Source organism: Triticum aestivum, chromosome 1D (assembly GCF_018294505.1).
Source record: "Triticum aestivum cultivar Chinese Spring chromosome 1D, IWGSC CS RefSeq v2.1, whole genome shotgun sequence".
NCBI classification, from domain to species: domain Eukaryota; kingdom Viridiplantae; phylum Streptophyta; class Magnoliopsida; order Poales; family Poaceae; genus Triticum; species Triticum aestivum.
The window spans coordinates 152,539,933-152,612,021 of record NC_057796.1 but is presented as its reverse complement, the minus strand read 5'-3'; the positions used below and the strand labels follow the sequence as shown (position 1 = coordinate 152,612,021).

At 46.7% G+C, this 72,089-nt stretch overlaps 1 protein-coding gene across 1 annotated transcript; it reads right to left on the bottom strand.

The window, feature by feature from the left end:
- Nucleotides 1–51,531: 51,531 nt before the first annotated feature.
- LOC123180821 (ferrochelatase-2, chloroplastic) lies at nt 51,532–62,192 on the bottom strand. Its single transcript, XM_044592959.1, has 11 exons — nt 61,990–62,192; nt 61,778–61,894; nt 61,311–61,683; nt 60,761–60,904; nt 59,800–59,901; nt 57,412–57,515; nt 57,205–57,331; nt 53,235–53,387; nt 52,905–53,005; nt 52,577–52,778; nt 51,532–51,977 (listed from the first exon to the last, which is right to left on the bottom strand). Exons 2-11 carry the CDS (start codon nt 61,825–61,827, stop codon nt 51,753–51,755), a joined length of 1,581 nt encoding a protein of 526 aa, XP_044448894.1. The 5' UTR covers nt 61,828–61,894; nt 61,990–62,192; the 3' UTR covers nt 51,532–51,752.
- Between the last annotated feature and the right edge of the window lie 9,897 nt (nt 62,193–72,089).

Sequence of the window (72,089 nt, the reverse complement as noted above, 5' to 3'; positions counted from 1 at the left end):
GCAACGGGCCCCTTCAGCCAGAGATAGGCGTGAAGGCGGCCCGGCCTTTCCCAGTCGGCCAAGGGCGTAGCCGGCCCCTAGAAGCCGGCTACCCCCTCCCTCGAAGCATGCGCCACATTAAGGAGACAAGACGAGGTAAGGCTACAGTGAGAGCCCCCGAGGCGGCCCACTGTAGCCACGCTTACCTCAACGAAGCCCTCATCATCAAGGGCGAGGCTACAGTAAGCAGCCACCGACAAGACCCTAGGCGGTGGGGCCGGCCTGTCGACCAAGAAGCTGGCAGCCGGCGGGACCCACCAGTCGGCGGGACCCAACAGCCGGCGGAGAAGCCGGCGAACGTAGACACTGACGGCTGGGACCAGTGTCCAGCCAGATTACCATTGTACCCCCGGGGGGTAGGCCTATATAAGCCCCCCGGAGCACCCATGCAAAGGGTTGGCTTCTAAGCATAGCACACACACCATAGAGAGAGAGAAGTTAGAGCTAGCCTTGTTCTTCTTCTCCCTTGACCCCAAACAGCTCTAGGAGCGATTGTAGCTACCTTTCCTGATCTAGTGATCATGCGGAGACCCCGCAGAGCAGGACTAGGGGTGTTATCTCCTCGGAGAGCCCCGAACCTGGGTAAGATCCGCCGGCGTGCATGTCTGCGCCTCATCCCGTTTCCAGGCACCGGCGACGTTTTATTGGCACCCACAATGATAAGCCACCCGTTGGCATATGTCGCACCAACCACCCGACAAGAGAGAAAAGCGGAAGAGGAAGAGGTAAAACAAAGTTGCTTCTTTGACAAACGAGTGAAACCAAAGAACCTTGAGAGGTCGCAAAGCTTGAGGAAATGACACAACGGAGGTGAACAAAATTTAAAACACTCCGTTCAGCAAGAGGAACAAGGGACATTGCGAGAACCTTGTAGGTTGAAGGACATGAAACAAGAGCTTAATGGATCAAAATTAATATTAAAGCACACCGGTAGAAAAGAGAAACAAGGAACAAGAATGACATAATTTGGACAGCACTCCGATAGAAAATGGAAGGAATTAACATGAACTTGACACTTAATGAAATCAGCAACACACTGCCTCCGGAACTATTGAAAGAATGGCACAATGGGTCAGAAAGATTTCAGACAGCACTCCGGTTGAGAAGGGAGGCAAAACTTGTTAAGATGGGAGAACTTGAATGGAGGACACGACACTCCTCTTAATTGGCCAGAAATGAAAAGAAAACATGATCTTGATATGAAAAGATGATGGTTCGAAGAGAGCAATATCAGAAAGCCTCCGGAATGAATAATGGAGTGAAAAGAACGAAGAAGAAGAACATCTTCTACTAGAAATGAATTTGAGAACATCCTTACGAAGAAGGGTTGAGAAGAGTTGTTGGAAAATCAACAACGAAAAGAATAAGCTTGTGGTGGGCTTATGGAAACATCTCTACATTATGAGGTGACAAACGGCCACTAAAGGAAGCCATTGGTTTGAGTGAGAGCACCAAGGCAATGAAAAACTTCTTTCACCAAGAGGATAGGAGAACACTTGGATCATTGATAAGCACCATAATAGCAACATTCCTTAGAGAAGGCTTTAGGTGAAACATGACACAAGATAAATCCAACGAAGAGATTGGTGGATTTAAAATATCTCATTCTTGATAACATGTGAATCATGCAACGCGAACTCAAATTGTCAAGAATGACATAACACCACCTCAAATGATAAGGTAGAACGAATTGCACTTTAGAATGCAAGATGAAGAATGCTTGGACTCCACAAAACAAAACATGTGTTGAACACCATGTTTATTTTAGAATATAGCTTGGCGGATCTTGACTCCAAGAGAAATCTTGACGAACAATTGAAGAATGAAAAGGGTCCTTGATGAAGCACCATGTAGAGCCTCCATGAAGAACTCTGGTAAAGAAAGATGAACAAATGAAATCAAGAATTTTGATGAACCTCCGGAATAAGGAATTGAATTTACTCGATGAAACAAGAATAAGAATTACATTATGCTCATCCTTCACCAATTAAATTGATGACAAGCAATGGATTTGGCATACTACTTATTCTCGTATAAAGGATTAAGATAGATATAGCGCAAACTTGAGAAGGTCTTCATCGAACCACCGGTAGGATTGAAACAACGAATAAATTGATATGATAACGAAGGAAGAGAAATCTTGAACGAACCACCGCAAGAATTGAAAGCAATTGAAGAAAAGAGGACGAAACACCGTAAGAATTAAAGTACGCGCGAAAATACTCGAGGGAATTTAGATACATAAGAACGAATAGATCACGAGCTGACTAGAGGATACTTGAACGATGCACCGGGAGAATATGGAGATGAACGAAGAGAGATCAATTTGGAATAATTGGAGAACGAAACTGAAAACTTAGAACGGAGAAATCTTTTGAAATGATGGCCTTTGGATGATCAAGAAATGAAAACAACTCTGATGTGCTCCTTATGGGTAAGAAAAGAATTGCGCGATTGGAAACAATTTGAGAGGATGGCAACAAGTTAGAACCACGCATCTTTAAGAGAACGGAGCAAGATTTAAGAGAAAATCTTCTTCAGTCTTCAAATGCAGAGAATGACGATTAGAAACACAACCATGAATGGTTGGCACTCCGGAATGAAGAATAGAAGGTTGAACCAACGATGAAAAGAATTTGAAAGATCTTGGAGAAAGACATTTGACTGATGATAATTCATTCTTACGTCAAACTTAGAAAAGAATTTTAGAAGCTCCGAGAAAATTAGAAGAGTCAGGTAAGATCCTGGGAAAAGACCTGTGGGTTAGGGCCCACTCAAAAGATACACCGTTGGAAAGATTGCTTGAAAGAGAGATTACACCGGTTGAATTAAATGGCTTGAATGAGATAACAACCTCAAAATCCCTTGAACAGACTGAGAATGGAAAGCACGAATCTTCTGAGATATGTTCAACACTCCGGAACAAATGAATAGCGAGAGCTGAATGATTACGAGCTGCATCGGCATGAGAAATCATTTGAAACAAGGAAATGAATATGATCAACACCGCAAGCTTCAATTGGGTCCACCGGAGAAGAAAAGAACGAAGAATAATAGACTTGAAGCTCCGTTAGTATCTTCATGGGAAATCACCGGATAAGAACATTGAAAGAAAAGAATGAAGAGACTTCGCATCAATAAAAAGGATACTTGATTAAGAAATCTGAGTCCTTGAAGAAAATGGTGGGAGGGCGGGAAAACAAAGGCAACTTGGGGCAGATGGAATAAACACCGTTGAGAAAACTTATAATTGATCTTGCGGATGGGCAGAATGATGGGATCATCTCGAAGAGAAACGCACCGGTTGGAAATAGAATTAAGATGGCAATCTCAATGATCAAGAAGGATTAGTATTCCCATAGAAATGTGAGAACACCACCTAGAATAAGGTAGGGAATCAACACTTGACATTGAAGCAACTCGAATACCACAAAACAAAACAAAAACAAAGGATCTGGCTTGCAGAATAAGCCGGAAACAAACATATGATAGATCCCATATCGTATCATGTGTGTGTTGGAAAGATATCCTATGAGATACTTGAATTCCCACTTATAAACTCCCGAGACTTTCTGGTTATGCAATCTGGTGTTGGGGATATAGGGGACACAATATATCTCACCCAAACTAACAATACCTAGATCCAGCTGTATCCATCCTTCAACACATAACCAAGAAAACTCCGGAAATCGTGTACCTCAACCTTCGAAAAGCATCTGTTATACGAGTTATGGCAATACTCCTGAACTCCCGCCCCAGTACTGGGTGGCGTCGAGGTGATCTCACCAACAACTGCATAAAAGAGATTTTCGATGTCGGCGAAACTCAGCTATTCCAGAACTGCAACGATAAAATTGTGACGACAACACCTCAGAGCTCAACTCCCCGGGACACTGCCACAACCCCTAAATGTCAGGAGGCACCAAGAACAATGTTCTCATCACAAAACCATCAGAACGATTCCAAGATACCCGCGTGATCCTAAAAAAAATTTAGTGAAATTTGAGGAGAGGAAAATCAAAACATCTACGTCAAGAGACCTCACCAGAGCGACGAAGGGACTGAGGAGTAAAAATAATCCTACTCTCTGATATATATAATCCTAAGACTAAAAACATTTTGTACTAGACTCAACAACGCCAGCGATTCGATCAAGCAGGGGGCTCCTAAGTCGGGGATGGCTCTGATTACCAACTTGTAACGCCCATGATGCGGCTATATCTCCCACGTGTCGAGGCACGACTTAGAGGCATAACCGCATTGTGGTTTTGTCGCAAGAAGGGTCATCTTCACACAATCCCATGTAATGAACCAGAATGGGATAAAGAGTTGGCTTACAATCGCCACTTCACACAATACATAAATAAATCATACATCAATCAGAGTACACACATAGACCGACTACGGTCAAAGCCAAAAGAAAAGAAGATAACCCAACTGCTAGATCCCCGATCGTCCCAACTGGGCTCCACTACTGATCAACAGGAAACGAAACATAGTAACGACCAAGGTCCTCGTCGAACTCCCACTTGAGCTCGGTTGCGTCATCTGCACTGGTATCATCGGCACCTGCAACTGTTTTGGAAGTATTGGTGAGTCACGAGGACTCAGCAATCTCACACCCGCGAGATCTAGACTATTTAAGCTTATGGGTAGGAGAAGGTAGTGAGGTGCAGCTGCAGCAAGCACTAAGCATATATGGTGGCTAACATACCCAAATAAGAGCGAGAACAGGAGCAACGGAACGGTCGTCAACTAGTAATGATCAAGAAGTGATCCTGAACTCCTACTTACGTCAAACATAACCCAAAAGCCGTGTTCTCCTCCCGGACTCTGCCGAAAAGAGACCATCACGGCTACACACGCGGTTGATGCGTTTTAATTAAGTCGAGTGTCAAGTTCTCTACAACCGGATATTAACAAATTCCCATCTGCCACATAACCACGGGCACGGCTCTCGAAAGTTTATACCCTGCAGGGGTGTCCCAACTTAGCCCATTATAAGCTCTCACGGTCAACGAAGGATATTCCTTCTCCCGGGAAGACCCGATCAGTCTCAGAATCCCGGTTACAAGACATTTCGACAATGGTAAAACAAGACCAGCAAAGCCACCCGATGTGCCGACAATCCCGATAGGAGCTGCACATATCTCGTTCTCAGGGCAACACCGGATGAGACATCCTACGAGTAAAACCAGACCTCGAGTTTCCACGAGGGGGCTCTGCAGTCTACTCAGTTCAGACCAGCACTTAGAGAAGCACTGGCCCGGGGGGGTTAAAATAAAGATGACCCTCGGGATGCGCGACTCGCAAGGGAAAAAAGGCTAGGTGAGGCAAATGTAAAACCAAGGTTGGGCCTTGCTGGAGGAGTTTTATTCAAAGCGAACTGTCAAGGGGGTCCCATAAATCACCCAACCGCGTAAGGAACGCAAAATCAAGGAACATAACACCGGTATGACGGAAACTAGGGCGGCAAGAGTGGAACAAAACACCAGGCATAAGGCCGAGCCTTCCACCCTTTACCAAGTATATAGATGCATTAATTTAAATAAGAGATATTGTGATATCCCAACATATCCATGTTCCAACATGGAACCAGCTTCAACTTCACCTGCAACTAGCAACGCTATAAGAGGGGCTGAGCAAAAGCGGTAACATAGCCAAACAACGGTTTGCTAGGAAAGGTGGTTAGAGGCTTGACATGGCAATATGGGAGGCATGATATAGCAAGTGGTAGGTAGCGCAACATAGCGATAGAGCGAACAACTAGCAAGCAAAGATAGAAGTGATTTCGAGGGTACGGTCATCTTGCCTGAAATCCCGCTAGGAAGAAGAACGAGTCCATGAAGAAGACAAACGGATGTAGTCGAACGAATCCTCACAACTCCTGAACGAAACCGAAGCTAACGAGAGAAGCAACCCGGAAAGAAACAAACAACATAGTAAACAATCATCACATAAACATGGCATGATGCACCAACAAGTAGGATGCATGTCCGATTTAATGAGGCATGGCAAAATGCAACAAACAACACTACAAATTAAGTGGAGCTCAATATGCAACGAGTTGCATATTGACGAAACGCCACATTCAAGTTATTTAGTTCGCTCTTGTTTATGTACCCAACAATATTAAATGTTGATTAACATGGGAAGAGGTGAAGCATAAGTAAACTAACTATTTAGGCAAGTTTAAATGAGGCCGGAACAACAAACAACAATTCCGGAAAAACCTCATGTACATATTTTAGATTTGGTACTGTTCTGCCCTAAACACAAATGTAATGTTGTTAAACAGAAAAATAAAGTGCACCATGTTAAACTAGGCATTTTTCTACCCCATTTACATATAAAGTTTATTTAATTTGGAGCTACGGTTATTTAGTTATGAAATAAATCATTTTGACATGGCATTTATGCAAAATTAAACAAACAGCAAGTTTAAACATTTTAAACATGGATGAAAGTTGCATATTATGAAACTAGATAAAATTCTAAGCATTTTACATATATAAAACATTTTAATCCGATGCATGGTTAGTGAGATATTAAATGCATGATGAACAGGGGCTTTTCTGCAAAACTGGCGTTCTCTGGATTAATGACAAATTCGCAGACATGAAAAAAACACTATGCGGGCCAAAACTGCTGGGCAGACTGGGCTGCTCACCATGGGCCAAGCCCAGTCGGTGGAGAGGAGCGTGGGCTGGAAGGGGAGCTGGAGCAGGCTGGGCCTTGGCCAGCGAAGCAGAGATGCGCTGACGAGACTCGCGCGGTCAACGGGGCGAGCGGCTGCATCCAGTCGAGCGAAGCAGAGGAAGTGTCGGCGCTGACAGCAGGTCGACGCCGCGGGGGCGTCCGGCAGCGGCGGTGCTTGGCGACAGGAGGCGGGCTTGGCAGGGGCGCGGCAGCTGCTCAATCCGGCGAGGATGGGCGAAGGGGCGCCGGATCCGGGCGACGGCAGGATGTGGCTCCCGTGCGTTCTGGCGACGGGGTTCTCCTGACCACGGGAGAGAGACAGAGATAAGACATGCAACGGGAGAACACGGGAGGAAAAGGAAGATGGGAGGAGGGAGACGGCGACCTGCGGGGCTTCACTGGCGTCTGCACTCGCCGGAGATGGCGACCGAAAATGGGGAAGGCTGGACGAGGCGGGCGCTCGCTCGTTCTCGAGCGAAACAACAGCAAGCGGGGGCGCGATGCAGGGCACTTGGCGCGGCGGCGCGGCTTGATGCAGAGAAGACGACGACGCGGGAGGAACTCGCCGGCGTGGACGAAAAGACAGGGCGCAGGGATCCGGGCGAGGAGGGCGTTCTCCGGCGAGGTGGCGTGCGGGCGGAGCTGAAGAAGGCAGCAGCGCTGCTTGTTCTTCTCGGTCGAGGCTGAGGCGAAACGGGGCATGGCGGGCGGACTTGGCGCAGAGGAAGGAGGTCTGGCGGGGACGCGGGTCTCTAGGGCGTCGGATCTGGCCGGCGTCGAGGAGCTCCGGGCGGCTGGACTCGTTCTGTAGGAAAACAAAGAGGGAGGGGAGTCGGGTAAGAGAGAGATGAGAGAGCCAGATGAAGGAGGAGACGAAGGAGAGGTGCAGCGGCCTGCTGGTGCTCGATGGCGAAGGGACGAAGCAGCTTCGGCGGTGGCGCTCGCCGGCGCGGTGCTGGAGACGGCAGAGGCAAGGGCAAGGGCAAGGGAGGAGCACGGCGCAGGGGCTCCTCGGGCTCAGACGCGAGGAAGGAGGAGGCAGCTGCGGGCTGGTTGGTCCGGTGAAGAAAATGAGGGAGGATTTTTGGATCGGGAGGGGATCCCGAGGTGGGAGACGACCAGGTGGAGTGTGGCGGCGGCTAGGAGGACAAGGGGGAGGATTTCTAGGGTTATCCGGAGGGGGCATCGATCACGGAGGGCTTCTACATCAACACCATAGCCTCGCCGATGAAGTGTGAGTAGTTTACCTCAGACCTTCGGGTCCATAGTTATTAGCTAGATGGCTTCCTCTCTCTTTTTGGATCTCAATACAATGTTCTCCCCCTCTCTTGTGGAGATCTATTCGATGTAATCTTCTTTTGCGGTGTGTTTGTTGAGACCGATGAATTGTGGGTTTATGATCAAGTTTATCTATGAACAATATTTGAATCTTCTGAATTCTTTTATGTATGATTGGTTGTCTTTGCAAGTCTCTTCGAATTATCAGTTTGGTTTGGCCTACTAGATTGATCTTTCTTGCAATGGGAGAAGTGCTTAGCTTTGGGTTCAATCTTGCGGTGTCCTTTCCCAGTGACAGTAGGGGCAGCAAGGCACGTATTGTATTGTTGCCATCGAGGATAACAAGATGGGGTTTATATCATATTGCATGAGTTTATCCCTCTACATCATGTCATCTTGCTTAAAGCGTTACTCTGTTCTAATGAACTTTATACTCTAGATGCATGCTGGATAGCGGTCGATGTGTGGAGTAATAGTAGTAGATGCAGGCAGGAGTCGGTCTACTTGTTTCAGACGTGATGCCTATATACATGATCATACCTAGATATTCTCATAACTATGCTCAATTCTGTCAATTGCTCAACAGTAATTTGTTCACCCACCGTAAATACTTATGCTCTTGAGAGAAGCCACAAGTGAAATCTATGGCCCCGGGTCTATTTTCCATCATATTAATCTTTCAACACTTAGATATTTCCGTTGCCTTTTATTTTGCTTTTTTTATTTTGCATCTTTATCACAAAAATACCAAAAATATTATCTTATCATATCTATCAGATCTCACTCTCGTAAGTGACCGTGTAGGGATTGACAACCCCTTATCGCGTTGGTTGCGAGGATTTATTTGTTTATGTAGGTGCGAGGGACTCGTGTGTGGCCTCCTACTGGATTGATACCTTCAAAAACTGAGGGAAATACTTACGCTACTTTGCTGCATCACCCTTTCCTCTTCAAGGGAAAACCAACGCAGTGCTCAAGAGGTAGCAACTACGCGCGCTGGCGCCCGCCTGGGCTTGGTCGTCATGGCTTGCGTTACAGGAACCTTGCGAGGTGCCCCTTGCCTTGATCTCTCCGCCCCTCGCGAGCCAGCCTGGTGAGGCCGCCCCTGAGGAGGTGTTGTGTCGTTCGCCTCGCGAGGGTCTTGAGCATTTGCTGGTGAAGATGGGCCGTACAGGGCCGCTGGTGGAGCCACGCCGTGGTCCACGGGCAGGCAAGTCTGGGGACCCCTGTTCCCAGGACGCCGACACTTTGCCACTGTGGTGACCCCTTAATCTATAAAAGGAGGCCCGTGGCACTCGTAGGAAGGGTTAGAAAGTTGATGAACCCAAGCCACTGTACGCGCGTAGTCGCTGCAGCCCCTTGGCGAACCCTGCCTGGCAAGTGTACTACGCATCACCACGCTCATTCCACCATCAATCCACCAAAGCAGGAGTAGGGTCTTATGCCTCGCGGTGGCCCGAACCTGGGTAAATTACTTGTGTGCTCTCTGCTGTGCTGTCGTGCGCTGATCTGCTCTTTGTGCAACGCGACGTCCCCCCGCCGAACCAGCAAGGGACCACCCGGTCCCATAGGTGGCCGCGGATATCCCGTGACAGCGGATTACGACTAGAGTCGAACCCACCAAAAGCCAAGGTACTCCATGGACTCATCAGCAAAACATTCTCGGATATTGCATTAAATGCATCAGTTTCGAATTGTGTCCTCGGTCAATAGTTGGGTTGCCCGGCTCCCGTGCTTGCCTCCTATGTTCCGCTTTGTTCGGCTATGTGTGCAAAGGGAGAACCACTGCGATTGTGCTTCCAGCTCGAATGGTTAAGCGCCTCGGTGGAGAAAGCCAAAAACTAACTGTCACAATGGGCATAAACTGGTTAGCAATCTGATGATGATGTCAAACTATAGATTGATAGCGATTACCCTGTGTTAACCGATGGGCCTTTCATAACATTCGCTGAAGTGTTAATGGCTAGACTTCGGTCAGTGCCGAACATAAATCCGGGGGCTAGTAACTGGCCTCCCAACTTTAAGCTCCTATTACTAAGTGAAAGTTATAAAGCCTAGATATATGATTGCCTTGTTTCCGCTAACACAACCGCCTCTGGGCACCGAGACGTCGGCTAAGGGTTGTCTTATTAGTACGGAAACACCCAGCATAGCATCTACAAAGGGGTAGAAGCCGATGATGAGGCCACTTTCAGATTATAAACGGTCGCAACGGAGTCAAAATAAAAATATGTATCATCAGCGTTTGTATTCAATATACGAGCGCTGCCTTCCGTAATTATCGTTATAAAGCCATAATATGCATCAATTTGACTTAAGATTTTGGCCAAGCTGGGTTGCCTGGCTCCTGTGCTTACCCCTACATTCCCGATTGTTCGGCTAGGCGGTAAAGGGAGCACCTCTGTGATTGTTACTACCGGGTCATCCGGGTTAGTACCTCATACTGGGTGAAGCCAAAAGCTAGCCATCTTAAAGGATATAATTGGTCGGCAACGACGGAAGTGAAAATTTTGGTTCATTAAACCACAGAGTTCGGGAACTTTCCCCAAACTAAAACCTCAATATTTTCCTCCCACATTGATCGGAGGTGAGGTTTCACGATCATGGTCAGCATGAAAACCCAAAGAAAGGAACCGATAGCAGGACTATTTTCTTTGGAAGATCTTTCTTACGTTAAATAGTATTACAATATATCTCTCTGTGTATCTTTGTTTATAAAATCGTATGACCGGATTGCCTTGTTTTCCATAAATCTTTGCCCTTATAACGGCTTTATAAAGTAGGAAAACACTCCTCGGCTATTGGCCGAGGAGGTTGAAGCCGATGGTTGGTCAACAAAGTTTCTACAATGCAGATCCGAGCATTAATGGTGTAAGGTACTTGGATACATAGAATCATTACAAATAAATTGATATTCAATTCAATATACTCCGGATATTGATCCTTAATTTGGCCACCCTTGCCCAAATTAAGGCTCGGGGGCTACTGGGCTTCACGCTTCGCACTTAAATGCCATTACGGGTTACATCAATCCCCTCATCTGGTGTTGCCACCCGACCAGTGGCTCGGGGGCTACTGCATTGACGATTCAACGCAGATAATTTAGAAAGTGTAAAACAGTTTTCGAGGGAATTACGATCCTCAGGCGCATGTTGAATTTTTGGCCAACACACACCTTAAGGGCTCCTGGCTATATATCTCATCAGAGAATAAATTGCACTGATTGATAAAAACATATCGGCATAAAGCACGGATGCAAGTAGTCCGGTATAAAGCTCAGATGCAAGTAGTCCGGCATAAAGCTTGGATACAAGTAGTCGGATCCATAGAGGGCATTTCCGGTACTAAGCTCGGCTGAACTCCTTCAATCTTTTCAAACCAAGGTGATTTATGACACCTTGGATACAGTCCGGCTTTGGAGCTCGGATACAGTCTAGCATTGAAGCTCAGATAATGTCCGGCGTTGGAGCTCGGATGCAGTCCGGCGTTGGAGCTCGGATGCAATCTAGCGTTGGGGCTCGGATGCAGAAGGACACCACCGCACGGGAACGACTTCAAACCCGAAGTGTGGCGTAAAAATAACAAGTCATTGATAAAGGCCGAGAACTTAAAGGGGCTCCGCGGATACCCGACGTGTAAACTCTTCGAATTCACTTCGGCGATCCTCAAGATCGAAGATGAAGAAATGTTCGGAAGAAACGAGGAGCGTCCCCAACTTGAAGACCGGTTCAGGGGGCTACTAATGGTGTCCTGGACTAGGGGGTACTCACCACGTCGTCCCCCGATCCGGTGGATCGATCCGAGGACCCCCCATGGCGGTTCACTCATGGGCCACTTCGGGCAGCCCATGTCGCATACAAGGGATATTCCACAAGACTTGGCGCCCAAGACGAGAACTCTCCTAAACTCTAGGTCGTTGATACATTATATAAACCAAGGCCAGGCTAGTCAATAGATGATCTAATATTCATTAGAACAATCTCGTGGTAGATGCATGTACTCTGTACTATCCCCCCATATGAATACAATCAAAGCAGGACATAGGGTTTTACCTCCATCAAGAGGGCCCGAACCTAGGTAAAACATGTGTCCATGTTACCATCGCTCCAAGACGCCTAGATTAGGACCCCTACTACGAGATATGCCGGATATAGAACCAACACTCATCAACTCCTCCCTCTCCAGCCTCCTCTGGTTCCTGATGAGCTTCTATAGCTTACATGAGACTCTGCATCAGGAGATTGCCAAATACCAGTCCAGATTCTTTTGGGCGGGCGAGGGGGACAAGCAGAAGTACCACATGGTTAGTTGGCCGGACATCTGCAAACCCAAAGACCCGGGAGGTCTTGGGATCCTGGCCTCTAGACGCATGAATATTGCTCTCCTGACCCGATGGCTTTGGCGGATTGCCAACAGTGAGGGCGGCCTGTGGTTGGACATCATCCGATCCAAATACCTTCGGGGCCAGCCCCTTGCCTTCTGCCAGCGCTCAGGTGGATCCCAGTTCTGGCAGGCTGTGGTCCAACTCATGCTAGTCCTCTGCATCGGCACGTCCATCTCTGTGGGCTCAGGTGCCTCAACCCTATTTTGGTTCAACCGGTGGGTTGGCGATCTCCCCCTTGCAGCCCGCTTCCCTGAGCTTTTCTCCATCACATCTGACCCTCGGGTCTCCATGGAGGTGGCCCTTATTGACTTAGGGCGCCTCACGTTCCGTAGACCTTTTGGCCCCCTCGAGGTCACTGCTTGGGATGCTCTCCTGCAGGCCATCGCCCTTCAACCTCTCAACGTAGACAATGCTGAGGGAGACTCCCTCTCGTGGCGCCTCGAGACTTTGGGTCGCTTCTCGACCAAGTCCCTCTATCAAGTGATTGCCCCGTCTATGGCCTCGGAGCCGTTTAGTTTGATATGGGATATCCGCCTCCCATTGAAGATCAGGATCTTCCTCTGGTAGTGGATCCGTGGTCGCTTGCCCTCTGGTGTTGAGGTGCGCAAGCGCAACGGACCTGGCGACGGCCTGTGCCCCCTCTATGCTGTGGCTGAAGATGCTAACTACATCTTCTTCTCTTGCATGTCCGCCCAGTTCCTCTGGTCTTGCTTCCGCGACGTGGTTGGTGGCACTTGGTGCAACACCAACTTCCCCGACTTGCTGGCAGAGATTCAGGCCTCTGCCCCCATCCACCGCCACACTAGGTGGCTATGTGTTGGGGTACTTGCCTGGATGCTTTGGACCGTGTGCAATAGGCTTGTCATCCAGCGCTCCCCTCTTCGACGTGCGACTGACGTCATTTTTAAAATGTGTGGTTTCTTGCAGCTCTGGCGGCCGCTTAGCCGCATCCAGGATCGGAACGCCATCAACAACATCTTCGACCTTCGAGCGATCGCCTTCTGTGTGGCGCCTCCGCTTCCGCCGCCTCCCCCAGAGCCAGACTAGACGTCCAGATCTCTTCGGTGTGCCAGTGTGCCGGCCTCTTTTTTGCTTTTTTGGGCTTGTTGAGTTGTGCTCTCAGCATTAACCTTGGTACCTTGTGTTGTGTTTGTGTGTGCGTGTGTGGACCTCCATGCCTTGGGCGTGCTGTGGCTGAACTCGTGTGGTTGTTTGTGGCTTGGGCGGTTTGCTTTATATATAAAGCGGGGCGAAAGCCTTTTTCGGTAAGTAAACCGACTCCAAAATTGTTCTAATGGCAATTTTTCTCCGTTTTGGAATATTTGAAAAATTAGGAAAATTAAAAGTAGTCCGAAAGAGACACAAGGCGACCACAAGAGTGGAGGGCGCCCCCCAGCCTTGTGGCCACCTTGTGTGCTCTCTGGACTCCGTTTTCTTGGACAATACTTCTTTTGGTCGGTAAAAATTCATTATATAATCTCCCGAAGGTTTTGACCACCGTACCACGGCAATATCCCCTGTTTTCGTTTTGAGCTATTTTCTGCTAGAGTTTTTCAAGGCCAGGCATCATGTCGTCCCCCTCCTCCAACAACACGGGCGACGATGCTTGGCTAATGAAGATAGAGATGAAGAGATAAGAACTTGGGGAAATTAACGAGGGTGATAAGATCAAGAAGGCCGCGGAAGATCAAGTTCCGGCAGCGGAAGAAGAAGACATTCTTCAACCTTACTACAATCATTTTACCCCTATTGAAATTGAAGCTTTTAAGATCATTGAATTAGTTCGTGTGCAAAACAAATATCTTACCCTGAAAATATTCTGTTGCAAGAGCATATCATTACCCTCCAGATCATCATTCGTAGATTGGAGTTTCTCCTTCGCTCGAAGTGTGGCACTACATCAACAACTACATCATCACCACCTCCGAAGAAAGAGACATAAATACATGGGTATGGGCACTCCCCTTGGCAACTACCAAGCTTGGGGGAGGTGCCCCGATATCGTATCACCATCACACTTTTACCTTTATCATTTTTCTTAGTTCGATCCTTTTGGTTATATCTTGATCTAGTAGAATAAAGTTTTTAGTATGATCTAGCTTTGTATTTTGTTTCGATCTCTATCTATGTAATCGAGTCCGTGAGTTATATATAATAAAGAGTAGTTTTTGAGTTGAGGGCTTTGCTATTTTGCTATGATCTTGAGGGAATTAAATAATATAAAGAACAAAAAGAAATAAAAAGATCATATATTGATCTTATGGAGAGTAATAACTTCACATATAAAGAGTATGATGAATAAAAATTGTTGACAGTTGACAAACATAGTTTTGGTCATTGTTGCAATTAATATGAAGTAATAAAGAAAGAGAGGCTTCACATATAAATACACTTTCTTGGACATTTTCTGTAATTGTGAGCACTCATTAAATTATGACATGCTAAAAAGTTGATGTTGGACAAGGAAGACAACATAACGGGTTATGTTTTCTTATATCCGAATAGAAGTTATATTGTCATGGATCATCCAACATGTTGAGCTTGCCTTTCCCTCTCATGCTAGCCAAATTCTTTGCACCAAGTAGAGATACTACTTGTGCTTCCAAACATCCCTTAAACCAGTTTTGCCGCGAGAGTCCACCATACCTACCTATGGATTGAGTAAGATCCTTCAAGTAAGTTGTCATCGGTGCAAGCAGTAAAAATTGCTCTCTAAATATGTATGATCTATTAGTGTGAAGAAAATAAGCTTTATACGAACTTGTGATATGGAAGAAATAAAAGCGACGGACTGCATAATAAAGTTCTTTATCACAAGTGGCAATATAAAGTGACGTTCTTTTGCATTAAGATTTTGTGCATCCAACCATAAAAGCGCGTGAAAACCTCTGCTTCCCTCTGTGAAGGGTGAAAGATCATGGATGTCACCTAGAGGGGGGGTGAATAGGCGCTTTAAAATAATTACGATTTAGGCTTGAACAAATGCGGAATAAACCTAGCGGTAATTTGACAAGCACAAAACCTACAACAACTAGGCTCACCTATGTGCACCAACAACTTATGCTAAGCAAGATAAACAACTAAGTGATAGCAAGATATATGACAAGAAACAATATGGCTATCACAAAGTAAAGTGCATAAGTAAAGGGTTCGGGTAAGAGATAACCGAGACACGCGGAGACGATGATGTATCCCGAAGTTCACACCCTTGCGGATGCTAATCTCTGTTTGGAGCGGAGTGGAGGCACAGTGCTCCCCAAGAAGCCACTAGGGCCACCGTAATCTCCTCACGCCCTCGCACAATGCAAGATGCCATGATTCCACTAAGGGACCCTTGAGGCCGGTCACCAAACCCGTACAAATGGCAACCCTTGGGGGCGGTCACCGAACCCGTACACTTTGGCAACCCTTAGGGGCGGTCACCGGAACCCGTCAAATTGCTCGGGGCGATCTCCACAACCTAATTGGAGACCCCGACGCTTGCCCGGAGCTTTACACCACAATGATTGAGCTCCGAACACCACCAACCGTCTAGGGCGCCCAAGCACCCAAGAGGAACAAGCTCAAGGGCACCAAGCACCCAAGAGTAATAAGCTTCTCAACTTGTAACTTCCACGTATCACCGTGGAGAACTCAAACCGATGCACCAAATGCACGGCAAGGGCACACGAAGTGCCCAAGTCCTTCTCTCTCAAATCCCACCGAAGCAACTAATGCTAGGGAGGAAAATGAGAGGAAGAACAAGAAGGAGAACACCAAGAACTCCAAGATCTAGATCCAATGGGTTCCCCTCACATAGAGGAGAAAGTGATTGGTGGAAATGTGGATCTAGATCTCCTCTCTCTTTTCCCTCAAAAACTAGCAAGAATCCATGGAGGGATTGAGAGTTAGCAAGCTCGAAGAAGGTCAACAATGGGGGAAGAACACGAGCTCAAGAGATAAGGTTCATTGGGGAAGAAGACCTCCTTATATAGTGGGGGGAACAATCCAACCGTTACCCCCACTTCAGCCCTGCGGAGAGCGGTACTACCGCTTGGCCAGCGGTACTACCGCTTGCCCCTATAAGCGGTACTACCGCTCCCCCTCGTGGTACTGCCGCTGGGCCCAGAGCGGTACTACCGCGGTGGCTGGGCGGTACTACCGCATACGAGCGGTACTACGGCCCCCACTTCCGCGGCTAGTACCGTAAAACCCGACACAAAAAAGACCCCTCGAATCGAGGCGGTACTAGCACAAGACCGTAGCGGTACTACGGCTGGGGGCCACCAGCGGTACTACCGCTCTGGAGCGGTACTACCGCTCTAGAGTGGTACTACCGCTTGTAGCACCCAAGCGGTACTACCGCTTCGGCCCGCGGTACTACCGCTGGGACCAAAACTGCCATAACTTCTGCATATGAGCTCTGAATTGAGCAAACTCAAGCTTGTTGGAAAGAGGAAGACGAGTAGCATCAAAAAAGCGACTGGTTATAGTAAGAAGAGGCAGGGGAGGTATGCCAACAAATAGAGGAGTGAAACCTCCAACCGAGAAGAACCGGCATAACCTCCAACATCAAAAACATCATAGAAGATGCGAGTGAACTCCGTTTTCGATGAACTCGAGCTTGTCATCAAGATGACCATAAGCTCAAAAACTCACAAAGAAAAGAACCAAACAAGAACCAATAAGGATGATGCAAGGATGCAATGGTTTGAGCTCTCTACGAATGATACGATCAAGCTACTCATCGAGAGCCCCCCTTGATAGTACGGCAATTGATCCTATAACCCGGTCTCCCAACTACCATCATGAGACCGGTAAAATAGAAAACCTATCAAGGGCAAACCTTTGCCTTGCACATGGTCCACTTGAGCTAGATGATGACGATCTTGACTCCCGCAAGTTGGACCACCTTTCTTGGTTGCGTTGGCTCCATGAAGACTACTTGATTGCTCCCCCATGCTCCACTATGGGTGAGCCACTCTTCCGCACATCTTCACAAGTCCATTGTCACCACAATGGACGGCAAGCTTCAAGCATTTGATCTCTTCATGATGCTTCACTTGAACTTGCACACCGCAACATCTTCACAAGTCCATTGTCACCACAATGGACGGCAAGCTTCAAGCATTTGATCTCTTCATGATGCTTCACTTGAACTTGCACACCGCAACCTAACCCCACAAAGAACTCTCACGAAGATCATGGGTTAGTACACAAAGCGTAATTGACAATGCTTACCACACCATGGGATCGCTTGATCCCTCTCGGTACATCTTCTATGCTTTGTGAGTTGATCAAGTTGATTCACTCTTGACTTAGTCTTGATCAACCATGAATCTTTTCAACTCTCTTCATTTGGATGATGTCTTGAAGATATACATGAATGATCACACAATCTTCTTCTCCAAGACATGCTTGCAATAAGCTCAACTCTCACATGACCAATCTTTGGATAATTCCTTAATAACACCTTGGTCACCACATAAACTCCTTGAAACCAACACATGAACTTCAAGAAATGATCACACAATCTTTTCAACTCTCTTCATTTGGATGATGTCTTGAAGATATACATGAATGATCACACAATCTTCTTCTCCAAGACATGCTTGCAATAAGCTCAACTCTCACATGACCAATCTTTGGATAATTCCTTAATAACACCTTGGTCACCACATAAACTCCTTGAAACCAACACATGAACTTCAAGAAATGCCTATGGACAAATCCTTCAAATATAACTCAAGGCAACCATTAGTCCATAGAGATTGTCATCAATTACCAAAACCAAACATGGGGGCACCGCAGGTTACCATAAAGTATTATTGTCGACATTACCCTTGAGGTAAAAGGTTGGGAGGTGAAACTATAAGCCCCTACCTTTCTCTGTGTCCGATTGAAACTTTGAACCCATAAGTATCGTGTGAGTGTTAGCAATTGTGAAAGATTAAATGATAGTTGAGTATGTGTACTTGCTGAAAAGCTCATGAATTGAGTCTTCCCGATGTTATGATAAATTGCAATTGCTTCAATGACTGAGATCATAGTTTGTTAGTTTTCAATGAAGTTTCTGATTCATACTTTACCTTGTGAATGATTGTTACTTTAGCATAAGAAATTATATGACAATATATGTTGTTGTTCTAAAGATGATCATGATGCCCTCATGTCCGTATTTTATTTTATCGACACATCTATCTCTAAACATGTGGACATATTTTTCGATTTTGGCTTTCACTTGAGGACAAGTGAGGTCTAAGCTTGGGGGAGTTGATACGTCCATTTTGCATCATACTTTTATATTGATATTAATTGCATTATGGGCAGTTACTACACATTATATCACAATACTCATGCCTATTCTCTCTTATTTTATAAGGTTTACATGAAGAGGGAGAATGTCGGCAGCTGGAATTCTAGACTGGAAAAGGAGCAAATATTAGAGACCTATTCTGCACAACTCCAAAAGTCCTGAAACTTCACGGAGAATATTTCTGGAATATATAAAAAATATTCGGCGAAGAAAGCACCAGAGGGGGGCCACCTGCCATCCACAAGGGTGGAGGGCGTGCCCTACCCCCCTGGGTGCGCCCTCCTATATTGTGGGCCCCCTGGCAGGCCCCCGACGCCCATCTTCTGCTATATGGTGTGTTTTGACCTGGAAAAAATCAGAGGGAAGCTTTCGGCACGAAGCGTCGCCGTCTTGAGGCGAAACTTGGGCAGAACCAATCTAGGGCTCCAGCGGAGCTGTTCTGCCGGGGAAACTTCCCTCCGGGAGGGGGAAATCATCGCCATCGTCATCACCAACTATCCTCACATCGAGAGGGGGTCAATCTCCATCAACATCTTCACCAGCACCATCTCCTCTCAAACCCTAGTTCATCTCATGTATCCGATCTTTGTCTCAAAACCTCAGATTGGTACCTATGGGTTGCTAATAGTGTTGATTACTCCTTGTAGTTGATGCTAGTTGGTGTATTCGATGGAAGATCATATGTTCAGATCCTTAATGATAATTAATACTCCTCTGATTATGAACATGAATATGCTTTGTGAGTAGTTACGTTTGTTCCTGAGGACATGGGAGAAGTCTTGTTATAAGTAATCATGTGAATTTGGTATTCGTTTGAAATTTTGATGAGATGTATGTTGTCTTTCCTCTAGTGGTGTAATATGAACGTTGACTACATGACACTTACCATGATTTGGGCCTAGGGGAAGGCATTGGGAAGCATTAAGTAGATGATGGGTTGCTAGAGTGACAGAAGCTTAAACCCTAGTTTATGTGTTACTTCGTAAGGGGCTGATTTGGATCCATATGTTTCATGATATGGTTAGATTTATCTTAATTCTTCTTTCGTAGTTGCAGATGCTTGCGAGAGGGGTTAATCATAAGGAGGAGGCTTTTCCAAGGAAGGGCAGCACCCAAGCACCGATCCACCCACATATCAAATTATCAAAGTAACGAATGCGAATCATATGAGCATGATGAAAACTAACTTGACAACAATTCCCATGTGTCCTCGGGAGCGCTTTGCTTTATATAAGAGTTCGTCCAAGCTTGTCCTTTCCTACAAAAAGGGTTGGGCCACCTTTCTGCACCTTGTTTACTTTTGTTACTTGTTACCCGTTACGAATTATCTTATCACACAACTATCTGTTACTAATAATTTCAGTGCTTGCAGAGAATACCTTGCTGAAAACCGCTTGTCATTTCCTTCTGCTCCTCGTTGGGTTCGACACTCTTACTTATCGGAAGGAATACAATAAATCCCCTATACTTGTGGGTCATCAGAACCCTCTAGGGAGGAGGCCAAGGAAGAATAAGAAGGAGTGGGGCTCTCTCCCCCTCTCTCCCAATGGCGCCGGAGTGCCACCGGGGCAAGGATCGTGACGGCGATCTACATCAACAATCTTGCTACCATCAACACCAACTTTATCCCCCTCTATGCAGCGGTGTAACCTCTCTATTCCCGCTGCAATTGTCTACTTAAACATGGTGCTCAACAATATATATCATTATCCATTGATCTGTGGCTATCCTATGATGTTTGAGTAGATCTGTTTTGTCCTATGGGTTGATTGATGATCATGATTGGCTTGAGTTGTATATTTTATTTTGGTGTTGTCCTATGATTCCCTCCGTGTCGCACAAACGTGAGTGATCCCCGTTGTAGGGTGTTGCAGTACGTTCATGATTCGCTTATGGTGGGTGGCGTGAGTGACTAAAACACATACCCGAGTAAGTGGGTTGTTGCGTGTGGGAGTAAAGAGGACTTGATACTTAATGTTATGGTTAGGTTTTACCTTAATGATCTTTGGTAGTTGTGGATACTTGCTAGAGTTCCAATCATAAGTGCATATGATCCAAGTACGGAAAGTAAGTTAGCTCATGCCTCTCCCTCATATAAAATTGCAATAATGATTACCGGTCTAGCTATAGATTGCCTAGGGACAAATAACTTTCTTGCGTGACAAAAGTTTTCCACTAAACTACTAAATTTATTATCTTGCAATTTTTCATACTTTTATTCTTGAAAAGTACTTCTAGTTTTATTCTTGTTCTAGGTAAAGCAAACGTTAAGTGTGCGTAGAGTTGTATAGGTGGTCGATAGAACTTGAGGGAATATTTGTTCTATATTTAGCTCCTCGATGGGTTCGACACTCTTATTTACCAAAAAGGGCTACAAACGATCCCCTATACTTGTGGGTTATCAATACCTTTTTTTGACGCCATTGCCAGGGAGCAATAGCGTGGGGTGAATATTCTCGTGTGTGCTTGTTTGCTTTATCACTAAGTAGTTTTTATTTTCTGCCCTAAGTTGTTCTCTATCTTTAGTTATGGATATGGAACACACAATACCAAAAAAAATAGTTGTACCTGGTACTAATGGAGATGGGGAACCTCCTAAAACTCTCGATGCTCGTTATGTTGAAAATATTAAACACTACTTTGATAATCCTGAGAAAACCCCATTCAACTTGATAATGGGAGACACGTTGGATCAACGTGGATACATTAGGGATTATCGCTTGACTCAAAAAGGGAAATTCTTATGGGATCAAATTAACTATTTGCAATGGTATGCTTGGAATTTATGCTTGAGATATGATTATACTTGTTGCTCTCGGATGAAGGCTAAACACATTCCCTTTTCATGTAAATTTAATGATAATGAAACCTTGGCTTCATATGCTAATGGTAGGTATGATTACTATGATGTGGAACGCATAGAAGAATTTATTGCTTTTAAGGGTGCTTATGAAACCGGATCTCTGTTTGAAAAGTATGAAGATTATGATGATGTTGTTTATAGACCTGAAAATTTTGCTATACTTAAATATTGCTATGAGAATTATAAATACAATTACGATATTGATGTATTTTTTGAGAAAGTCTCTGTTGTCCAAGAAGAGTCTAATACTTTGCAGGAATCTATGGAAGAAGGAATTGATGAAACTATGAGCTCATTAGATGAAAAAGATGAGGAGGAGAGCGAAGAACAAAAGGAGGAAGAGTGGTTTGATCACCCGTGCCCACCTTCTAATGAGAGTGACTCTTTATCCCATACATTGTTTAATTTCCCTTCGTGCTTACCGAAGGATGAATGCTATGATGATTGCTATGATCTCGTTCATTCATTTGAAATATCCCTTTTTGATATGTTTGCTATGCTTGTGGCCAAGATGCCAATTTGAATTATGCTTATGGAGATAAAATTGCTATAGTTCCTTATGTTAAGAATAAATTGTTGCTATTGCACCCAAACATGATAGTCCTATTATCTTTTTGGATTCTCCCTACTACACTATATCGGAGAAGTTTGCTCTTATTAAGGATTACATTGATGGGTTGCATTTTACCATTACGCATGATGATTTTGATGAATATAATATGCATGTGCTTGCTGCTCCTACTTGCAATTATTATGAGAGAGGAACTACATCTCCACCTGTCATGCCCAATATGCGATCCTATCCGAGCGGAACTTGAAGGTCCCATCCAAGGATAGAGCCGCATATTGAAACGCTTTTGCAAGGTGGATATCATTACATCGTACCATTAAATAATAGCTGGGGATACATACAAAGGCATACATATGCCACATGAATACATCAAACATCATACATAAGAACAACATCCGACTACGGATGAAACACAAACAGAAACTCAAACGACATCCACCCTGCTAGCCTAGGCTGCCGACCAGGAACCTATCCCAAGATCGACGAAGAAGAAGAAGAACTCCAAAACAAACAAGCATCGCTCTCACGTCTGATCATTGCATTACCTATACCTGCAACTGTTGTAGTAGTAATCTGTGAGCCATGAGGAATCAGCAATCCCATTACCATGGGTATCAAGACTAGCAAAGCTTAATGGGTATGGAATGGATAAGTGGTGAGGTTGCAGCAACACTAAGCATTGTATTTTGGCTAACTTACGCATACAATAGTAAGATAAGAAGCTACGCAAACGGTCGCAAACTAGTAATCATCAATAAGTGATCCTAAACTACTTACGTTCAAACATAACCCCACCGTGTTCTCTTCTCGAACTCACTCAAAAAGAGACGGTCACGGTTACGCACGTGGTTGGTCTATTCTAATTGAGTTTAGTTTAAGTCCACTACAACCGGATATTAACAAATTCCCATCTTCCACATAACTACGAGCATGGCTCTCGAAAGTTTAAACCGTGCAGGGGTGTCCCAACTTAGCCCATGACAAGCTCACGATCCGCGGAGACAATCCTCCATCTCGAAACACCCGATCAAACTCGGGATCCCGGTGCACAAGACATTTCGACAATGGTAAAACAAGTCCAGCAACACCTCCCGACGTGCCGACACCTTGATGGTTGCCGCGCATATCTCATCTCAGGCCACGATCGGATGGGTCAAGCTACGAGTAAAACCAGCCCTCGAGTTTCCCTGTGGTGGCCCCGTAGGCTGCCCATTTGGGACCAACACCATCAGCGCTGGCCCCCCTGTATTATGTTGAATAATGAACCTCGGGTAGCGCTAACTCCCTATGCGTCAAATTTATTATCATGTTTAGTTATTATGTTGAGCAAATGGTAAAACCAATGTTGGGCCTTACTGGAAGATTTTTATTCAAAGCGAACTGTGAAGAGGGGCCCATAAACCCTCATCGTGTTAGGAACGCAAAATCAAGGAACATAACACCGGTATGATAGAAACTAGGGTGGCAAGAGTGGAACAAAACACCAGGCAAAAGGCCGAGCCTTCCACCCTTTACCAAGTATATAGATGCATTAATTAAGTAAGATATATTGTGATATCCCAAGATATCCATGCCTCAACATGGAACAACCTACACTGCACCTGCAACTAGCAACGCAATAAGAGGGGCTGAGCAAAGCGGTAACATAGCCAAACAACAGTTTGCTGGGAAGGGGGGAAATGTTACAGGCTTATCATGGCAATTTGGGAGGCTTGATTAACAAGTGGTAGGTAGCGCGACATAGCGATAGCATCGAGACAACTAGCAAAGCAAAGATAGTAGTGATATCCAAGGTAACGGTCATCTTGCCTGAAATCTCGCTAGGAAGAAGACCGATTCCATGAAGTAGACGAACCAACTTAGTCGAACGAATCCTCACAATCGCAATGAAACCGAGAACTATCGAGAAGAACCACAACCAGAAAGAAGCAAACAACATAGTAAACAAACAACACATGAAGAAGGCATGAATGCACAACCAAGTATGATGCATGACAAGATTAAATGCTGTTACTCATGGCAAGATATGAAGCATATGAAAACTACCTATCTAGGCAAGTTTAAATGAGGCAGGAAATAACAAACAACAATTCCGGAAAAATCCCCATATGCATATTCCGAATTTGGTACTGTTTTGAATAAAACATTATCTTAAAGTTGTTAAACAGCAAGTTAAAGTGCATCATTTTAATCTATGCATTTGTATACCCCATTTACACATAAATTTTATTTAATTCAAAGCTACGATTAATTAGTTATGAAATAAATCATTTTAACATGCCAACTATGCAAATTAATTTAAACAACACGTTTAAACATTTTATACATGGAAGAAAGTTGCAAATTGTGAAACTGCATGAAATTCTAAGCATTTTACATATATAACATGTTTCATTTGGTTGCATGGATATATAACTATGAACAATTCAAAATGATGGCATTTCTGTGCATATGCAAAAGAAATTAAAACGACAGGGAACACAGGTTGGGCCAACCACTGTCATTGACGAGGGGGGCCGTGGTGCTGAGGTGGCAGGAGTGTGGGTGTGGAGAAGGGTGTGTGGACAGCGAGGAAGTCGAGTGGGTTCCCACTGTCATAGAGACCAAAATGGTAAAAACTTAGGCATTTTCAACACTGGCCCGATGGGGTTTCGAACCTGGGTCTGCGGTCGTAAAAATCCTATACGACCTGGTCGTATGCAGCTGAACCGGAGACCCTCTTCCGTGTGTGACAGCTATCTCAAAGCAGTGGCCATCTAGTTCCCCACTTCGTCTTCTCCAAATCGTGATTCCTGTAACCAGTCCGATCTATCCAAAGCCTCCAAAGTCCACCCGCCGATGTGCTCCTCGATGCCAGGCAGGCAGGCACACCACTCTAACTTGGCGCGTTCAATCTCCGGCGGCAGCGGCCATGTTCGTCAGCGCCCCAAGCTACTTGTCCCCGTCGGCGGTGTGCTACTCGCTGTTTCTCAGCACCGGGATTCGCTACACAACTCAACCAGCGGGTCCCCTATAAATTGATGGTGTGTGCTGCGAAAAACTAGTCTTTGGAGGCTTTGAGGGGTGGCAGCAGGTCCCCTAGTTGGAGCGCTTTGAGATGTACGTTAACACGTGGCAGCAGATAAGGCGGTCTCACGCAAGGAGAAGAAAGACCTGGTCGTATAAGATTTTCTTCCAAGCGGGAGAGGGTTGAGCCACTGCGCTAGGGTCGGGTGGTTTGGAAAGGTGGGCGACTGAGCTGCTTTTAACCAGTCCAAGGCCCTGAGTTGGATTCTTCTGCGGAGAGAGAGGAGATGCCGTTGTCGCCGGCGATCAACGGCGACGGGCATGCGGGAACAACATGTGAGCGCGAGATCAAGCGGCTGCTGCTTGTCGATGTCGTGTGCGTGCGTGCGCTCGGGTATGAGCAGGAGCTCGACTCGGGCACATCGAGGCATGGGGCTGGCCATGCTAGGCGAAGCGACGATGCGGGCGGGCAGCACGGACGTGGGGCAAGAGTTGTGTTGTGGGCGTGCGCATGAATGGATGGATCGTGCAGAAGGTTCGGGTGCGCGGGAAGACTCGGGGACGAGCTCAAGGTTACCTCGGACATGGCGGCGGCAAGACGAATCAGGGCCATGGACTCGCAATCGAGCACGGGTGTAGATGCATGTGCGTGGAGGTGTGCAGCGAAGGTGAAGCAAAGCAACGAAGCCAGCGGCATGTGTGGGAGCAGGGGCTTGCGGCCATAGTGGCGACCACGGCGATGCATGGGACGGCTGCAAGGCGACGGGCGAGGCTCTAATTGCGCGCGAGAGATGCTGGTGTGCGTGCATGCGGAAACTGGTGAGGTTGCGGGTGTCGTGATCAAGGGTCTGAACAGAGGAGCTAAAGGCACGAGCTTCCGCTCGCTACCATGGCAGGACATGGTGGCCGGAGCTCCTGTTCGCAAAGGGCGGCCACTACAGCGTATGGAACGGAGCAGGAAAAACAGGAGAAGGAGCAGAGCATCACCGTGGGTTTGCCAGTGACGACGGACTCGCCGGGGAAGCAGAGGAGACGCCGTGGGGACGCGCTGACCGGCGGCCATGGTTTGGCCCGAAGAAGAGGACGACGAGGACATCATGGAAGGAGCTCCGGAGACCGTGTGGACGCGTGCGCAGGCGAGGAAGACGGCGGTCGACGCACTGGTGCTCCTAGCGGAAGAAGCCGGACGGAGACGGGCGGATCAACCCGAGCTCAAACTCAAGCTCAGCTCGGCCATGGCGATGAAGAGGACGTCGAGGAGGAAGCCTCGGAGTCCTTGTGGTTGCGGCAAGGGTGAGGAAGACGATGAAGACGTTCTCGACGCTCCCGAAGAAGAAGACAGTGGCTGCAGGGGGTGGGTCACGCTGGAGATGAGCTCGGGCTCCCTCTCGGCCATGGCAACGGCTTGGGACATGGATTTTTAGAACACCCGCACCCCGGCCCTGGTATCCTGGCTGTCCAATATTGCTTTAAGATCTGTGCAACACAACTAACTTTCCATATGAAATTTTCTCTTTTTTGTTTCTCTCACATAAAAGATGTCTTGAAGTTCAAACCTTTGCAGCGTGGCAAAGCTTTCCATCTAGAATCTAGGATAAATCTTTCAGAATTTTTTGTCAAACATAAATATACAAAAAATGATTTTTAAAGATTTTTTATATATTTATGTTTGACAAAAAATTCTGAAAGATTTATCCTAGATTCTAGATGGAAAGCTTTGCCATGCTGCAAAGGTTTGAACTTCAAAACATGTTTTATGTAAGAGAAACAAAAAAGAGAAATCGATTTGCACGAATTGCGATGCGAAGAATGGATGGCTAGATAGGGAGGGCCTGGGTGCAGGTGTTCTATTATATATTTTCCTGGCTTGGCATGGAGAGGCTTACCTGGGTGGCGGCGAGGGCGGGAGAGGAGGGAATGGAAAGAGGAGGTCTAGGGCAAGGCATAGGACGTGCTAAATAGGGCTCTCGGGCAGTCTCCGGCCGTCAAATCATGGAGGATGTCGACGTGGACACTCCTGATGGTCTGTCGTACATGAGGTAGAAGAAGTACAGAAGGATCATTGGAGTTGGGTTGATCGAAGAGGTAAGTGGGATGTGCGGGACGGTTGTTGCTGGGCTGCGGGCGGCCTCTTCCTCTATGCATTCTTCTCTTTCTTTCTTTTCTTCAAACAGAAAATAGAGAAAATAACTACACAGGGGTAATGGAGAGGTGTGGGACTGAGACAAGGATATCCCTGGACTCCTGGATTTATGCAGGATTAGAATAAATTGACTTGGCAATTTTTAGAGGTAGAAAATAATCCAAGTTTGAATTAAATTCAAACTTGAGCCATTGTTTAACCCAACCAAACAACTCCAAAATGGATGAAATTTGACAGAGACGTATAAGGCATGGAGTATGATTATCGGGAAATAAATGAACATTAATGGAGGCACCAAAAATGTCACTTGGCATGAAAGCCAAAATTTGAAAGAAAGGAAGAAGCGATAAGGTTTGCACGTGGAGAAAGGTCTTGATGAAATGATGAAGATCCATGGGTCATATGCATAGGGCAAGAAACATAGACAAACATAGTGCAAGTACAACAAGATGAATACCACAATGCATATGACATGATTTTGACAACAACATAGGATGGCACAATGCAATATAATGGCAAGAGGCACAATGCAAACACATGGCACAACAAGTGAAATGAGCATGGTTCAAGAAGCAAAGATATGACAAGGCACTCAACATGATCATGGCATAAACATATAGGAATGAAATATGCAAAACAATCATGATAATGCAACAAACATAATAAACACACGTCAACAACTAAAATAAATGGAAGGGCAACTGAAGCATCGGTCGCGGGGCATTACAACTCTCCTCCACTAACAGAAGATCTCATCCCAAGATCTTAGGAATGAGGCGAAGAGAAAGAGGATGAGGTAAACAAGAGCTGATGAGAGAAGATGAACAAGGTCGAGAACACTCGGGTGGAAAAGAGAACGGTGATTATGACGAGAATCAAAAGCTCAAGGAGCAAGATAGACTCTGAAACTACTCCGGTTAGAAGAAGATAGAAAAGTAATACGAACAAAAGAATTTGGATAGCGTCCGAGTAGAAAAGGAAAGCAAAGATTGACAAGAAAAAGGACTTCAAAAGGGGACTTCACACTCTGGTAAAATGGATAAGCAAGGAATAAACTAGATGATGGATGAAAAGAGCAACATCACACTACCTCCGAAACGGAAGAATAGAAGGTAAACATTGGAAGGAAAAGAAAGGGGGGAAACAAAAGACAACTTCCACCATAATAGAATTGAGAAGCATCCTTGCAAGGAAGGATTAAACGGAGTTTTTGGAAATTCAACAACGCAAGGAATAAGCTTATTGTGGGCTTATGGAAAACATCTCAAAACCTGAGGTGAAATTATGCCACAACCAAATGTCTGAATAGCTGAGAAGAACGAAGAAATGCAAAACTCCACTTCAAAAGAATAGGGAGAATTGATTGCACTTCGAGACGCAAGAAGAAAAGATACTTGAGCTCCTCCAACAAGAATCTCGATGAATTAAATCCATGACGAGAATGAGTTAAATCCTTTATGAACCACCATGAAGAACTTCCGTAACAAAAGGATGATGAGATAGAATTGAAGGATGAAAAGAATAAGATTAAAGCATTGTAGTGATTTAGATGGAGGTTCCGACGAGATGGCCGAGGAAACTTTGAACTTCCGAAAAAAAATATGAAAACACTTCTAATCAAGAATGTGATATGATGAACAAACTCCGGAAAGAAGAGGTTAATCAACTTGATGAAAGAAGAATAAGGATTATGTTATGCTTATCCTCCACAAATTAAATTGATGATAAGCAATGGATTTGCATACTACTTATTCTTCTTGCAAGGGTTGAGGAGATATATAGCGCAAACTTGGGAAAGTCTTCAACGAACCACCGATAGGATTTGGAAGAACGAATGAATTGATATGATAACAAAGGAAGAGAAATCTTGAACGAACCACCTTAATCATTGAAAACGAACAAAGAAAAGAGAATGAATCGCTGGGAAGAATTAAAAGAACAATTATACTTGAGGGGATTTAGATACAAGAGAATGAAGAGACCACGAGCTGATTCAAGGAAACTTGAACGAAGCACTTGAAGAATTTGGGAACGCGAAAAGAATGTCGTGAGTGAAGAATTCTTTTGAAGTGGCAGCCTCTGGAGAATCGAAAAGGAAAGAACTCATGAAATGTTGCGGATGAGTATGAAACAATTCTCATAATCGAAAACAATTATGAGGATGGCATTAAGCTAGAACCATGAATCTTCACGTGAACGGACAAGATTTAAGAGAAACTCTTCTTCGGTCTTCAAGGCTGATAATGACGACAAGAAATACTGTGAAGAATTACATAGATGCTCCAGAACAATGAATACTAGAAATGTTGAGCCGAAGTTGAAAAGAATTTGAAAGTGATCTCGTAGTCGGCAATTGACTGATGAAAATTCATTCTTACGTCAAACTTTGAAAGAATTGGAGAATAACTCCGAAAAAGAAATTAGAAGAGTCAGGTAAGATCCTAGGAAAGACCTGTGGGTTATGGGCCCACTGAAAAGAAACACCGTTGAGAAGGATTGAAGAAGAGATAATGCACCGGAACAATTCAAAAGACTTATGAGGTGACAACATCGAAATAATTCAATGCAAACACGAATCTTCTGAGATGTCTTGAGCACTCCAGAAGGATAAACTGGGGAGAGGCGAATGAGCAGGGGGAAACATTTTGAGTTAAGGAAAGGAATATGACCAATTCTAAAAGCTAGAATTGAATCCACCAGAAAGGAAGATGAGATGAACAATGATGAACTAGACGAGAATTCACCGGTTGAAACAATTAAGGAAAGAATGAAGAGGCTTCACACGAACAAAAGGATACTCGATTAGATTCTTCAACTCTGGGAAGAAAGGGCGGGTGGGTGGGAAAAACAAAGTAAACTTGGGATGGAAGGTGAAAGCTGAATAAAACTGTTGCTTATTGATGATTTGGTGCGGCATACAAGAGTATATAAGAGGGTACAAACCGACTTGGGGTAGGGGTACAAAACTGACTTGGACTAGAAGTCGTATACCATAATGACTACTCTAACATCCCCCCGCAGTATCAACGGCAGGCTCGACGATGTTGAGACTGAAACAGATATCTTGAAACAGCTTAGTAGGCAGTGCCTTGGTGAAAATGTCAGCAAACTGAGCCGTAGAGGGAACATGAAGCACCCGAACCTGACCAAGAGCAACCTTTTCACGAACAAAATGAATATCAATCTCAATATGCTTTGTGCGTCGGTGTTGAACTGGATTGCTGGTCATGTAGACTGTTGATATGTTGTCACAGTAGACAATAGTGGCCTGCTCAATAGGCCTGTGTAGCTCGGAGAGTAACTGCCGAATCCAGACTGTATCTGCAACGGCATGTGCCACAGCGCGATACTCAGCCTCGGCCGACGAACGTGAGACTGTAACATGTCTTTTCGAAGACCAAGAAATCAAATTGTTACCAAGAAAAACACAAAAACCGGAAGTGGACCTTCGAGTATCAGGACAACCAGCCCAGTCTGCATCAGAGTATGCGGTAAGCGAGTTTGGAGAAGAATTATTGAGGTGGAGACCATGATTGAGAGTTCCTTTTAAATACCGAAGAATGCGTTTAACATGATTATAGTGAGGAACCCGGGGATCATGCATATAGAGACATGCTTGTTGAACAGCAAAAGAGATTTCAGGACGAGTAATGGTGAGATATTGGAGAGCACCTGTCAGGCTACGATAGAGAGTAGGATCGGAAAAGGGTTCACCGGTAGCCGAAAGTTTAAAACTAGTATCGACAGGAGTGCGAGATGATTGACAGTCAAGCATACCAGCACGATTAAGAAGATCAAGAATATACTGGCGTTGGGAAAGAAAAAGGCTGGAGGAATCTCGAACAACAGCAATGCCTAAGAAATGATGAAGGAGTCCTAGGTCAGTCATAGAAAATTCAGATCTAAGAAGAGAGACAATATGATCTAAGAACTTTTGAGAGGAGGCGGTAAGAATGATATCATCTACATAGAGAAGTAAATAGGCAGTGTCAGAAGTTTGATGATACACAAAAAGAGAGGTGTCGAAGAGAGATGGAGTGAAGCCTATTGTTTGAATGAAGGAGGAGAAGCGTTGAAACCAAGCTCGTGGGGCCTGTTTAAGACCGTAGAGAGATTTCTGAAGAAGACATACATGAGTTGGAAAGGATGGGTTTTCAAAACCCAGAGGTTGCTGGCAGTAGACAGTTTCTTGAAGGGAACCATGGAGGAAAGCATTTTTAACATCAAGTTGGTGAATGGGCCATGAAGAGGAGACAGCAACACTAAGAACGGTGCGAATGGTGCTAGGTTTAACAACAGGAGAGAAGGTTTCTTCGTAATCAATTCCTTGTTGCTGAGAAAAGCCACGACAAACCCACCTGGCTTTATATCGTGAGAGGCTCCCATCGGAGTGGAACTTTTGGCGAAAAATCCATTTGCCAGAAACAATATTTGTATTGGGAGGACGAGGAACAAGTTGCCAGGTGTTGTTTTGAAGTAAAGCATTATATTCTTCTTGCATGGCAGCGGCCCAATTGGGATCAAGTAGAGCAGTTTTGTAATTCTTTGGAAGAGAAGTGAGAGATACGGAGGTATGAAGGTTTAGGCGGTCTTGGGGTTGATGAAATCCTGATTTGGCCCTAGTACGCATGCGATGATCATTAATCGGGGCCGCTGTAGGAATAGCACGAGGGGGTAAGGTGGGTACTGATGAGTCCGGCGCAGCGGAAGAGTCGGACGAAGGAGTAGGGCTGGGTGGTGGAGTGGGAGCAGGGCTGGGTGGTGGAGTGGGAGTAGGGGCCGGGGGTGTTGGGGACGTCTCGGGTGGGGTGAGTGTATGGTTGGGATTGCCTATGGTGGGTGTTAATGGTGGTGGTGATAAGTTGTGTTCGGCAGGTAGGGGAGTATATAGTTGGAAAGGACGGGGAGAGGGGGTGTTTGCGGAGCTAGGGGTGTTGGATGGTGTAGTAGTGCGTTGTGAGAAAGGAAAAATGTGCTCAGCAAACGTGACATGACAAGAGACATGAACGTGTCCGGTGTGAAGGTCGAGACAGCGATAGCCTTTGTGCTCGTCAGAGAAGCCGAGAAAAGCACATGGGATAGAGCGTGGTGACAATTTATTTGCAGAAGTGGCGTAGGCATTGGGAAAACAGAGACAGCCGAAAACACGAACCGCGGAGTAGTCGGGGTGGGAAAGAAAGAGGGAATAATAGGGAGTAGTGTTGGGTTTAGTTTTAGAAGGTCGAATATTTAGAAGGAAGGTGGCCATGTGTAGGGCTTCAGCCCAAAACTTGGGAGGCATAGATGATTGAATGAGGAGAGTGCGAACTATATCATTGAGGGTGCGAAGAGAGCGTTCTGCTTTACCATTTTGAGGGGAGGTGTAGGGACATGAGAACCTAAGCAGGATGCCATGTTGTAAGAAGAAAGTACGATTTTTAATGTTATCAAACTCGCGACCATTGTCACATTGGATAAAGCGAATTGGGAGGAAGAAGTGAACAGACACATAGCGTTCAAAATTAAGGAAAAGAGAATGGACCTCGGATTTGTTGCGTAGAGGAAAAGTCCAGACAAAGTGGGTGAAATCATCTAGAATAACAAGGTAGTATTTAAAACCCAAAACACTTGCAATGGGAGAGGTCCATAAATCACCATGTATTAATTCAAAGGGATAAGTGCTACAAGAACTAGAGGAACTAAAGGGAGGACACACATGTTTGCCTAATTGACAAGACTCGCAAAACACAGAATTATGAGAGTCCCTATTACATGGTATGGTAAATTCACTAAGCATAGAAGCTAAGACGGCGGGGTTGGGATGGCCCAAGCGACGATGCCAGAGATCGACGGAGGCCAGCATGGATGTTGGAGGGGTGGCGGCAGGAACTCCATTAAGAGAATAAAGATCACCGGAGCTATTGAAGCGAGCGATCTCGGCCTTGGTCAGGTAATCCTTCACAGATAAACCAAAAGGGTCAAATTCAACCGAAACTAGATTGTCGCAAGTAAATTGGCGAACAGAGATATGATTTTTAATGAGGGCGGGTGCAACTAGAACATCGCGAAGTAAAAGAGGTTTGGTGGAAGAGGGAAGTTGAGCCTGACCAACACAATATATAGGAATAGATGATCCATCTCCAAGGATAATGGAAGGGAAAGGAGATTTAGTGCAAGAAGATAACCAATTACTAGATGCAGACATATGACTAGAGGCCCATGAATCAAAGATCCAATCCGTACCTGAGTTTCCTTGTGCAGCAAAGTTATTCATGGCCTGGAGAAAGGCAGCTTGATCCCAGCTCGGCGTCGCAGGTGAGGGTGGCGTCGAAAGCAGTGCCGGCGGATACGATGGTGAAGGCAGTAGGGCCGGCTGGGGAGTGTAGTAGGCATTGGCCGGCTGTGGTGGGGGTGGCGTCGGGAGCAGGGCCGGCTGAGGTGTGTAGTAGGCGCCGCCGTCGGTGCTGTAATGACCATAAGGAGCATACGTCGGGGCGGCGTGATAGGCATTGGCCGGCTGTCGGGGGTTGAGAACCCCAGGAGCACCAGTAGGCGGCCGAAGGCCGGGTTGCCAGGCACCTGAGTATGCCGGCGGAGCACCGAGGGTGGACGGAGCGGACCAGGGCATGGGCCATGCTTGAACAAGCCCCGTCCAAGGATCATGAGGAGGCCACCATGCAACCGCAGATGGAGCACTAGTGGGTGGTGCAGGACTCGGTGCTGGTGATGTCGTAGGCGGAACCGAACGAGTCGACGGCGGCTTGTAGATAGGGTTTTTGCCGTGGTAGTTCGGACTAGGAGGCCAGCCTGGGGGCGGTTGAATAGATGATGATGCGGACGGCCCGGCGGCAGGAGCCGGCCTGGAAGGCGGCGCTGGTGTAGACGACAGAGGAGGACGAGCCGCAGCATGAAAGACCTTGGGGCGAGAGTCCTTGCGAGCTTGTGTTTCCGCCGTGAGTTGTAGCAAGGAACGAACTTCAGCGAAGGTAGGAGGGGGCCGTATCATCGGTATGAACGAGGCTTGCTTGTCAAAGTCGTCGCTGAGGCCGACGACGACGATATTGATTAGCTGTGAGTCGCTAACTGTATCGCCGAGTTCGCGGACCTCATCACCAATGGTCTTAACGCGCTGGCAGAACAGATTCACCGGGGCGTCTCCTTGCACCATATTGCGAAGCTCGGTGTGGAGAGCGTTTTTCCGAGCGTCGGTGTTGCTTTGGAAGAGCTGACGGAGGGAGTGCCAGATGCTGGCAGCGGTGGCGCCGTCGTGATCGAGCATGTTGAAGATCTCGGTGGTGATGCGGGTGTAGAACCACTGGACGATCGCGAGATCGTCTTTCAACCATTGCGGATCGTCGGGGCGGGGAAGACAGTTGGCGGCGACATGCGAGTGCAGGTTGCAGCGGCCGAGGTGGAGATCGAAGAGATGTCTCCAATGGTAGTAGTTGTGGGCGGCGAGATCAAGAACTATGGGGATGTAGGGGCTGACCTCGGAGATTGTGTCAACTGCGGCGAGGATGGGTGCAGGGTAGTTTTGTGGAGCTATGGTGAGGGCCGAGAGAGAAGCGGCCACGGCGTTGGCAGCCTTGGCGATGAGTGCGGCCCGGCGCTCGAAGTAGCCGGGCGGCGGCGGCGGCGGTGGCGTTGGCGGAGCCATACCCTAAACCCTGGGACTGGTATCTGATACCATGAAAGCTGAATAAAACTGTTGCTTATTGATGATTTGGTGCGGCATACAAGAGTATATAAGAGGGTACAAACCGACTTGGGGTAGGGGTACAAAACTGACTTGGACTAGAAGTCGTATACCATAATGACTACTCTAACAGAAGGAATGGACTCCATTGAGAAGAACTAAGGATTGAACTTGAAAAGGATGAAACTCCGTTGGGATAACTGAGAATCGATGTTGCAAAAGTTGAAGAGGATGGAATAACTCAAAGAGAAGTGCACCGGTTGAACAAAGGATGGACAACGAACGAAAACACCTCCGTGATCCTAAAGAAAATTTTTGAAGGGGGAGAGGAGTAAGTCAAAACACCTACATCAAGATTTCTCACCAGAGCGACGAAGGGACTGAGGAGTAAAAACAATTCCTACTCTCCGATATAACAGCGGATGAGTATGAAACAATTCTCATAATCGAAAACAATTATGAGGATGGCATTAAGCTAGAACCATGAATCTTCACATGAACGGACAAGATTTAAGAGAAACTCTTCTTCGGTCTTCAAGGCTGATAATGAAGACAAGAAATATTGTGAAGAATTAGAGAGATGCTCCGGAACAATGAATACTAGAAATGTTGAGTCGAAGTTGAAAAGAATTTGAAAGCGATCTCGGTGTTGGCAATTGACTGATGAAAATTCATTCTTACGTCAAACTTTGAAAGAATTGGAGAATAACTCCGGAAAAGAAATTAGAAGAGTCAGGTAAGATCCTGGGAAAGACCTGTGGGTTATGGGCCCACTGAAAAGAACCACCGTTGAGAAGGATTGAAGAAGAGATGATGCACCGGAACAATTCAAAGACTTATGAGGTGACAACCTCGAAATAATTCAATGCAAACACGAATCTTCTGAGATGTCTTGAGCACTCCAGAAGGATAAACTGGCAAGAGGCGAACGAGCAGGGGGAAACATTTTGAGTTAAGGAAAGGAATATGACCGATTCTAAAAGCTAGAATTGAATCCATCGGAAAGGAAGACGAGATGAACAATGATGAACTAGACGAGAATTCACCGGTTGAAACAATTAAGGAAAGAATGAAGAGGCTTCACACGAACAAAAGGATACTCGATTAGATTCTTCAACTCCGGGAAGAAAAGGGCAGGTGGGTGGGAAAAACAAAGTAAACTTGGGATGGAAGGAATGGACTCCATTGAGAAGAACTAAGGATTGAACTTGAAAAGGATGAAACTCCGTTGGGATAACTGAGAATCGATGTTGCAAAAGTTGAAGAGGATGGAATAACTCAAAGAGAAGTGCACCGGTTGAACAAAGGATGGACAACGAGCGAAAATACCCCCGTGATCCTAAAGAAAATTTTTGAAGGGGGAGAGGAGTAAGTCAAAACACCTACATCAAGATTTCTCACCAGAGCGACGAAGGGACTGAGGAGTAAAAAGAATTCCTACTCTCCGATATAACTAGACTCCGAAAAATGTTTTCTTCTAGACTCGACAACGGCCAACTACGATCAATCAAGGGGGCTCCTATGGTCGATCGAGGCTCTGATACCAACTTGTCACGCCCAATATGTGATCCTATCCGAGCGGAACTTGAAGGTCCCGTCCAAGGATAGAGACGCATATTGAAACGCTTTTGCAAGGTGGATATCATTACATCGTACCATTACATAATAGCTAGGGATACATACAAAGGCATACAAATGCCACGTGAATACATCAAACATCATACATAAGAACAACATCCGACTACGGATGAAACACAAAAATAAACTCAAACGACATCCACCCTGCTAGCCCAGGCTGCCGACCAGGAACCTATCCCAAGATCGACGAAGAAGAAGAAGAAGAACTCCAAAACAAGCAAGCATCGCTCTCACATCAGATCATCGCATTACCTGTACCTGCAACTGTTGTTGTAGTAATCTGTGAGCCATGAGGACTCGGCAATCCCATTACCATGGGTATCAAGACTAGCAAAGCTTAATGGGTATGGAATGGATAAGTGGTGAGGTTGTAGCAACACTAAGCATTGTATGGTGGCTAACTTACGAGTACAAGAGTAAGATGAGAAGCTACGCAAACGGTCGCAAACTAGTAATGATCAATATGTGATCCTGAACTACTTACGTTCAAACATAACTCCACCATATTCTCTTCTCGAACTCACTAGAAAAGAGACGGTCATGGTTACGCACGCGGTTGGTGTATTTTAGTTGAGTTTAGTTCAAGTCCACTACAACCGTATATTAACAAATTCACATCTGTCACATAACCACGGGCATGGCTCTCAAAAGTTTAAACCCTGTAGGGGTGTCCCAACTTAGCCCATGACAAGCTCACGATCCGCGGAGACAATCCTCCATCTCGGAACACCCGTTCAAACTCTGGATCCCGGTGCACAAGAGATTTCGACAATGTTAAAGTTGCTAAACAGCAAGTTAAAGTGCATCATGTTAATCTATGCATTTTTCTACCCCATTTACATATAAAGTTTATTTAATTCGAAGCTACGGTTAATTAGTTATGAAATAAACCATTTTAACATGCCAACTATGCAAATTAATTTAAACAGCACGTTTAAACATTTTATACATGGACGAAAGTTCCAAATTGTGAAACTGCATGAAATTCTAAGAATTTTACATATATAACATGTTTCATTTGGATGCATGGATATATAGCTATGAACAATTCAAAATGATGGCATTTTTGTGCATATGCAAAAGAAATTAAAACGACGGGGAACACAGGCTGGGCCAACCACTGTCAATGATGAGGGGGGGCCATGGTGCTGAGGTGGCAGGAGTGTGGGTGTGGAGAAGGGTGTGTGGACAAACAGGAAGTCGAGTGGGTTCCCACTGTCATAGAGACCAAAATGGTACAAACTTGGGCATTTTCACCACTGGCCCGATGGGGTTTCGGACCTGGGTCTGCGGGGTAAGCGGGAGAGGGTTGAGCCACTGCGCTAGGGTCGGGTGGTTTGGAAAGGTGGGCGGTCGAGCTGCTTTTAACAAGTCCAAGGCCGTGGCTTGGATTCTTCTGTGGAGACAGAGGAGATGTCGTCGTCGCCGGCGATCAACGGCTGCACGGAAGGGCTCCGTAGGCGGCGGCGGGCGTGCGGGAATAACATGTGAGTGCGGGATCAAGCGGCTGCTGCTTGTCGGTTTCGTGTGCGTGTGTGCGCTCTAGTACAAGCAGGAGCTCGACTCAGACACATCGAGGCATGGGGCTGGCGGTGCTGGGCGAAGCGACGACGCGGGCGGGCAGCACGGACGTGGGGCAAGAGCTGTGTTGTGGGCGTGCGCATGAATGGATAGATTGTGTCGAAGGCTCGGGTGCGCGGGAAGACTCGAGGAAGAGCTCGAGGTCGCCTCGGACATGGTGGCGGCAAGACGAAGCAGGACCACAGACTCGCAATCGAGTGCGGCCGTGCGCGGGTGTAGATGCGTGTGCGTGGATGTGACGCCCCCGATTCGACCGTACACTAATCATGCACGCAAATGTGTACGATCAAGATCAGGGACTCACGGGAAGATATCACAACACAACTCTACAATATAAATAAGTCATACAAGCATCATAATACAAGCCAGGGGCCTAGAGGGCTCGAATACAAGTGCTCGATCATAAACGAGTCAGCGAAAGCAATAATAGCTTAATACAGACATAAGTTAAAAAAGTTTGCCTTAAGAAGGCTAGCACAAAAGTAGCAACGATCGAAAAGGAAAGGCCTCCTGCCTGGGACCTCCTAACTACTCCTCGAAGCCGAACTCCATGTAGAATCATCCTCGGGATCTCTAGCTCCTGGACTCCAGCATCTGGTTGCGACAACCAGGTATAGAAAGGGGAAAAGAGGGAGAAAAGCAACCGTGAGTACTCATCCAAAGTACTCGCAAGCAAGGAGCTACACTACATATGCATGGGTATATGTGTAAAGGGCCATATCAGTGGACTAAACTGCAGAATGCCAGAATAAGAGGGGGATAGCTAATCCTGTCGAAGACTACGCTTCTGGCCACCTCCATCTTGCAGCATGTAGAAGAGAGTAGATGGTAAGTTCACCAAGTAGCATCGCATAGCATAATCCTACCCGGCGATCCCCTCCTCGTCGCCCTGTTAGAGAGCGATCACCGGGTTATATCTGGCACTTGGAAGGGTGTGTTTTATTAAGTATCCAGTTCTAGTTGTCATAAGGTCAAGGTACAACTCCGGGTCGTCCTTTTACCGAGGGACACGGCTATTCGAATAGATAAACTTCCCTGCAGGGGTCCACCACATACCCAACACGCTCGATCCCATTTGGCCGGACACACTTTTCTGGGTCATGCCCGGCCGCGAAAGATCAACACGTCGCAGCCCCACCTAGGCTCAACAGAGAGGTCAACACGCCGGTCTAAATCCTATGCGCGCAGGGGTCTGGGCCCATCGCCCATTTCACACCTGCACGTTGCGTACGCGGCCAGAAGCAGACCTAGCCTAGCAGGCGTTCCAGTCCAATCCGGCGCGCGCCGCTCCGTCGCTGACGTCAAGAAGAGCTTCGGCTGATACCACGACGTCGAGTGCCCATAACTGTTCCCGCGTAGTTGGTTAGTGCGTATAGACCAAATGACCAGACTCAGATCAAATACCAAGATCTCGTTAAGCGTGTTAAGTATCCGCGAATGCCGACCAGGGCCAGGCCCACCTCTCTCCTAGGTGGTCTCAACCTGCCATGTCGCTCCACCATAAAGTAACAGTCGGGGGCCGTCAGGAACCCAGGCCCACCTCTACCGGGATGGAGCCACCTGTCCTTTTGGCCCCCTCATCAGAATCACTTGCGGGTACTCAACGAGCCGACCCGACTTTAGTCACCACATGTGTCACGTATATAAAGTATATAGTATATACCCGTGATCACCTCCCGAAGTGATCACGGCCCAGTAGTATAGCATGGCAGACGGACAAGAGTGTAGGGCCACTGATGGAACACTAGCATCCTATACTAAGCAGTAGGATCGCAGGTAAGGGTAACAACTGTAGCAACAATGACAGGCTATGCATCAGGATAGGATTAACGGAAAGCAGTAACATGCTACACTACTCTAATGCAAGCAGTATAGAGAAGAACAGGCGGTATCTGGTGATAAGGGGGGGCTTGCCTGGAAGCTCTGTTGTACATGAAGAAGGGTCGTCGGTGATGTAGTCGTACTCGGTGGCATCAACACCGGTCTCGGGGTCTACCGGAGAAGAAGAGCGGGAAGAAACAGTAAATACGGAGCAAACAAAGCATCACAAAACATAAGAGGCAATACACGGTGCTAGGTATGCCCTAACGCGGTAGTAGGTGATACCGGCGAAGGGGGAAAACATCCGGGAAAGTATTCCCGGTGTTTGACATTTTCGGACAGACGGACCGGAGGGGAAAAGTTCCATGTTCGCTATGCTAGGGACGTGTGGCCGACAAACAGACTACGTATTCGGATTCGTCTCGTCGTTCTGAGCAACTTTCATGTAGAAAGTATTTTCATCCGAGTTACGGATTATTTTATATGATTTTCTAAAGATTTAATCATTTTCTGGAATTACTTAAATTAACAGAAATGGAATTATGACGTCGGCATGACTAGAGGATGACGTCAGCAGCAAGCTGGTCGGCTGACCAGGTCAAACCTGACCTGTGGGTCCAGCAGGACCCACTGGTCAGTGAGAGTGGCTATAACAGTGAATTAACTAATCGAACTAAACTAATTAGGGGTGTGGGCCCCATATGTCAGTGAGACATTTGTCTAATCTAACTACTAATTAAACTTTTAATTTTAAATTAGATTAATTACGCGCGGGGCCCACACGTCAGTGGCCCACGGGTACCCAGTCAACAGTTGACTGGGTCAACCTAGTCATCTGGGGCCCGTGGGGCCCGCGTTTAGTGGCTGTGAGGTGGGGCCCGGAGGGCCACGTCGGCGGGCGGCGCCGGAGACACGCCGGTGACCATTTCCGTGGCGGAGCATCGCCGGACTTCGCCGGAAAAACGCTACGGGGCACGGGGAGAGGTGCGGCTAGGCGCGTTCGATCGAGCGTCCGACTCCGCATCGATCTACGTCGGTCCCGTGGGCTAACTCGGCCGGAGTGGCGCGCTACATCGACGGCGGTGTCGACCGTGGCGGACGCCGGTGTTCTGATGTCATCGCGAACAACGACAGAGGCTGCGACATGCCCAAAAGAGGGGTCCTACGGGGTCCTAGAGGTGCCCGGAACACGACTACGAGCTCGGTTGAGCACTTTATCGTCGGTAGCGACGGCGACGAGCACCACGGCGGAGTAAAGCTCAGGTGAAAATGGAAGTGGCGGCTACGGGCATCTACGAGCAGCGCTGAGAGAGGGGAAAGGAGAGATTGCTCACCGGGGAGGCACACGGAGGCCACGGTGGTGGCTTAGGAGCAGCAGGGCGTCGGCAATCGGCGGAGGAGCGTCGGCGACCGTAGGCGCGGAAGAACTCAATTCCGGGGCTGTGGTGGCGCCGAGCTCGAACCCTTGGTCAGAGATGGAGTAGAGGAAGCAGGCGGAGCTGTTGGACTCGTCGGCGAGGCGCGGGGAGCATGGTGGCCGCGTCAATGGCGAATGGCGGCGACCATGGTGTTCGCGCGAGATGGAAAAGCGAGGGCGAGGAGCAGGCGGGGGAGAAAGATCTCGAGGGTTGTCGACGAGGCCTAGGGGACTCGTCCTTATCCCCTCGGCGATGTGGCGGCGTGGGGCGGCGAGCAGGTCAGGCGGGGACGGCGAGGGGCGTGCGCCCTCGGTCGGTTGAACAGAAGAGGAGGGGGAAGACGACAAAGGGAGGGGGAGGTGCTGGGCCGCTAGATCGATTCGGCCGGCTAAGGCCCAGGGGCAGGGGGTGGATCTCTCTCTCTCTCACCTCTTTTTTTACATTTTTTTTTAACTTTTCTGTTTTCTTTTATTTTCAGAAAGCAAAATAGTTTTATAAAAACTAATCTTGCACCTAAAATACCAATTTAACTTAGGCCACTGCTATAATTAACTTGGCACCAAAATAAAGTAGTTTAGTATTTTTACCAATTAGAAAGGCAATTAAATTATCGGCTAGGACATTGTTTTATCTAGTTTAGGGCAGTGAAACGCCTTATAAAAAATGTTGGTTCACCACCAATAGTAACAAATGATTATTAGCAACATGATGAACATTTTAGATTTCATGTTTGTGAAATTTTGAATTTCACTTAGTAATTGAATTTGAATTCAAGTGAAATTTTGAAAAGAGATAGGATCAAAGATGATCATGCATTGTTTAACAAAAGATTAGATTAAACCCAGGGGGGTTACTGTAGCATGATACTCGGGGTGTTACAGTGGAGGTGTGCAGCGAAGGTGCAGCAAAGCAACGAAGCCAGCGGCATGTGTGGGAGCAGGGGCTTGCGGCCATGGCGGCGACCACGGCGATGCATGGGACGGCTGCAAGGTGACGGGCGAGGCTCTGATTGCGCGCGAGAGCTGCTGGTGTGCGTGCATGCGGAAACTGGTGAGTTTGCGGGTGTCGTGCGCAAGGGTCCGAACAGAGGAGCTAAAGGCACGAGCTTCCGCTCGCTACCATGGCAGGACATGGTGGCCGGAGCTCCTATTCACGAAGGGCGGCGACTACAGCGTATGGAACGGAGCAGGAAAAACGGGAGAAGGAGCGGAGCATCACCGTGGGTTTGCCAGTGACGACGGACTCGCCGGGGAAGCAGAGGAGACGCCGTGGGGACGCGCTGACTGGCGGTGATGGTTTGGCCCGAAGAAGAGGACGACGAGGACGTCATGGAAGGAGCTCTGGAGACCGTGTGGATGCGTGCACAGGCGAGGAAGACGGCGGTCGACGCGCTGGTGCTCCTAGTGGAAGAATCCGTACGGAGACGGGCGGATCAACCTGAGCTCAAACTCAAGCTCAGCTCGGCCATGGCGATGAAGAGGACGTCGAGGAGGAAGCCTCGAGTCCTTGTGGTTGCGGCAAGGGTGAGGAAGACGATGAAGACATTCTCGACGCTCCCGAAGAAGAAGACGGTGGCTGCAGGGGGTGGGTCACGCCGGAGAGGAGCTTGGGCTCCCTCTCGGCCATGGCGACGGCTTGGCATGGAGAGGCTTACCTGGGTGGCGGCGAGGGCAGGAGAGGAGGGAATGGAAAGAGGAGGTCTAGGGCAAGGCACAGGATGTGCTAAATAGGGCTCTCGGGCAGTCTCCGGCCGTCAAATCACGGAGGATGTCGACGTGGACACTCCTGATGGTCTGCCGTACAGGAGGTAGAAGAACTACAGAAGGATCGGTGGAGTTGGGCTGATCGAAGAGGTAAGTGGGCTGTGCGGGACGGCTGTTGCTGGGCTGCGGGCGGCCTCTTCCTCTATGCATTCTTCTCTTTCCTTTCTTTTCTTCAAACAAAAAATAGAGAAAAGAAATGCACACGGATAATGGAGAGGTGTGGGACCGAGACAAGGATATCCCTAGACTCCTGGATTTATGCAGGATTAGAATAAATTGACTTGGCAATTTTTAGAGGTAGAAAAATAATCCAGGTTTGAATTAAATTCAAACTTGAGGCATTTTTTAACCCAACCAAATAACTCCAAAATGGATGAAATTTGACAGAGACGTATAAGGCATGGAGTATGACTATCAGGAAATAAATGAACATTAATGGAGGCACAAAAAATGTCACTTGGCATGAAAGCCAAAATTTGAAAGGAAGGAAGAAGTGATAAGGTTTGCACGTGGAGAAAGGTCTTGATGAAATGATGAAGATGCATGGGTCATATGCATAGGGCAAGCAACATAGACAAACATATTGTAGGTACAACAAGATGAATACCACAATGCATAGAGATGATTTTGGCAATAACATAGGATGGCACAATGCAATATAATGGCAAGAGTCACAATGCAAACACATGGCAGAACAAGTGAAATGAGCATGGTTCAAGAAGCAAAGATATGACAAGGCACTCAACATGGTCATGGCATAAACATATAGGAATGAAATATGCAAAACAATCATGATAATGCAACAAACATAATAAACACACATCAACAACTAAAATAAATGGAAGGGCAACTGAAGAATCGGTCTCGGGGCGTTACACCACCTCTCTATGTTTCCAACACGATAAAAGTGCAAGAAATTGCTTATGCTATGTATTGGCCTTTACTTGATGTGCATGAATTGTTCTTTTATGACATGCTGATGCATAGGAAGAGAGTTAGGCTTCGTCATTGCATGATATATGTTACTTGGTGCTCACTACTAAATTACAAATCATTGTTAATTAAAATTGGCTTCGATATACCTTGGGATCCGGGCAGATCAATTATTTGAGCACTTTATGCCTAGCTTAATGGCTATAAAGAAAGCATTGCTAGGAAGACAACCCGGAAGTTTTAGAGAGTCATTTTATTCTGTCTTGTGCTTTTATAAAGTTTAAAAACAAATAAATATAGAGGGGAACTTAAAACTTTTCAAAAGGAAAAGTGAAAGTAAGAAAGACAAGCACTGTTGAAGTGGGGGAGCTCCTTGAACTTTGTTCATGCCGATGGAAACTTTGCAAACCTTGATTACCGAAAAAAAATCAACAAAAATAATTATCCCTTTGTACAAATCCATTGTATTATAAAAATAATGTGCCAAGATTTGCCTTTAGCACGTTTAGATTGCTTGTTTGGTATGTGTGGTGCAAAAACAGAAACTTTTGCTGTAGTGCGTGAATTTACTTTTTTTTTACTGGAACATGCAAAAATTCTTAAAAAATTACACAGTACTGCTATGCAAATTGTTTATTTTGTCCTAATTGTTCAGAATTTTTGGAGTTACAGAAGTACGGTCAATGTTTAGATTGCTACAGACTGTCCTGTTTTTGACAGATTCTGTTTTTGATGCATTGTTTTGCTTGTTTTGATGGAACTATGGATTGTATAGGTGGTATAAGCCATGCAAAAGTTAGAATACAGTAGGTATAATGCAAAAACAAAATATGAATGGGTTTGCAACAGTACTTAAAGTAGTGATTCGCTTTATTATACTAACGGATCTCGTGGAGGTTTTGTTAAGTTTTGTGTGGATGAAGTGTTCGAAGATCGAGGAGGTCTCGATATAAGGAGAAGGAGGAGAGGCAAGAGTTCAAGCTTGGTGATGCCCAAGGCACCCCAAGTAAATATTCAAGGAGACTCAAGCGTCTAAGCTTGGGGATGCCCCGGAAGGCATCCCATCTTTCTTCAACAAGTATCGGTATGTTTCGGTTTTTGTTTAGTTCACGTGATATGTGTAAATCTTGGAGCGGCGTGTGCATTTTATTTTTCTCTTAATAATGCACCATGCTTCACTTATATCATTTGAAGTTTAGATTGCATGTTTCTCTACATATAGAATTGTAGAATGCTCTTTTGCTTCACTTATATTTATTAAAGCATGGTCTTTTGCAGAAAGAATTAAACTCTCATACTTCACTTATATCTATTTAGAGAGTCAATAGGAATTGGTCATTCACATGATTAGTCATAAAATCCTACATAAAACTTTCGAATCACTGAATATGATATGTTTGATTCCTTGTAATAAATTTGCGATATAGAGATGATAATATGTGGGAGGTACTAGTGAATGATTGTGGTTAGTAAGAATATTGGTGTTAAGGTTTGTGATTCCCGAAGCATGCACGTATAGTCTCTCGTTATGATAAGAAGTTGGAGCATGATTTATTATTGATTGTCTTCCTTATGAGTGGTGCTCGGGGACGAGCGATGGTCTTTTCCTACCAATATATCCCCCTAGGGGCATGCGTAGTAGTACTTTGCTTCGAGGGCTAATAAACTTTTGCAATAAGTATGTGAGTTCTTTATGACTAATGTGAGTCCATGGATTATGTGCCTCTTACCTTGCAGTAATTTCCTAGCCTCTACGGTACCGTGCATTGCTCTTTCTCACCACGAGATGTGGTGCAAACTTCGCAGGTGCATCCAAACCCCGTGATATGATACACTCTATCACACATAAGCCTCATTGTATCTTCCTCAAAACAGCCACCATACCTACCTATTATGGCATTTCCATAGCCATTCCGAGATATATTGCCATGCAACTTCCATCATCATCATATACATGACTTGAGCATTCATTGTTATATTGCTCTGCATGATCGTAAGATAGCTAGCATGATATTTTTATGGCTTGTCCGTTTTTTGATATCCTTGCTACGCTAGATCATTGCACATCCTGGTACACTGCCAGAGGCATTCATATAGAGTCATATTGTTCTAGGTATCAAGTTGTAATTTTTAGTTCTTTTGAGTTGTAAGTAAACAGAAGTGTGATGATCATCATTATTCATTACTAGAGCATGTCCCAGCGAGGAAAGGATGATGGAGACTATGATTCCCCCACAAGTCAGGATGAGACTCCAGAAAAAGATAAAAAGGAAAGAAAAAAAAAAGAAAAAAGTGAGGCTAAAAAGAGCCCAACAAAAAAAGAAAAAGAAAAAATGAGAGAAAAAGAGAGAAGGGGCATGCTAATTCCCCACTTGTGCTTCAAAGTAGCACCATGTTTTTCATATAGAGAGTCTCCTATGTCGTCACTTTCATATACTAGTGGGAATTTTTCATTATAGAGTTGGATGCACACCCACTTAGTTTTCAGTTTGAGCTTTCATACACTTATAGCTCTTAGTGCATCCGTTGCATGGCAATCCCTACTCCTCGCATTGATATTAATTGATGTGCATCTCCATAGCCCGTTGATTAGCCCCGTCGATGTGAGACTTTCTTCCTTTTTTGTCTTCTCCATATTAATCTTTATCACTGTATTCTATTCTACCCAAAGCGCTATATCCATGGCTTGCGCTCATGTGTTGCGTGGGGGTTGAAAAAGCTGAAGCGCGTTAAAAGGTATGAACCAATTGCTCGGCTTGTCATTGGGGTTGTGCACGATAAATACTTTGTGTCAAGAAATGGAGCATGACAAGACTATATGATTTTGTAGGAATAGCGTTCTTTAGCATTGATATTTTGAAAGACATGATTGTTTGTTGGGATGCCCGAGTATTGATGTCTTTATGTCAAATTATAGACTATTGATTTGAATCACTCGTGTCTTAATATTCATGACATGATTAGATTATATGATCAAGATTATGCTAGGTAGCATTCCACATCAAAAATTATCTTTTTTATCATTTACCTACTCGAGGACGAGCAGGAATTAAGCTTGGAGATACTGATACGTCTCCGTCGTATCTATAATTTTTTATTGCTCCATGACAATTTTACACAACTTTCACGTACTTTTGGCAACAATTTATATGATTTATTGGACTCACATATTGATCCAGTACCCAGTGCTAGTTCCTGTTTGTTGCATGTTTTTTGTTTCACAAACTATCCATATCAAACAAAGTCCAAACACGATAAAACTTTACGAAGATTTTTTTTGGAACATATGTGAATTTTTGTAAGAAGGATCAACGCAAGACGGTGCTCATGGGGCCCACTAGGCATCAGGGCGCGCCATGGGGTGCCCGGGGCACTCTGATGGGTAGTGGGCACCTGGTAAGGCGGTTGCTTCCCTTCTTTCGCCGCAATAAAGATAATTTATGGATAAAAAACCTCTCAAAATCTTAGCCCAATCGAAGTTACGGATCTCCGGGAATTTAAGAAACGGTGAAGGACTGGAAAATAGGAACGTGAAACAGAAGAGAACAGAGAGATAGATCCAATCTAGGAGGGGCTCCTGCCCCTGTGCTGTCATGGACTAGAGGGGGAACCCTCTTCCCATCTAGGGAGGAGGCCAAGGAAGAAGAAGAAGGAGGGGGGCTCTCTCTCCCCCTCTCTCCCGGTGGCGCCGGAGTGCCGCCTGAAGGAAATATGCCCTAGAGGTAATAATAAAATTGTTATTTATATTTCCTTATATCATGATAAATGTTTATTATTCATGCTAGAATTATATTAACCAGAAACTTGATACATGTGTGAATACATAGACAAAACAAAGTGTCTCTAGTATGCCTCTACTTGACTAGCTCGTTAATCAAAGATGTTTAAGTTTCCTGACCATAGACATGTGTTGTCATTTGATGAAGGGGATCACATCATTAGGAGAATGATGTGATGTATAAGACCCATCCATTAGCTTAGCATAATGATCGTTAGGTTTTATTGCTATTGCTTTCTTCATGAGTATACATATTCCTTTGACTATCAGATTATGCAACTCCCGAATACCGGAGGAACACCTTGTGTGCTATCAAACGTCACAACATAACTGGGTGATTATAAAGATGCTCTACATGTGTATCCGAAGGTGTTTGTTGGGTTGGCATAGATTGAGATTAGGATTTGTCACTCCGAGTATCGGAGAGGTATCTCTGGGCCCTCTCGGTAATGCACATCACGATAAGCCTTGCAAGCAATGTGACTAATGATTTAGTTGCCGGATGATGCATTACGGAACGAGTAAAGAGACTTGTTGGCAAAGATTGAACTAGGTATGAGGATACCGACGATCGAATCTCGAGCAAGTAACATACCGTTGACAAAGGGAATGACGTATGTTGTCATTGCGGTTTGACCGATAAAGATCTTTGTAGAATATGTAGGAACCAATATGAGCATCCAGGTTCCGCTGCTGGTTATTGATCGGAGATGTGTCTCGGTCATGTCTACATAGTTCTCGAACCAGTAGGGTCTGCACGCTTAATGTTCGATGACGATTTTTATTATGAGTTATGTGTTTTGGTGACCGAAGATTGTTCGGAGTCCCGGATGAGATCACAGACATGACGAGGAGTCTCGAAATAGTCGAGATGTAAAGATTGATATATTGGACGATGGTATTCGGACACCGGAACGGTTTTGGGACGTTTCGGATATTTATCGGAGTACCGAGGGGTTACCGGAACCCCCCCCCCCCCCGAGAAGTATTGGGCCTACATGGGCCATAGGGGAGAGAGGGGATCCCGCAAGGCGTGGCGCCCCCCCCCCCCATGGGCTGTCCAAATTGGACATGGGGAAGGGGGCGCTCCCCCCCCCCTTCCTTCTCCCTCTCCCTCTCCTTCCCTTTTCCCCCTCCGAAAGAAAGGAAGGGGGGCCAACTTGGACTAGGAGTCCTAGTCGGTCCCCCCCCTATGGCGCGCCCCTTGGCCGGCCTCCTCCCTCTCCTTTATATACGGGGGCAGGGGGCACCCCAAAGTACAACGGTTGTTTCTTAGCCGTGTGCGGTGCCCACCCTCCACAGTTTACTCCTCCGGTCATTGTCGTAGTGCTTAGGCGAAGCCCTGCGCGGATCATATCACCATCACCATCACCACGCCGTCGTGCTGACGAAACTCTCCCTCGACACTTTGCTGGATCAAGAGTTCGAGGGACGTCATCGAGCTGAACGTGTGCTGAACTCGGAGCTGCCGTACATTCGGTACTTGATCGGTTGGATCGCGAAGATGTTCGATTACATCAACCGCGTTAACCTAACGCTTCCGCTTTCGCTCTATGAGGGTACGTGGACACACTCTCCCCCTCTCGTTGCTATGCATCTCCTAGATAGATCTTGCGTGATCGTAGGAAATTTTTGAAATTGCATGCTACGTTCCCCAACACCGCCAGGGCAAGGATCGTGACGGCGATCTACATCAACAAGCTTGCTACCGTCAACACCAACTTTCTCCCCCTCTATGCAGTGGTGTAACCTCTCTATTCCCGCTGCAATTATCTACTTAAACATGGTGCTCAACACTATATATTATTGTCCAATGATATGTGGTTATCCTATGATATTTGAGTATATCTGTTTTGTCCTATGGGTTGATTGATGATCATGATTGGTTTGAGTTGTATATTTTATTTTGATGTTGTCCTATGGTGCCCTCCGTGTCACGCAAACGTGAGGGATCCCTGATGTAGGGTGTTGCAATAGGTTCATGATTTGCTTGTGGTGGGTGGCGTGAGTGACTGAAACACATACCCGAGTAAGTGGGTTGTTGCGTATGGGAGTAAAGAGGACTTGATACTTAATTTTATGGTTGGGTTTTACCTTAATCATCTTTGGTAGTTGTGGATGCTTGCTAGAGCTTCAATCATAAGTGCACATGATTCAAGTACGAAAAGTATGCTAGCTCATGCCTTTCCCTTATATAAAATTGCAATAATGATTATCGGTCTACTTATCAATTGCCTAGGGACAAATAACTTTCTTGTGTGACAAAAGCTTTCTACTAAACTACTAAATTTATTATGTTGCAATTTATTCGTAGTTTTATTCTCGTAAAGTACTTCTAGTTTTATTCTTGTTCTAGGTACAGCAAACGCAAGTGTGCATAAAGTTATTGGTGGTCGATAGAACTTGAGGGAATATTTGTTCTATCTTTAGCTCCTTGTTGGTTTCGAGGCTCTTATTTACCCAAAAAAGGCTACAAACGATCTCCTATATTTATGGGTTATCATCCTTTTCCACCATTGTTGTTGAGGCTAGACATCTTCGTCATATCCCCCACTACAACTCGTGCCTGCTCGGCTGGCCACGCCGCATCCTCCTCGCGCCGCTGATGGCTAGGGCGTTGCGCGTGCAAAGTACTGGTGACCACCACCGCGCAGGACCAGCCACCACCGTTGCTCCCCGACCACCAGCACCACCCCAAACCCAACCCACCTTCGCCCCGCCCCGCATGCCTGGATAAAAGGCCAGGAATCCCCAGGGTGCCGCCGCATCACTCGCTAGGAGAGGTGTGGTGGACGGGAGAGAGGATACAGTAAGCGAAAATGAGAGCGAGTGGGTGACAAGGTGAGGGGGAAATGAACTCAGCTTTGTTCCACTCTGCACATAACATCTTTCAAAGCAGCCCAAATAGTCGGAGCATTATCATGATATAATCTACAATATTTAAACCACTAAATGAGAGCAAAATCAGTGAATTCACAAAAAGTTGTAGTAACAAAAAAATCCTTGGGATATTGCAGCGCCGTCCGGTTGGTGTCAAACGTGGTGTACTACTGCTCTACGAACGCCTTCGGCCACTGCGTCGTGGTCCTTTTCCACCGCCGCCGCCGTATCCCCAATACTACAACCTGTGACCGCTCGGCTGGCCACATCGCATCCCCTCGCGATGCCGGCGGCTGGGGCGTTGCTCGTGCTCCATGACCACCACCGTCGCGCAACACTGGCGACCACCACCGGCAGGCCGGGCCACCATCACCACCCAAGACCCAACCCACCCCCGCCCCGCACCACAGGCCTGGATAGAAGGCCAGGAATCCCCAGGCTGCCGCCGCGTCACCTCGCTAGGAGAGGTGTGGTGGACGGGAGAGAGGATACGGTGGGCGGAAATGAAAGGGAGTGGGTGACATGGTGAGGGGGAAATGAGCTCATCTTTGTTCACTCTGTACATAACATGCACGAACGATGTTGGAAGAGCGTTCGCTTTTTTTGGATAAAGGAAGAGCGTTCGCTTGGGGAGCCTAAAAATCAACGTCTTATTTTTATCATTTGAGTTTACTAAAGGATGTGCATCCGAAGCCAGAGGCGTTCTCTTTTCAAGAAAATAAATATGTTTGGCAGGGTGAGGCTCCAGCTTTTGTTTGTGATCTTGTAGCCAACGATTCGACAGCTCTTATTGGTTAATAATAATGTAAAGCTCTCTTCAGTCTAGCATATTTACACCGGCGAATTGAGTCCATATTTTCCTTTCTTGGCGTAAGGCAAATCGATCCATCATATATAGCATCAGGACATTCCCCAAATGAACCAAAATTACGATCAGATCCCCTCAAGGGGAGACCTGAAATCCATCCATCCATCCATCCCCGCTTGTTAAGGGAAAGGTGGCAAAATACCCCACTGGTGCAAGAGCCCCTGTCCGGTTGTTACCTCCAGCACCAGGAGAGCCAACACGGCCAGCATAGCAGCACGTCCATTCCATGTCTCGGCGCTCTTCGTCCAGCCCCACTCCCACACAATCACCGGAGGAGGCAGCATGTCGCGTTTCGAGTCGTAGGCTGCTAGCAGCTCCTCCACGCTTCCAAGTGGCACCAGTGACTGCAAAGATAATTCACCATTTTTCACTGGAAATTCTACTGTGAACGAGTGTAAGTCTGCTTCTTGATTAAATTAAAAATTGCAGTTCCTGATGCCAATTCCTTCAAATTTACAAACTACTGGATGTTCAATTATTTAGGATATCGTTCAAGGAATCACTACTATGCTGACCACGGAGTGATCAGCGCTTTGACCACAATCAGATTTTCATATAAGGGGTGTCCCATCTAGGGCATGTTTTTGCATGTCACTTATGTTTAAACCATTTTAATATTATCTGCTGACCCTAATTCAGTATTTGGTCTCAAGTCTTATAATGCTACATACTAGTTACACAAAATCAGCTCCAATTTGCACCAGTATATTCTGAGTCATATAGGTTCATTGAATCACCAGGCCTGTGTTTAACTCTAGGTTGAAAAAACCACATGCATATTACTCCCTCCGTATCAAAATATAAGACGTTTTTTGATACTCCATTTGTATAAAAAAACGTCTTATATTTTGATAGAGGGAGTAGAATATTGGAAGCTGACATGATTGATTCACATACAAAACACGAATAGAAGGCATTTTGCATGTCCTGTGATACTTGTTACCTGTCGAGCCTCAAGGTTGGAAACTGCCATTGCGCCAACATAAGGCAGGCTTTCGATAACAGCATCCGCCAGATCTGAAATGAATGTGGGCTCACAACCTAAAGCGGGAACTCGTCCCCAGTGCTTGATACCAGATTGCAAAGCCAGCTCCTTGTATTCGACGTCAATTTCTTCTAACGTCTCAATGTGTTCGCTGACAAAACTGAAGAGAGAAGACAAGAATAAACAATGATGATTATCAAACTAATAGTTTAGTTTATAAGGGGCATACTGCATATAGAGTATCACTTTAATTACGACAGCAGAAACCAAGTTAAGAGAAGTATACCTAATGGGAACTGCTAGAAGACTCTTTACCCCCCTCTGCCCAAGAGCAATAATTGTCTCGTCAGTGTAGGGTTTCAGCCATTCCACTGGTCCTACTCGGCTCTGGAAATTTATGCCAATATGTTAGTTTAGAAGGCCAGGTAACACTTCAAATAAGACTAAGCATCACTTTTATCTGCTGCTGTACTTGGACTGGAGCAACCACCATATCGATGTTATGCTAGCAATGCACACTACATAGGCTCCCCATTTGGATGGTGATTGCAAAAGCCAAGGAGTACTGTAGTTGCTTACGTAAAATACACGGGGTATCAGCATGTGATGTATTGACCTGATAAGCAAGTGTACATGGATTTGCCATTCCTCTTTTTTCGAGCTCCTCCATGATAAGATCCACGCACTCTTCCATCTCTGCTTTATACGGATCACCAGCTTCTTCAACGTATGCCAGAGGAACTCCATGAGCACTGAAAAATATCATAACCTGCAAATCTCATGTCCCATCAGGTATAATATTTCATTCATCAGAACAAAGAAACTGAAAAGGCTAAGATCTGTCTGAAGTTAAGAAAACAAATGGATGCAAAATAGGAATAATCTAAGATGTATCTTCATCAATCATTAGATATTTTTGCTTGAAGCTTATCATACTAGGGTAACTGCTGTAGAACTGGATGAGGTGCTTTCTTTGTTGCAGGACTTTCGCCTTGAGCATCAGCCGGACCAAAGGTTCATCGTTCACGGTCTGCCCTTCTCCAAGAATGCGTACGCACAGATCATTGCAGAAGATGACGTCGACCCCAACGCAGCACTAATCTGGGTTTCCAAAGCTCCCAACAAGGTGAAGGTATTTGCATGGCTACTGTTCAAAGATAGGCTCAATAAAATAGCAAATCCACTCCGCAAAGGTATTGGGTCCAACAGCTCCTGCCCAATATGTGTTGCTCCTTCAGAAGATGTGCTACACCTCTTCCTCCTGCGCCCTTCTGCATGTCAGGTTTGGTGGCGGTTGGGGCTCATGCCGCCGGACAGTCTACACCAAGCTTGGGACTTCGGTGCACTAGAGGGGCTCAAACCTTCGGTTTGGCCCACTGTCCTCCTCTGTGACATCTTGACTTATTAGGAATGATAGACTACTCATATCAACAAGGAATTCCTTCTTTTTCAGGAGCCCATCCGAAAGGAATCTCAAAGTTAAGCATGCTTGGCTTGAAGCAATATGAGAATGGGTGACCGACCCGGAAGTTGATCCTAGATGCGCACGAGTGAGGACAAAGTGCACAAGAAAGACTAGTGTTGGTCTGTGGGGACAGTCTCGATCCCGCCAGGCATAACGGTCGGGAACCGGTGGCTGTGGCCGAGGCGTTACAAATGGTATCAGAGCCGACCCTCGCGGTTTCATGGGCTTGTGCGGGTCAGTGGCCCAGACATGTACATGGAACGTGTGGCCCGTGGTGGCACACGACATGGACACAAATGGATGTTGGTATTGGCGCATATACGTGTGCTCTGTTTCTGCAGCGCTTTGCAGTCATTGGCGATGTGCAGTGGCGACTTGAAGTAGTGCAAGAGGAAGTTGCTGCAGCAGCGCTCGTTCGTGGTTGGCGGCAGCCATGGAGTAACGAGAGCGCTTCTCTCTTTCCTTGATGGCGTCGCGTGCAGCGGAGGATCCAACCGGAAGTGAGCCGCCGCCGACAATAATGGTCCCCAACCCGTGATAGTCCTGGGGCGCCTCTGCAGCCCCGAGACGCGGTGGGTCGTGGCGGACCGTCGCCCACGCAGCCGGCGAGCGGTGCCGGCCGGGGTTGATGTTGCCTCTCGTGATCAGTTGTCCTGATGGGTGCGGCATCGGTTGGGCAGCCATCATCTTAGGGGCTTGGAACATCCAATCTGGCGGCAATGGTGATGTCCGCCGAAGTCAGATCGATCTAGACCTGCAGCAGGTGATGCGGAGCTGTCGATGGTTCCCTTGTGGACTGGCAATTCCGTGGTCATTCATGTCTCAGATGATCCGTTCACTACGTAGATGCATGACGGTATTTGTGTCCTTCCCTCGGTATGATTTGCTGTTGCGGATGAGGATGACAGAGATGGTGGCTGCGTGCGGTGTTGTTGTCTGGTTCTGATTAGCCATTGGCCGCTACTTGTGAGGATGGTGCGGGTACTCTGGATTGTCCCGAACATGGGATTTTGGCAGTGCCAGCGACCATCGTTCCTCATCGTTGACTTCGCTGTGTGGTGGTGAGCAATTTTGCCGTGGCTTGACCATCTGCTCGCCCTGCATGGCCATCACTCGGACTGTGCGCGTAAGCAGCTGCTAGGATTGTGGCAAGTGGAGGTGGCATCATATAATGACTTCGGTTGGGTGGTACTTCTCAAGTACCCGGTCTCGAGAAAATCAGAAGCCCGACCCCCGCTCCGCTCCCGCGAGCGGACGGGGGAATCCCTAGCCCTCCGGCCCCGTCCCTCTCCCTCCTGCCGCTCCCTCCCGCCGCCGCCTGGCGGCGCCGCCGGGCGAAGCCCGGCCGGCGTAGGCGGCGGCGGGGCCTCTTCTTCCTCTCCGCGCGGGGGCTCGGGTTGGCGCGGGACAACCTGCCGTCGGGGGCGTCGGGCTGCTGCGGGGCTCGGCGGCACTACAGCGGGCGCGTGAGGCGGCGTCGGCGGCGTCTGGCGGCGGAGCCCGGCGGCGGCGCAGCGGTGCCTTGCTGTTCCGGGGTGGTGTGGTGGCTGCATCATCGGTGGTGGCGGGTTGACCTTATCCCTGCCAGATCTGGCACGGGATTGGCTGACGGCGCAGGGCCAGGGGCGCGGGGGCGGTGGGTGCGTGCTGCCGGCGTGGATCCAGCGGGGCAGTGCGCGCCCGTCGCGGTGGTGCGGCTCGGCTGTGAGGCAGGTGGCGGCGCGACCGTCCTGGATCTGGCGTGGGATCCGGGTGGACGACGTGGGTGGGGCAGCGGCCTCGCGTAGCCGTTGCTCCGGCCATGGGCGGCGGCGCTCGGAGGTCCGGCACGTGGTGGTGGCCTCCCGGGGGCGCGGCGACTACACGATGGTTTGGCGGATCTGCCCGTGGCGAAGGCCGGCTTTCTCCGGCGTCAGCTCGTTTGCGGTCGGACCGCTTCGACCGTCGCTCCATCTCCTCGTCGTCCGGGTGATTCTTCGGTCGAAGGGCTGGCCCTCTCCCAGCTGCGGTTCATCGCTCGTCTCGCGCCCGGAGCTGCAGGACGGAGCTCGTCTTGCGCCCGGCAGCAGGACCGAGCTCGTCTCGCGCCCGGCTGCAGGATGGAGCTCGTCTCGCGCTCGGGGCTGCAGGACGGGCGGTGGAGGCCAGTTTTGGCCGTCCTTTTGGGTCTCTGCGTTGGGGGTGGTACAGGGGTGCGAAAGGCGGGGCCTTTCCGCTCGTCTCTTCGGCTGGAGTAGCGGCGGGTCTCAGGTCAGGTGGTGCCTTGGTCTTGAAGAGGTAATACCCTACGTCCTGCTTCGATTTCAAGGGGGTACAGAGTACATGTGATCTACAGCAATATCGTGTGTATATGAGTTGTTGTCTACATAGGTCGGTTGCATCTAAGGGCAATAATGGAGAAGACTACCTCTGAATCTATTGAGTACACGCCAAGTCTTTGGAATCTTCAATCCTGGCTCTCCTGGGCTCGACAAACGAGGCCCACTTGGTTTATCTTCATGGGGGTCCTCGGCCCAGCCTATATGGCTGGGGGCCGACGTGGCTAGCACCCCCTAGTCCAGGACACCATTACGGAGTGTTACAAATCTATGTGACATTTTGGCTTAATATGAATGATAGACTACACATATCAACAAGAAATTCTTTTTTTTTGGGTAGTCCATCCGCAAGGAACCTCAAAGTTAAGCATGCTTGGCTTGGCACAATTTGAGGATGAGTGACCGACTAGGAAGTTGATCCCGGGTGAGCATGAGTGAGGTTATTCAGAATTTTTTTACTGAGGATGCGTTCTCTAGAAAAGAAACTTCCGAAAGAGTGATTCCTATTGCTCCCTTACAAAGTTAAATATTCTACCCCCTTAAGCAGTTCCAACCAGAGCCTGTGTTAGGATGAGTGGCTAAATTTTATTACGTTATTAGTAACCTAGATGACAACGTTTCTGTCTTAATGTATGCCCAGTTTGAAAATATTAAGCATTGGCAATTCGGCACACATAGATTGCCTGAAAGAATGGCCTAGTATTATATTTTGTGTTACAGCAAGGAAATCGCCTCCAATATCAACAGCCTTCTACTACTTTCAGTCAGGAGAGCACACCAAGAACATGAAACATGGTTCTTACCTTCTGCGGTTTTGGAAATTTCAACAACTCCTTCTCGATCAAAGTTGTCATGGCCTTAATATATCCTTCACGCTGATACCAAGAAGGAATAACCGTATGTTGCATATTGACCAGATACTCATCCTCTCTAACATTGCAGCTGAATGTGTCACTCGTATAATCTTGAAAAGCGATGTGCAACTCATCATTTCAAATTACTGTACTTACCTGAATATGCTCTCCAGAAGACGGAGACTTGAACCACTGGTCGATATGGAGAACTGGGGGTAAAGAGGTAGTACAACAAGTTTTGTGATTCCATCCTTTTTTATCTGCAATGCAAAGAGGACAAACTAATATCTAGTGCAACGAAATACTATAAGTTACGGTAAGATATCTAAGTAATTTACCATATCTATAATAGCATTGATTTTGAAAGTTTTGTGAACTTTGAATATTCTTTTTGTATGTTAGAAGATTTAAAACTGCATCTCAGATTACCATACTATTGCCAATCACAATCCAAAAGTAAATAATGTGTTAAAGAGTATTAGTATAGGTCTAGGTCTCTTTACGTAGTAATCTAGATTTTCTTCCTTATACCCCAGGTCTATTGTACTATACTATATTTGTCCCATTGGCCATGCAGTACAATCTAAGTTGCCCCTCCATGGTATCCTGAGCCCAGGTTTAGTGTTTTCTGCTCCGGTGCCGCAGCTCGTTTCTTCCCAATCGGATTGTTTTTCCCAGTGTCCACGGTCAATCTTGATCTCTCAGGGCTGATCAATTTTTGGTCTGATCCCCACCTCTGGAGTTCGTCCCTCTCTGTGACCATCAAAGGAACTCCAGACTTAGTCCCGACGGCGTCTGCTTACCTGGAGCTGTCACTGCCACTCTTTGCACAATGCTGCTGCTAGCATTCTGCTCTTCCTATTGCTACCGCTAGGTGCTGTCGCTCGCCCATCAGCTTGCCACATCTTGCTCCCGTTGCTGTTCCAATGCTATCTTCAGAGTTTCTGCTGAGCTAGCTTCTATAAAAGAAAAAAGGTTAACATGGATCGTTTCGCCGAATCCGTCTTGCACATGCACCTTCCAATTGGTGTTGCATGCTCAACCGCTAGTTGCTACTCGTCACTACTCCTTGTCGGCATCTCAACTGCACGGCCTCCTCCGTAGCCTCTTCTGCAAATACGATGGTTCCTGCATAATTATTGTTGTAATCTGGGGTAGCGACTTGGAAAAAGTCGAGTCTGCAGTTGCGACTAGTCACGACTCGCGACTCGAGTCGACACTAAGTTGAGTCGACATTTTTTTTGCGACTCATCGACTAGTCGACGACTAGTCACGCGACTCGAAAACCATGGTTGTAATAAAATCTAGCTATTGCTCTCATTAAATAGCGCATTAGGCAATTTCCCTTTTTGGCACGTGCCGATGGAACCGCGTCTAAAGCCATCGAAGAGCTTAAATCCGCCGTTCAATGTCACCTTCTATCATAGCATTGTCGGCAGCCTCCGCTACTTGGTTCACACTCGCCCGGGCATCAGCTTTGCCGTCGGCATGGTGAGCCACTTCATGGCGGCGCCCACAAGAGAGCACATGAGCGCCGTCAAGCACAGGTACATAGCGGGCACGCTCCACTACAGCTGCAGCTACAGCAGGAAATCCGGCGACACGAGACTCGTCGGCTACAGCGACGCTGACATGGCTGGCGACATCGACAACCGGAAGAGCACCTCAGTCACACTGCTCTTCTTCGGCTATTGCCCGGTGTCTTGGCAATGTCGGAAGCAGAAGGTCATCTCGCTGTTCTCCTGCGAGTGTACATCGCCGCCGCCACAGTGGCATGCCAGGGCATATGGCTTGGGCAGCTCCTCGGCGATCTCCACGGGACAGATCCTCTCATCGCCAGCCTGGACAACAAATCTTCGATTCAGCTCTGCAACTTCATCAAAAGGCTGCATTGAGGATGGAAAGATTGCCGTCAACTTCATCGGCACCTGCGATCAGCTCGCGGACATATTCACCAAGGCACTTGGGCGTGTCCAGCTCGAGGTACTTCGGGAAAAGATCAGCGTCATGGAGGTGAAATAATTGAGCAACAATTAGCTTAGGAGGAGTTTCTTGTAATAATCTAGACGTTTGTGGTGTATGCTACAGCTTGTGTTTTCTTTTTTAGGACTTGTTGAGCTGTGCCCTCAGCAGAACCCTCTTGTACTCTCTCTGTGTTTGTCTGTACTGTACCTTCATGCGTGTGTGTGTGTGTGCGCATGCATTGTGAACTTGTGTTGGGCTGTTGGGCTGTGGTGGTTTGCTTTTATCTATAAAGCGGGGCGAAAGCCTTTTTCGGTAATAATCTAGACGTTTCTCTCATTAGATAGCGCATTAGGCTATTTTCGTTTCCTTGTCATGGCAACACATTTTCTACCATTTGTTATCAGTAACTTCTGATACTGACAGTATTGAATTCATGCACCAACCAGTTGCTCCGAATGTCCAGACTCATGGAGAGAGGCGGGCAATGTATTTCAATAGACAGAAACAAATGCCAGAAAATTATCAATAAAGTAAACAGCAGAACCAAACTAGCATAATGGAGACATGAAAAGCCCCTACTTGTTCTATAGCTTCCTCGGTGAAGGGATGCCAGTACCGCATTCCCACGTACACCTTAGCAGGGATATCCTTTCCACATAATGCTTCCATAAGTGCTTCTCCCTGTACAAGGTTCCCATAAAATGGTAAAACCATAAAATGAAATATAATATAGGATGCATATAGTTTATGGGAAGATATGAATAATATAGGAGAAGTGAGGAGACCTTAACTAATTTACTTAGCATCATAATGATATAAATAGGTCAACGCCTAAGGGAAACAACATATTTTCTTGCTCAACATCAAATAGAAGTATTCTTGTCAGGTGACTCATTAACCCATCTAGCAGTGCGACATTGGCTTGAGGGAACATTACAAGAACGAAATGAGCCTAACTCAATTATTTGGGGAAGTGGATTTACAGCCCCACCACCTGAGTTCAAGTCCCCACGGATGCAAATATGGGTTCCTACATATACTGTATGGGTTTCCTCTATGGTTATTTTCTTCAAAACAAGTGAACATTATAAATGGTTAGAATAAATATTACAATAATTATTCACAACATGCATGGTTGTGCATTATGCTGCATCTTGCTCAGACAATTAGCTGCTGAACAGATCGCTATATTGTTAGGAGTTGTGACTCATGGACTAGGCGTAGGTGGTTTCGAGTGATCTTATATTATGAGTAGCAAGCAGTTTCTTTTGTTTTTGTTTCACTTATGCTCCTTGGTGATAAGTGCAATTCCAGTGCTTCCTAGGATTATGGAGACAATCTTTTTTCAACATTTTACTGTCATTTGGGCAGATAGCTTTAATTCTGCTGAACAGTAGGTTTAATGTGTGATACAGAACTATTTTTTAGTTATGTTGTTCAGTAGTGAGTGAATTTCAGTAATATCCATTGTGTTAAGAGATTCACTTGTGCAGGATCCATGAGAAGTTAGCAATTAAGACAATACAAGATTACAATGCACCTGCGCATCAGTAATTTGTCGAAGAGGTGAACCACCACCTATGGATGCATAACCTTCCTTGCTCTTTGGCGCTCTTGCAACAGAAATGAATTGTGCTAGCGGCTTCTGCAGAAAGCGGAACGCCCTAGGAAGACGGATGATATCCTGTCATAATGTATCATGAGATAGCCAATGAGTAGGAGAAAATAAGTTGCAGTGTGATTTCCTCAAAAGCACTTGTAAGGAGGCACATCTGAACTTCTGAAGCTCTTTATTTTTTAGCTACAAAATGTATCCCATGATTGTAGAACTTGATGCAAAGCTCCAAGGTTGATTTGGCCTTTACAATTTGATGAGAAGTACTCCCTCCGTAAACAAATATAAGACTACTTTAGTGATGTAAACGCTCTTATATTTCTTTACAGAGGGAGTACAAAGTAAATTGTTGTACATTTCCAGGAAAATGATAAATTCTTGCTCGACATAATCTTTTGGGCGAAATGAAGACTGGGAAATATAGCAAGTGAAAAAACTTAAGAGGCTCATAATTGCATATGAGGATGGTAATTACCGGATCAGCAAAGAGATTAAACAAGAAAGGCTGGACATCATCAAGGGTCTCTGGGCCTCCAAGGTTTAGCAGCAGAACGCCGATTTTCTCATTGGCAACAAAAAGTTTCCGGATATCGGACTGCGCAGTGAGAACCGCCTCTGATGCGGATGAAGATGCACTAAAATGTTGCCTCGAGTCAGGTGGCGGCTGAGAAGACCTACCTAGCTTGCATTTGCAGGACAAAGGCTTGATGCGGCAACATTGCCCAAGACAAAGTCCCGTGGCGCTACCAATCGAAGAAGATTTAATTGAATATGCCCTCGAGAGACTGAGCCTGCTTGGACAAGGAACGGAACACCAGCTATGTAGGTATGCGCTGGAATCCCATCTCCTGAACCAAAACCCCAAACCACCAATCCCCATTAGAGACCACATGCATCAAAACAATTAGTCCCAGCCGTATTAGGAGCTATTGGTAGTATTACCTAGATAAATTACGCGGTGCAGGCCCAGGAGCGAGCCTGACGTGGAGCATGGATATCGAAATTTGTTGGGAAACCGAGCGAAATTAGTACTCAGACGGGAGGGAAATCCGCAACGAACTGCATGGATAGGAGAAGACAGGAGATTCAGGTTAGAGCAAAAAATAAGAGGTAATCGGAACAAGCCAGTGCATTTCGGGTTCCTTATCGCCTACCGAAGAAATCAAATCCGAGGAGGCGCGGAGGTACAAGAGAACTTGTTTGAGGTCCCTGTTTATGACGGGGAGGAGAGAGAGGATTCGGGCTTCGGGGGAAGAAGCGGAAGGACGAAGTGGCAAGTGGCAGCGGAAGGAAGCGAGAGGATAGGGTTCGAATGTTGGAACGGTGGAAACTTTTCTAGAGATTTATTATTATATTTGATTTGACTTTTGATCAAAATATCTTCCCAAGGGAGGGGCGCGCCACCGGCTTGCCTGCTCGCCCTGGTGCCCGTGCTGCCGGCCCATCCATTTTTCGTCCAACGTATGTCTCCTTCCCGCCGTTCCTTCCCGCCAAAGAAAAACCAAAGAAATCTCGTATTTCCTTGTAATAATCTTTTCAGAAACAAAGTAACGAGTGCGGCCTGTCATTACTCCTGTAAAGAATATTGGAGTACCCATTTTGTGGGGCTTCGCGGGCAAGGAGGCTCTTCATGTCGTCTGTTTGCCATTGGCGTGCCACAGGTGCCTTTCGTGGGCTCCCCACACTGTTCGATCTACCCGGGCAGCGTGCACTCAGACGACCTGCCTCGGGGTCCATGGCGGATGGACCACGGGAGCGCTAGGGGGCATCATCATGCGGAGTTTTCGGTCACGCCCGTGTGCGAGGTCTCGCTCGTGATGGGGTGGGAGGACCCGCCTATCCGCTGCCTTTGGCTCCGTGTAGGGTTGTCTGCTCACGCCACCCAGGCCCGGACGGCGAGCCCGTCCACACCGTCCCATTCCCGATGGCGTGCTGCAGGCGCCTTCTGGGTGTTCTTCGCGACGTCCGATCGGCCCGGATGGCGTGCGCCATGGCCACGAGCCTTAGGGGTCCATGGTGGGTGGACCACGAACGCACACGAGGCCAATGTCAATGGTGTTTTCAGTCGTATCCACTGGCAAGCTCCCGCGCATGATGGGTGGTGGACCCGACTGCCAGCGGCCTTTGGCTCCAAGTGGGGTGGTTCGGTCGCGCTAGCTGGCCCCCGCGCGCGGTTGTCGGCGGTTGGCGCATGTCGGATGGGCCGAGCGGGTCAGCTAGCTAGGGTCGTGATGGCTGGACAATCGTCCATGAGTTCCATCTGGCCAGGGGTCGCGGAGGCAAGAGGCCACCATGCGCGCGCACTCGGCCCTGTCGGGTTGCTTCCTCGCTCTAGCCGAGCACTGCCGCTCGTAGCATCGCTTGCTTTGTGCTGAGTTGTTTCACTCTGCCGACTCGAGTTGCCTTGGGATGGAGGATCGGTTGCTCGGCCTAACAAGTTGGTTGTTTTCGTGGGTGTTTTGGTCGTTTCCTTAAGCCGGTTCTAATTTCCTATAAGTTTGTTGTTTTACACCTCTCGTCGGGCATTGTGCGCGCTGGGCTCTCTTTCGCTTCATTTTGCTCCTGCTGGCGGCGGACGCATCTTTGAGGTGGAGATTATCCGAAGCGATAGCCGGCAGGTGCAGGGCATCTGTGTATACCCAAAGTCATCAACGTGGAGGCCGGCGTGGGCGGCGGGCAGCGTGGCGCCTGTGTTGGGGGAATTACCCTTGGATTGGACTCGGGTGCCCAAGACACAACCCGCCAAGGCCAGAAGGCCCAGGACCGGGTTGTCCAGGAAGCTACCTGGGTCGAGTCTTCGTGGGCTGGTGAGCCTGGAGAGAACCCGGCCGGTGGAAACAGGACCCGGCTTTTCCCGGAATCCCAATACCAGACGGGGTCCACAGCTTGGAAAGCACGATGGAGACTGGAGTAGGACTCTGACTACGGGTTGAACGGAATCTCTTGTAACCCCAGGGACCCTATTATTATATAAAGGGGGTTCCTGGGTCGTCAGAAAGAACAAGTTCTAAGCTCTCAAGACAGAGGTGGCTAAATAACACCCTTGTAATCCAGATCACCGTATTCAATAAGCAATCTAGGAGGAGTAGGTTTTACCCTTAATAAAGGGGCCGAACCTGGGTAAACTCGTGACTCTCGTTTCTGACCAACCCCATACAAGGCTTCACCTCGTAGCTATGGCCTCACGACTAAGTTCTCCTATGAGGACACTTGCCATGACAACCCCACAACAGTTGGCACCCACCGTGGGGTGCGCGCACAAGGGTGTTGTCTTCTTGGAGGGAGGCTTCCTAGGGATCGAGAAGCTTGCGATCGCTGGATGAAGAAGAGCTGGCGCAGAAGGATCTACATCAACGATGCAGGCTGGGGTCCCGAGACCGACTCCCTTGAGTCAGGATTTCGGGTCCCCTTCGGCAAGATCGACGTCTTCATTGGGTTCATCGGCGGAACCGTGCAGGATCCAAAAATTGCCGCCGACTCTGTCTCAGGAAGTGCCACGCTCGTCTGCTCTAACAGCGAATCATCGGGGCGATAATAACCACGATGAAACCGAGTCCTTCCTCTCGCTTTTCGACGAGAAGTTGGGTTGATATTCAGATGAGGAAGAGTACCCAGTCTCTCACGGGCCACCTCGTCACGCATCTGTCTACATGACAGGAGATCAACAGGTACAACCTCATTACGACGGCAACGGAAACCTGATCACAACCCCGCCGGACGCATTCTCAAGCCAGAACCCAGTTTTTGGTACGCCGGGCCAGGTAGCCAACACCCTAGTGGTAGCCGGCGCAGGTGTAGGATCGAAAGTATGTCTAGAGGGGGGGTGATTAGACTACTTGACCAAATAAAAATCTAGCCTTTTCCCAATTTTAAGTCTTGGCAGATTTTAGCAACTTTGCACAAGTCAAGCAATCAACCTACACATGCAATTCTAAGAGTATAGCAGCGGAATGTAAAACAATTGCACATGAAGGTAAAGAAAGGAGTTTGAGGGAGCAAACGCAATGTAGACACGGAGATTTTTTATCCGTGGTTCCGATAGGTGCTGCTACCGTACATCCACATTGATGGAGACTTCAACCCATGAAGGGTAACGGTTGCGCGAGTCCACGGAGGGCTCCACCCACGAAGGGTCCACGAAGAAGCAACCTTGTCTATCCCACCATGGCCATCGCCCACGAAGGACTTGCCTCACTAGGGTAGATCTTCACGAAGTAGGCGATCTCCTTGCCCGTACAAACTCCTTGATTCAACTCCACAATCTGGACGGAGGCTCCCAAGTGACACCTAACCAATCTAGGAGACACCACTCTCCAAAAGGTAATAGGTGGTGTGTTGATGATGAACTCCTTGCTCTTGTGCTTCAAAACGACAGTCTCCCCAACACTCAACTCTCTCTCATAGGATTGGATTTGGTGGAAAGATGATTTGAGTGGAAAACAACTTGGGGAAGGCTAGAGATCAAGATTTATGTGGTTGGAATGGAATATCTTGACCTCAACACAAGTGTAGGTGGTTCTCTCTCAGAAAATATATGTTGGAAGTGTAGGCATGTTCTGATGGCTCTCTCCACAAATGAAGAGGGGGTGGAGGGGTATATATAGCCTCCACACAAAATCTAACCGTTACACACAAATCACCAAACTCGGTGGGACCGAATAATGAAACTCGGTCAGATCGATTTAGTTCAAAATGTGAACGTTAGGGTTTTCGGTGGGACTGACATGTCAAATCGGTGGGACCGATTTTATTAGGGTTAGGGCATAACGTAATCTCGGTGTGACCGATTACACAAACTCGTTGAGACCGATTTTGGTAACAGGCTAACAGAGAGTTGGTCAGGCAAACTCGGTGGGACCGATTCGCTCATCTCGGTTGGACCGAAACGTTACGAAGGGGAAACAGAGAGTTTGCATTGCAAACTCGGTGGGACCGATCGCTCATTTCGGTTGGACCGAAACGTTACGGAGGGAAACACAGAGTTTGCAATCCCATCTCGGATCCGTGAAACCGAAGTGACTAGGGTTTGTGGCAGTGGCTATGTCAAATGAACTCGGTGGCGCCGGATAGAAAGTTTTGGTGGGGCCGAGCTTGACTTTTGGTTTGGGACATGTGTGGATGTGAGAAAGTGGTTGAGAGTTTTGGAGCATATCACTAAGCATTTTGAGCAAGAAACCTATTAAGCAACACCTCATCCCCTTTTAATAGTATTGGCTTTTCCTATGGACTCAAAGTGATCTTGGATCACTAAAAGTAAAATGTAGAGTCTTGAGCTTTAGAGCTTGAGACAATCTTTTGTCCTTAGCATTTTGAGGGGTCCACGTTTCTAATCCATGCCATGCCAATCATTGAAGTTTCCTGAAATATTCATCTTGAAATAGCATTAGCTCAATGAGCTATATGTTGTTAATAATTACCAAAACCACCCAGGGATAGTTGCACTTTCCATCTCCCCCTTTTTGGTAATTGATGACAACATATAGATCAAAGCTTCGACAAATGATAATAAGATTGAAGTACCTCGTCGCTTTGAGAAGTATGTGATAAGCAAGAGCTCCCCCTAAATTTGTGCATTATTTAAGATTTGCTTTTGAATGCAAATGCACAATCGATTAGGATCATGGGTTACTCTTCCATGTCACATACATCTTGGTGGAGCGCTCAAAATGATATAAATTAAAAGCATGCACTCACCACCAAGCAAAGTGAATGATCATATATGGATATAAAGGATAATATCATCCAAGCAAGCATTAAAGTAGCATATGATCAAACACATGATCATACAAGTATCTCACACAAGGACATAAAGTAATAAAGTTCAACCAAAAGCAAGAGAGATAAAAGACAAAACACGCTCTCTCGAAGCCTATGATCTATACATATTTCTCCCCCTTTGGCAACAAGTTACCAAAAAGTTTGAAAATGCATAGAGCTATGCGTCTCTCAGGCTTGGTCTTCGGGAGGTGGTGTAGAGAGAACTCCAAGGACGAAGGCATCAGTTGATGTTGTTGGAGCTGGTGGAGTGGCTGCTGGAGGTGGCACTGAAACTGTGGCTGCTGGTGCTGATGTGGTGGCTCTAGTGTCATCCATGGGTACTGCAGCAGACCTCTGACCTCTAGGCACTCACTGAAAAACATCAGTAGTTTCCTTCCCTTTCCTCTCTTCTGCTTCCTCCTGGAGCTGATCAACTACTGTTTGGATCTCAGTTACCTTCAAATCAAGATCATAAATTTTGTCTCTATGATCCTCTCCAAACTCTCCTGATTCCGAGTCAGGGTGGCCAATCCCTTCTCAATCCTCAAAGTAGCTTGAATCAGATATCCAAGCTGGTCTTGTTTGCTCTTCAGGAAAACTTGAGATGCTTCCTCAACACTAGGCATCTTGGCAGCTTTCTCTGCTTTAGCTTTTGCTCTCTTCTCTTGTGCTTGAGCTGATGAAGGTTCATTCTCATTCATGACAACTTCATTATCTTCAAACTCAGGGAGCAAGGGTAAGTGCTCTTTGTCCAACAAGTATATTCCTGTGCCCATCTTAGCATTGATGAGCTCCTGAATATGTGGAGCATACCCACAACTCCTCTTTTGATCAGCAGCTGTCCTCTTGATTGTCTCTACAATCAGGCTCATGACTTTAAACTTTTGAGGGACATAAAAAATTTGCAACATGTTGATGGAATGTCCTCTGATCATCTTGTGATCTCCTGACTTTGGTAGCAATGTGTGCCTTAGAATGGTGTTGATGATAGGCAAACTAGACAACAAATAATGTACAGACCCAAGCTTGTGTGTCTCCAAAGCTTTATCAGGGATCTCTTTGTACATGTTAGCCATAGTGTTGTGGTCTTTCTTCTTCGTTGCATACACATCTAAGTCATCTTCATGTTCCTCTGGGGCATTGATCAGCTTGGCCCATTCTTCAATAGTGGATTGGTACCTAGTACCTTCAGACATCCAAATGATCTTCCCATCTGGGTAAAAGTGAGCAGTGGAGTAAAACTGCATGATCAACTCATCATTCCATTTTGTGAGCTTCTTCCCAACAAATTTGTCAACTCCACATGCTTTGAAGCTGTCATAAACTCCTGGGAAGTGATCTTCATTCTCCTTGATGTATTCCCAATCAACCCATCTCATGTCACAGACAATTGGCTTCTTGTCAAGCAGAATGGTCTCATAGAAGTCTTGTTGTTTCTTTGTACGAAACATGTAGTCAACTGCAGTCCTCCTCCTCACGGCATAGGGATCAGACTGTCTCCACAATCTCAGTCCAGCATCCTTTCTGATATGCATGTCCTCAACCACTGGATGAGCATCATCATGGTCTGGAATCTTGGGGTTCGGCTTTCTCAAAACAAGAGACTCTTCATCCTCTTCTTCAGCTTGAGGCACTGGGTCCTTGTTCTTCTCTCCTGCAGGAATGCTTCTAGTGTTTCTCTTGGGCTTTGGGGGTTTCTGAGCTTGAGCTTTGGGAGCAGACTTGGGCTTAGATGGAGCAGCCCCTGACTTAATTGCATCTCCCATAAGCTTCTGAGCTTTGGGTGCTGGAGCATCCTCTTCTTCTTCTTCATCATCAAAAGAGTGCTTCTCAAATTCAGCCATGGGGTCTACCTTCTTGCACCATCTTCCCCTTTTTATCTCCTTCTTTTTCTTTTCCTCAGCAGCATCTTCTCCTCTAGTTGACTTGGAGGGCTCCTGAGTGGATGCCCTGGCTTTAGACATTGGGACTCTTCTGGTAGGTGCCTTCTTGTTCAAGCCTGGCTTAGTTGCAACAGCTGTGCCATACTCTTTCTTCAGCACTTTCTTCTTTGAGGTGGCCTCATCCTCAACAGCCACATAATCTTCATCCTCAGAGTCTAAGGTTCTCTTCTTCCTTGCTCTAGTGGCTGCCTTGGGCAAGTTACTAGGTGTGCTTCTACTGCCCTCATCATAGCTGCTTGAGGGATCTGAACCCTCACTCAGTTGCACTTGTTCCTCAGATCTGTTCTGACTGTCACTCTGGTCAGACATCTTAGCAAACACACTGACAGCAGACCTTGTGAATAGATGTAGACGAGGTAGAGTGGATGAGCATCACAAAGTGCAGAATTTTTGTAAAACAGATGACTTAAAAACTTAGTTTTAGTTCACCACAGAAAGCATTTCGGAGCTACCGATTTGATAAACTCGGTGATACCGAAGCAATTTTTGGAGCCTAAACATGTGAACTCGGTCAGACCGAGTCACAGTTCGGTGGCACCGAGACTGCTAGGGTTTCACAGAGAATTGAACTCGGTCACACCGATGTGCAGTTTTCGGCCAGACCGAAAATGCATGTGCTATGGCCTAAGCCTAATCGGTGAGACCGATTTCTACAACTCGGTCGGTCCGAGATGAGTTCGGCGGAGACCTAACCCTAAATTTCCAAATCAAATCTAACCTAAGGGATGTTTTCAGTGGATAGATCATTTGCATACGTGGTAAAGATCATGGCAAAGCAATGTGCTATGAATCAGAGTTAAAGGAATAGCACACACAGTCAAACCCATACCCTAGTTCGGCGGAGGTTCGGTACGGCGACAACGACGGAGCAGATTCCCGTTGACGGCGATGGAAACCAGCGGCAGGAGGTCGCTGGCGGCGAGGAGATGATCCGGAGACCCGAGGAGGCAGAGCAGGACACATGCGCGGGCGAAGGGAGTTGTCCACGGTGCGTCAAAGGAGGCACCAGAGCCGGTTTCTAGCTGGGATAGGCCCGCTGGAGCCGCAAACACTTTTTCAAACACCACAAGACGCCCCTCTCCAGGCAATGCCGAGAGTAAACATAGAATCTGGCACGGGAGTAGCAGCAGGAGCACCAATTGCAGGAATAGTTCCAGGAGCAGGAACCACCATGCCTAGTCGGCTCAAGGTGTCGTGCCTCCAAACACGAACCAGCCCCAGATGCAATAGCAGCCGTCTCTGCAATAGTACTAGTTGCAACAGTGCTACTTCTTGAGCTTGCGTTGTTTTTTCCCTTGAAGAGGAAAGGGTGATGCAGCAAAGTAGAGATAAGTATTTCCCTCAGTTTGAGAACCAAGGTATCAATCCAGTAGGAGACAATGCACAAATCACTGAATACCTACACAAACAATCAAACAACTTTCACCCAACGTGATAAAGTTGTTGTCAATCCCTTCACGGTTACTTGCAAAAGTGAGATCTCATAGAGATAGATAAACGATAAAGTAAATATTTTTGGTATTTTTGGTTTATAGATCGGAAAGTAAAAGATGCAAAATAGTAGATCGGAAACTTATATGATGGAAAATAGACCCGGAGGCCATAGGTTTCACTAGAGGCTTCTCTCAAGATAGCAAATAATACGGTGGGTGAACAAATTACTGCCGAGCAATTGATAGAAAAGCGCAAAGTTATGACAACATCTAAGGCAATGATCATGAATATAGGCATCACATCCATGTCAAGTAGACCGAAGATGATTCTGCATCTACTACTATTACTCCACACATCGACCGCCATCCAGCATGCATCTAGAGTATTAAGTACATAAAGAACGGAGTAACGCATTAAGTAAGATGACATGATGTAGAGGAATTAACTCAAGCAATATGATGAAAACCCCATCTTTTTATCCTCGATGGCAACAATACAATATGTGCCTTGCTGCCCCTACTATCACTGGGAAAGGACACCGCAAGATTGAACCCAAAGCTAAGCACTTCTCCCATTGCAGGAAAAACCAATCTAGTTGACCAAACCAAACTGATAGTTCGAAGAGAATTACAAAGATATCAAATCATGCATACAAGAATTCAGAGAAGATTCAAATAATATTCATAGATAAGCTGATCATAAATCCACAATTCATCGGATCTCGGCAAATTAACACACCGCAAAAAAGTATTACATCGAATAGATCTCCAAGAACATCGAGGAGAACACGGTATTGAGAATCAAAGAGAGAGAAGAAGACATCTAGCTACTAGCTATGGACCCGTAGGTCTGTGGTAAACTACTCACGCTTCATCGAAAGGGCAATAGGGTTGATGTAGAAGCCCTCCGTGATCGAATCCCCCTCTGGCAGGGTGCCGGAAAAGGTCCCTAGATGGGATCTCACGGGTACAGAAAGGTTGCGGTGGTGGAAAAGTGTTTTCATGGATGCTCTGGTGGTTTGGGGATATTTGGGAATATATAGGCGAAAGAATTAGGTCAGGAGATTCACGGGGGGACCACAAGGGTGGGGGCGCTCCCTCCGTCCTTGTGGCCGCCTCGCGGCTCCTCTGGCTTCATCTCCAAGTCTCCTGGTTGTCTTCTAGTCTAAGAAAAATCATCGTGAATGTTTCATTCCGTTTGGACTCCGTTTGGTATTCCTTTTCTGTGAAACTCAAAAACAAGGAAAAAAAAGGAACTGGCACAGGGTTCTAGGTTAATAGATTAGTCCCAAAAATAATATAAAATAGCATATAATGCATATAAAACATCCAAAATAGATAATATAATAGCATGGAACAATAAAAAATTATAGATACATTGGAGATGTGTCAAACAGCTGGCTCCGCAGTTGTTGATCCAGCAGCAGCCGACACATTTTCATACACTAGTTGGTAACTATTCTAAGCTGGTGGACAATGTGTGGGCAGTGACACACAACCTCTCTTTGATCCGATCAATGGGAATAATCCGTTCAAAGTAGAGGCAAGGAAGGGAATTGACACTACAAAAAAAAGACACTTCCGTGATGATACGTGTTTGTCACAGTAGGTCGCGTTTTTTGTCATGCATGTACATCCATGACAAATTTATGACAGAATCAAGATAGTCAGACTTGTGCTGTCGTAGAAGTGTTCCATGACATTACCAAAATTATCATCACGGAAGTGTCCACTTCCATGACGATAAATCGCGTGTCACAGAAGTGCTTTCGTCAAGGGTGACCGACACGTGGCATCCACCGTAACGGAACGCCGTTAAGCTATCGGGTCCGGTTTTGGATCCGATAACCCGTTAACAGCCCCGACCAATGGGGATTTTCCACGTGTAAAATCATCATTGGCTGGAGGAAACACGTGTCGGCTCACCGTTGGGACAGATGTCATCCACTCATTGGACACAAAGCGCCTATGATACGTCGACACGTGGCACGGCCCAACAAAGGCCCATTCCTGTGAAAAGGCTGGCCCGTTTGACTTGATCAAAAGGTGGCAGGCCGGCCCATGGCAAGCCTGTTAACGGCCTATTCGCATATAGCCGATTTACAGCCCGCTAACCCAGGG

Coding starts and splice junctions, on each gene's coding strand:
- LOC123180821 (XM_044592959.1), bottom strand. CDS start 61,827: ATGCTCCACGTCAGGCTCGCTCCTGGGCCTGCACCGCGTAATTTATCT. Junction 52,779..52,904: donor CTTCTAGCAGTTCCCATTAG/GTATACTTCTCT, acceptor TTCTCTCTTCAG/TTTTGTCAGCGAACACATTG. Junction 51,978..52,576: donor CCAACCTTGAGGCTCGACAG/GTAACAAGTATC, acceptor TTATCTTTGCAG/TCACTGGTGCCACTTGGAAG.